General features: G+C 43.0%; 2 protein-coding genes across 2 annotated transcripts; one reads left to right on the plus strand and one right to left on the minus strand.

Annotated features, from left to right (window-relative positions):
* Nucleotides 1-23,998: 23,998 nt before the first annotated feature.
* On the plus strand, nt 23,999-44,267 carry RAB4A (RAB4A, member RAS oncogene family). The gene is made up of 8 exons (XM_055810304.1): nt 23,999-24,148; nt 32,196-32,276; nt 33,434-33,548; nt 35,051-35,113; nt 36,323-36,477; nt 37,406-37,501; nt 39,476-39,636; nt 40,963-44,267. The coding sequence occupies exons 1-7, from the start codon at nt 24,118-24,120 to the stop codon at nt 39,589-39,591; spliced, it is 657 nt and encodes a 218-aa protein (XP_055666279.1). The 5' UTR covers nt 23,999-24,117; the 3' UTR covers nt 39,592-39,636; nt 40,963-44,267.
* A 1,111-nt stretch (nt 44,268-45,378) lies between these two features.
* CCSAP (centriole, cilia and spindle associated protein) lies at nt 45,379-60,444 on the minus strand. Its single transcript, XM_055810302.1, has 3 exons — nt 60,026-60,444; nt 51,270-51,553; nt 45,379-49,409 (listed from the first exon to the last, which is right to left on the minus strand). The coding sequence occupies exons 1-3, from the start codon at nt 60,324-60,326 to the stop codon at nt 49,236-49,238; spliced, it is 759 nt and encodes a 252-aa protein (XP_055666277.1). The 5' UTR covers nt 60,327-60,444; the 3' UTR covers nt 45,379-49,235.
* Between the last annotated feature and the right edge of the window lie 4,803 nt (nt 60,445-65,247).

Consider the following 65,247-nt stretch of genomic DNA (forward strand, 5'->3'; position numbering starts at 1 on the left):
ACTCAGTTAGTGTTAACGAGCCTGGAATAATCTAAATTTTCAGGTTAATTAGGCTGCTCCCATCTCTGGGCTTGTACCACAGCATCCTGCCTCTACAGCAGTGAAATATAGTCTTGCCCTGGGCTGCCCAGGTTATTCTGCAAAGAAATCACTAGCGTAACACCTGAAGAAACTCGGTGGCTCACATTCAAATAGTGCTATTACACTAAATTAAGGTCACCAGGCCTGTATCCAGATCAGGAAACAAATAGATGAAGGACTGCTATCTGACACCGCGGACAAGTGGCCCAACGCAGCCCACATCTGCATGGCTAAACTCTCCAGGAAAATAGGATGGCTGTCTCCAAACTCCCTGTTGGAAATTACCTGGGACATCCATATCTTAAGTCATACCTTGGATGGATCCATAACTCTAAGAAAACTGTTCACATGAACACTAAAATTATGCCTCTTTTTATCTAACAGACCTCTTAGATCCAAACCTCCTTTCATAATGGTGTAAACCGATCCTATAAAACATGGACGTAGGAAAAAATGAATAAAGCCCTGTTCTCCTGTGGCACAAGCAAGTTTCTCCAGGCGTCTAAGAAAAAGAAGATTTTTATTTCATTTTATTCCATTTTTATTTCATTTTATTCCATTTTTATTTCATTTTCTCAATTTTTCAGTTCTGCAATTAGTAAAATCATTAGTATTTTTTAAATGCAATTCACAGAACACTTTCAGATGAATGATGACTGGTTGGATATGTATTCAACCTAACATCTTGACCTTGCTTTCCTTTACATGCCAGCATGAATCAGTGAAATCACTATATAAAACCAGTGTGAGATCAAAATCAAGTCTATGTGCAGTGACCATTATTAAAGGAAAAAAAAAGTGCTTCTTTCCCATTATATCACATAGAATCATTTGCCAAACAACATGCCATGTTGCCTTCAGGCACATGATTAATGCCAGTGCAGTTCCAATAAAGCTTACAAAGCGCACAGCCCCGGTCTCCCTGGAGAGTTAGGAACAACAGCGAGCAAAGCCTAAACGATGCTGTTCTTCGTCTTTCAGTCACCAGGGATTTCCAGCCTTTTCCTCATTTCTGAGTATTAATCTTTATTTCTTTTTCAGAGTAATGACATTTCTCAGCAGTGGATATTTTTATCAGCTGGCTACATGCACAAGACACTGAGTGTTCATTTCAGCTGTCCTGTTGAAAGGATTTTGCCTTGGAGTGCCACTTCCATTTCCCTTTTTCTGATTTGCTTATTCTCTCATTTCCATATTGTTTTCCAATTTGTTGTGGTCTGGGTTTTCTCTGTTGTAAATACCAGCCCCCAGCTTCTTTGCCAGGACAAAGGGCTTTCTTTCAAAGTTATCTAAGGTATGCTGTGTGTCTTTTGTGCACAGCACTAGGTACAAGTCCCTTTGTGACCAGGATAGTGGGCTAAATGCAAATGCTTTCACCCAGGCAGAACTACCAGGGGCCAAATTCTCATTTACATGAAAACCTCTTTATACCAGTCTGGTAGTGGCAAGAGCGCTTACAGTGCCTACAGATACTTAAGGGCCATTTCCAGTGCCAGAACATCAGCATCCTTCATTGAAGGATCAGCTCCCAATCCTGATGTGTTTGGGCTAACTCTGAAGTTGTGGTTTTGACCCACTGTGGCTTTTAATCCTGGACACTTCATAATATCAATCAAGGCACTGCACAAACTAGGCATTTCTCTGCCTCCTCAGAGGCAGCTGTTTGCGGTGATTGTATTCGGGTGTAACAGTAACATCTCTGAAATGCGAAGGTCAAGGAGTGAAAAATGCCTTTCCTTTAATCCTCCAGGGGCAATTTTTGGTATGAAAAAACCCCATAGGTGCTCAGCCTAACACCTAGTGGTGCTCTGGGATTTCAGTGGCCACACATTGCCCTTCCCAGCAGCCGGGGGAAGGCAGGCATGGAGGTGTGGGGTGCGTGCTGCTGGCACGCTGCAGGACCAAGCCCCAACCTCCAGGCTCAGACTGCTCGGGCAGGTATAGCTGATGAGCTCACAGCACACAGGCAGGGCTTCGGTGTGACAGAGTATGTATGTTTACTTTATTCATGGGTGCCTGGTTCTATTTTCTGATAGATAGATAGATAGATAGATAGATAGATAGATAAACAGTCTGTGTGAGTGCATTAATAGAGTGCTTTCTCTGAGTGAATGCAAATGTGCTTTCATTACCAATTGACTAAATCAAGTGTGGCTGTTCTTTCTTTTACCCGTTCTTGAACATGCTTATTAGAAAACCCTTGCTGATCAGGCCAGAAATGATTTTTAAAAAGGCTTCTAATGAAAACTCCTAGCTGCAGTTTCCTGAGGAGCCCTGCATATGCACTGGAGACTGATAGGGAATTGGGCACTTAAATCATTGGTGGTGCAGCTCTGGGGGAATAAATACAAATTCAGTATGTTTAGTAGTGTCAGCAAGATCTGACATGATGCAAGACACTAAAAGCGTAGTCAAATCTAATGCATTAGGGCATTAGTTGAGCATGTGCAGGTGGTGAGACACAGGTAGCATTGTTTCACTGGATACATGAATTTTAAAGGAGTCAGTGGAGAGAACTGCTGTTTTTTACAGCACCATCCACTGTCCATCCCTGGAGGCAGAAAACAAGATGTGATGAGCCAAGAGTCTGATCTGGGGTGGCAGATCCATCTTTACATGGGAAAAACAGATAGTTCACTATGAAATGACATCATCTTTAATAGCGTGGGATCTGTCACCAGCAGTTGTAAACAGAGACTGATTTACAAACCAAGCAGCCTTCTTAGACAGCAAGACTTGATTCAAATTTGCAATTGCAGACCTTAGTAGGAGAGATCTTAAAGTACACTGATGTTATCTAAATCCTTCATTTTAAAGTTACGCGGCAAAGAATTTCTCTAGACTCAGCAAATCTGACCTTCTCACCAAGCATTTTCTACTTAAACAGAAGTTACATGGAAAATCACCCTCTCAGGGTCTTTAAAATAAAGGATCACATGCAGGTGAGGGCCAGTTCTGCAGCACCTAAGACTCCTGCTCATTTCATGCTATGTCATACATAGGACTTCAGCATGACCCTGTCATTGCAACTAATTTTTGACCCTGAGCACAAGTTTCAGTTCCAGCAGTTAAAGTCCATGCTGTGGACTCCAGCCTCACACCTCCCCAGGGCTTGGGGACGCAGCTTGTGCGTTAACAGCCCCCACAACACAGCCTGTGTCCTGCTGTAGGGCTTTGCCTTGTCAGGCTGTGATCTGCCAACCCACAATCTCCCTCCTGTATAATCAGAAAGGGGGAGAGCAACTGAGGTGCTGCCTTGCAACTGCAAGAGCTGTCCTGCAACTCATGCTACAAGCCATCCTGAAAATCACCCTACAAGCCAGCCCAAAAATCACCCTACAAACCAGCCCACTCCTTAGGGGCCACCAAGAGCCCTGGCCCTTTGCACCAGAGTTCTCTGCTGTGTCCCCTGCTGTGATGCCCAATACAGAGCACATAAAATGATGCTCAAGACAAATGTGCTACAGCATCTCTCTGAGAAGGTGGTTGCGTGCAGATATGAGAAAATTGTCATCCTAAGACAAGTTGCCATTGTATGGATGCTTCATAGTACTAGAGCCTTCCAACTGAACAATTGTAACAGTGTAGAAGTGGTTTTATTTACCTTAGCCTAAGTGCCTCCAAATTTGACATGATAAAACAGCAGAGACCTTCTCATATTAAAATAGCCTACATTACTAGACTGCTATAAATTTACACCTGAAATTATAGCAAAAATATTTATGTGCCTGTATCTTTCTTCCAAAAAAGACAGTAGCATTTCAAAAAGATGCTCAAAATCAGCTCCTGTAAATTTTAGAGACTGTTCCCATGAAGTGGTTTATTAAATAAACCCTAAGAATGAACAGGGGGCAGACGACCCTTTACGGAAGAGTATTATTGAGGATCTTTACCCTGCAGGACGATAACAGTGGAAAGCTTAAGGCAGTGCTAGTGCTGCAGCTGAATTTTTAAAGACTGCCACCTCACGTCAGTTTAGAAAGGAGACACAATCCAGGCCAGCCTCCCAGTGCACTCGGTGGAGATTCCTCTGGTGTTTGCCTAGCAGCATATGGCACGGCAGCCTCGCTCCCAGAGGCACTGTTGGCCACATTATTGTTGTTAATTTTTAATTGAAAATCATTAATAATGTCCATACCACTTTACAAACCTAGAGCCAGCACGCACTCACTCTTTTCAGGGCAAGCATCCAGAAAACATGAGCTATAAAGCCAGATACTGCTATTTGCTGTTTCACATTGGTACCCATGTTGTGGTGGCTACATCAACATCTTTTGAGAAGGTGTGAGGCACCAGAAGATCATTTCTCCTCCTTTCTGACTCTGCAGGAAGGCTTCAGGGGAAAGCTGGACATGGACAGACACTCCTGGGGTGCCAAGGCTGCGACTCCAAAGGACAGCTGCCCCTGCAGCTGGCTCCGTTTCCATATCCTGCAGCAGGGCTTGCTTTATTGCTCTATTTTCTGCTACTTCTGAGCAAGAACTGAAGTTTCTTGCTTCCATATCAGGGAGACAACTGGTGAGAGACTTCTGGCGTGACTGTTGGTTTTAATATAGAGCAAAGAGTTAAAATGAGTGCTGTGGTTTTGCAGTAAATAGGAACGCTTCTGTATATAATATTTCAGTTATCCAACTGTAAAAGGACTTTTTTTGTACCTGACCTGCATTGAGCAGTGGTTACATTACAGGCCAAAGAGCAGGACTGCAACCCTTTGTGCCTCTACTGCTGGCTAAAACTTCAGCACAAAGCAGCCAAATTCCTTAGGAAGAGCAGAGCTTGGGGATTTGCATCCCGTGCACCTGGGAGCTGCGGCTGTCCAGACTGCAGCCAGGGGAGCATCAGCCCTACCAGCAAACTCAGTGCTGAGGTTACCCTGCCAGAAACATCTGGGGACTGGACTGAGGTGCTGTCTTCATACATGATCCCGCCTGAAAACAAACCGCTTCTTGCTTTTTGGACAGTTAAGTTTTCAGCCTGTTCAGCTTTCTGAGACAGCTCACAGGAGTTACAGTGTTGTCCTCGGGACCTGCCCTGAGGATGGAGAAGGCTACACAGTTGTGCACTGTCTGCTGTAGTGTTTGTGCATGCATGAGCTGAACTAGGTGGACCCATGGCAAGGGCTAGGGGTCCCCCAGCATCCTGTCCTGTTGTCCCCTCAGTCAGTCTATGTCTGTTCATCTTATACATTTACGTGTGTGTGTGTGTAACTCACACACACAGGGGCAGCAGAATTAGGCTCTATTTCAATGCAGTCAGATGCCCAGTTCAGCAAAACCACATAAATGTGTGTTTAACTTCATGCTCTTAACACTAGGTTTAATGTCAGTTTACTCTCACTTTAGGAGGCATAATTCTTACTTCACTTTGAGTAGTCACCTGCTTGATCGCTTCCTCCAGCCTCCCTGAGACAGTCTGGCACCTACAGAACCCACAAACACGTTGTGCAAGGAGTGCGCTGAGCCTTGAAGTGCTCCTCTGGCTCCTGCAAGCACTCGGCGGGGACAACTCCTGAGGGTGGTCAGCTGGGGCGCGGGCACTGCAGCTGTGCCCCGGCGCCAGCCGGCTGCAGGGAAGAAGTAAGGTGCTTGTGGGACACAGGAGGGGAAAGTGTCAGCAGTCTGGAGGTGTGGATTAAGGGCAAAGCAGCATCTCCATGCTGAAGAGAGAGAAGTTTAAAATCTGCCTTAAATACTTACATGCTTCCCAGAACGGGTGTCAGGGGCAGACTTAGCCCGTGGGAGGCTGCGTTTTCCAGTCACCGCTCACCCTTTGGAGGGTCTCCATGGACAAAACTCCCTCATTCTCAGTGTGATGGAGACTCCTGCATGGAATAGTAGGTAGGGTTGAAGGTGGTAGCCTGTCACAACCCAGTCTTACGCCAGTTTTAAATGTCTGGGAACCACATCCTCCAGCTGCAAATGTTTCAGAGCTAGAGACAAGAATTGCTGCCATGGAAAACCAGAGAATAATCCTCCATCTGCCCATGGGGAAAGTCTTTTCCAAACTCTAATCTGTTAGTAGCTAACCTAGGTCATGTAGCACAGTGATTTGTATTTCCCATTATGCTATCAAATGTAACAGTTTTCAGTATTTACCTAAATGGTTAATCCTTCTTGCATTCAGCCTCTATTATGGGACAGATCCTGACATGCTGTAGCTGCTCTGGGCCATTCTGTTCATCTCTAGTACCCAAAAATCTGGATTATCCTGCTAGATGTCGAATTTCCAGGTGGAATAGATGCAACTACCCTTACCATCCCTCCATGCTTGTGCCCTCTGTACAGCTTTTAGGGATTTCTGCAAGAAATCTCATTCTCTGCTGTCTTTTTGACACCAGATTGTCAGAAAAAGCAGAACCAAAATGAAGACCTAACTTCCAGAATGGTGGTTTGCAGATATCCATGCTTAAAATTATATGGCTGCATATTTAGGTGTAGTTAATACCTTCGCCTGAACAAACAGGTTTCCCTGCTGTGATGAGACAAGCCTCCCATGCAAGTATCTAGAAATCCCTTTTGCACAGTGGAAACATCTGGTAGTAGGTGGATTAAGTAAGTCAGAAATTGAGCCCAGAGGAGAGGAAGGAGACAAGGACAGGAAGGAAGCAAAGCTAGCAATCAGGTCCAGAGAGCTGTTACTGTGCAAGCTGAAGTGGGAAGAGAGGGAGTGAAAACATTGTTTGGGTTGTCAGGAAGAAGAGAAAATAGAAGTCATGACAAAGAGGGAAGAACAATAAATATAGATGAGTTGAAGTGCTCTTCAAATCCACGTACCAGTTTTTGAGATTGAAAAAGCTTACATCAGACCAGGGCTTCTCTATCAGCCCAGTGCTGTCCTGTTCTCTGAAGAAGTCATGTTCCCCCCTCAAGGCAAAATGAGTCCTGGCACCCCAGAGGCTCCCCAGTGCCAGTATATACACACACATGCACATACATGCACACACAAGCAAACAACAAGGACACACATGCACACAGCATGACAGGAGAATATTCAGAATCGCATTTAGCATCCCCAGCAGCTTAGGGTTTACAGACTGGACTGCGAAAATAAATCTGTGCAGCCTGCACTGGTATTGAAAATCTATGCCCACCAGCCGCTTGGTAGCCATCTGTCCTTGCCGCTGAATACCAAGCAGGAATGCTCCATGTATGCTTGCTCAATTGCAATTCTGCTCACCTTAAGTTTGGGAGAAGCAGAAAACACCATGAGAATGACAAGGTGACAGCAACAATACTGCAACAATATGCTGTGGGGTAAAGAAAAGGAGAGAAAGAAAGGGCATTTCCAAAAGAGATGAAGAAGTGATGCTGACATTATCACACTCTAGGGAGAGGGCTGAAACCATGCAACTTATTTTTCAAACTTAAGGTTCATTCAGATTTCCATTCCTAAAGGTAAGCAGCCAATTTCCTTTCTCCATGAATAATTCAGCCTTGCTATGTATTTACTATTTCATATGCCATCTCCACCTTAGTGTGTAACAGCTCATTTTGGATAATATGTCCTCAGCATTCTGGAAAATATCTTTCTCTTTCCTATTACAAAACATTTGCAAATTTCTTCAGTTTCTAGATCAAAGGTATTGGAGTAAGTCCAGGAAAAGTTGGACGTGGGGGTTAGCTTGTGGTTGTGTATCAATCAGCAGGTCACCAAAGGTTTCTGGATCCAATGTTAACACTGCTTGGGAAGATGTCCATAAGTTACTGAACATTTCAGCACAGGAAGGAGGAAGCAAAGAGTGAGTGACTCAACTGAATCTAGGTTTTCTTGTTTTCAGTAAGAGAAAACCAAATCTCTTCAGAACTTTGCCAAAACCCATGATTGAAGGCACATGGAAACACGTCATAGCATAATGTAGCTGTCCCTAAAGTCCATGAAGACATCCTTGCAAGGTCTCTGTGGTCTTTGGCTCAGACACAAAATGTACACAAAGTAGTGATCAGCAAAAGGACTGTGGAGAACTCCGTAATGAAACAAAACCTATCAGGGCAGGCTGATAGGTTAGAGATCAAACTGAACTAGGTGTGAACTCCTCTAAAATGTAGGTTGGAAGGAAGGTTTTTATTCCTAGAGAAAAAGGATCTGAAAATTTTAGAGCCAGGTCTAAATTACCTCAAAATTTGGGAGACATTTGGGTTTGGGATTCTGTCTCACATTCATCCTAAGTATAAATAAGAGGAGTACTGAGAGAAGGGGTCCTTTCAGTAATCTAGTCACTGGTGCTGAGCACAAGCTAAAGCAAACTAGAAGTCTGAACCAGATCCCGAACTTTGTGTTCAAGCTTGAAATTAAATTTCTCCCCCACTAAGTTTTAGTGTCCAGCTCTTCCAAGTGTGAAATAAACCGCATTAACGGAGCCAAGAGAATCAAAAGGAGACACCCTTCTCACACCAGGCTGGTGCCGATGGGATGAGAAGCTGCTTGCATAAGGCAAGCTTGCTTTATACTCCCTGCAACTAATAAAATAAAGGCCTCGCTATACTAGCATTTTAGATAATAACAGAGGTATAATTTGCAAAACTGTAGTCGAAGGGTGTCTTTCTCTCTTCTCATATCAGCACAAAGACAGCCTTATAGGAACTGAGCCAGAACTTGTTGGAAGCTCCATCTATGACCTGGACCAAAGTGCCTTCCCCCCACCCAGTTCACAGAAGTTGAGATAAGGATCTGCTATTTTTGTCTTTCAGCCTAGAGCTGACTGCTGTCAGTCTTGTTAAATGTGCAACATGTTCAGGAACTTGTACAGGGCAGAATTTTGCCACAGGGCAAAATCCGGCTAAGGGTATTAAATCTCCAAACATCCAGGGTGGACGAAAGCAGGCCTTGTAGTGAGGCATCCCTGAAAGCAGTAATAAAATGGTAATCTTCCTTCCTTCTCATAAAATAAAGCAACAAATGGTATCTGCAGTGCTGACAGAACTCGCTGTTTGCTGAGGCTGAGATATAGCCATTGGCTGTTTATCTAATGCAGATAAACAAGCAGATATCAGAGTAAAGGTCAATGAAGTATTTGCCCTATCCCTAAATTACACAAGCGTGTGTCATCATGTGGATCATAGCTCAGCTTAGCTACCCTGGCTTGTGTTTTAGCTCATTCCTTTCATCCCAGAAGTGAACATTCCTGCTTTTGGCATGTAAAGGCATAGTGAACAAAGTTCAGGAGGCACCACACAGAGGGAGAGCTCCCTAAGGTTGTCATGGGAAAAGGGCTGCTGGCCAAAACAACAACTGTGTCAGCAGCACGTGTACGTATTCAGAAAGTACATTTTATGTAGTGAGAGAATGTCAGAAAGCAAACACAGAAACCCCCTCCACATAGTTTACCCAAATAAGTGGCCTAGCATAGTCTAGGAGGAGAGAGGGAATGGGAAGTGAGAAGTTTTACGTGACTGAAAGAGCTTTTTTTCAGTGTGTGGCCATACTAAATATGAAAAATATGAGTAAGAGCCATGGGAGAATGTGAGAAAATCCCTTTGGAGCAGTTAGAGGTCAAACCCTGCTTCCTTGGACACAAATCTAAAAGCAGGGTGCGCACTGGTGAACCTGAGTGCGGATGGAGTTCACTGACTTCGTACTGGCTGGGCTGAATGTGGCTGGACACAGATGCCAGCGCATCACTCGCTCCTCTCTGAGAGAGTCCTCCTGGGCTCCTATGATACGTTGTTTTTTCTTCCTCACATCACAGCAAAGCATTCTTGGGGAATCACTGCACTGAACAGGATATGGAAAAAACTATTCTTACTTTTTATTTGACAACTGCCATAGTGCCCTGAGGCCCCAGCTGTGGCTGGAACTCCACTGTGCAAGGCATCACGCCACGTGGAACAAACATCTTTCCTGGCTTTCGACATCACTCTCTGCCCCCGAGGAAAAGTCACTCCCAGGGGATAGTCTGCAGCCCCACACTCCCCATGCTCGAGGTGAGAGCCTTCAAGTGGGCTCAGGACTCCAGCACAAGCTCTGCTCCAGAAGATGTGTCCACAAGCCCATGTTGTGGCTTTGTCTCACCTCTGTTGAGCATCTCTGACCTTCCACTCCCTCAACAAAAAGGAAGAGTAGCTGCTTCATGCCTCTGTGACTTCATGCAGTGAATTTCCTCCTGCAGCTGGCTCTGTGCCCTGTATTACATCACTAGAAGGTGGGATAATACAAGGCTGGGTCTGTCTTCACGATTTCAAGACACTGGGGACAGTAATGTTTTCCAAGCCTCCTCCACTCATCTTCAGGAACTGCAAGGCTTGGAAAACCAGATACTCAGGCATATAATTCAGGCACAAGGTTGGTGCCATGAATCAAAAACAATGCAGGAAAGGATCTTGACTCATTACCATGAAAGGGAGAAAGCTGAAACTTGTGGCTCAAGCCCTTCAAGAATTTATGCTCGGATATAACTGAAACCTCCCAGGAGATCCTGGGTCAAGATAGAAGAAATAGACAATTTATGTCATTCCTAATGTATCCATCTCCTCCCCCAGCACATAGCTGCCATTTACAATAGCTGTGGATTTTACTCAGACAAATTACTTTTCCTGCAAACCACTGTGATGATTCCTGTTTCTTTGCATGAGAAATAAGAATACACACAACAGAAAAGTCAGATGGGACGGAGTAGAGGCCAGAAAAAACTTTATTAAAAATTATTATGTATCCACAGCAGCAAGTTATTACAGACCAGTAACTTCAGTTAGGGTGAAAAATAATAAAGCAGTTACATGGTGCCAGCTGAACAGATGTGGTTGTTCAAAGAACCAACATTTGCAAGACACACCAGAACTGTTAAATAAACATCCTCTAAGGACCTATGTACTTCTTCCCTAAGACAAAAGACGAGACACCACTTGCTACTTTCCTTTGTAAAAGGTCCTGCTGTAGAAATATGCACATTTCAGAGGGGTGCTGGTGGCCTCATGCCAGCAAGATCTGCAGATGTCGGGTGATACCTGTCTGGTGGATGCTCTAAGGTGCTGGGTTCTTCAAGCAAGTAGCATGTGCCACGGTTAAGAAAGTGCTACTTCCACAGCAAAACGGGAAGCTTGCCTTTGCTGCCTATCTGGCCCAAACCCAGACTTTGAAACAGTCATCTGTCAAAAGCCACAGCACTTCTTCCTCAGCTTTGGTGTAAATGATCCACCCTTTGCACCAGTTACCACCGGCTTGGATTTTTCAAACCACTTAACAGTGCTCAAGAGTGACCAGCATCCCAAAGTTGGCCTTGTTGTCCCCCAGTGATACCCCTTGCAGGCCCAGGTGGGAGCATCACTCAGTCCCCAAAGCAACAGGCCATGCCCACTGGGCTGTCACACAGCAAAGCAGAAAATAACCCACTAGAAAATCACAGCCTTTTGTTTTACCAATTACACTTCCCAATTTAGCTGCACCAAGACAATTGCCGAGTTGTTTATGGGGGTTTTTTTCCACTGTGGCAGCTGCTACTTCTTTGCTTTTTCCAAGTCTGCTTTCTGGCCACCGTTCAGCAGCTGGCCAGCCAGGGAGCAGGGGCGTGCTGGAGCAGCAGGTTACATGCGCTTTCCCACAGCCTCACTTCTGAGGAACTACTAATATTGACTAAATACAAACACTTTCTGGATTTGACAGATATATTTGCTGTTTGTGCTATCACAAAGGCTAGAAAAGTTGGGTCCCAGGAATTTTACAGCTTTCTCTTATTTAGTAAAATGGCATGAAATAAGAGGTAGATTTCATTTCAAGCTGCTTCTCTATTTGCACAGGAAGAAATTATTTATTAGGTACAATTAAAAAGAATCTTTACATTTGCTAAGTTTCTATAAAACATTCAGAAAGCAAGACCTAACAAATTTGTGAAGGACATTCTGTTTAAGGCATTTATGTTTAATAAGAGATCAATGTAGCAGCATTTTCACTCTTAATAGATGTTATTAGAGGTTTTTCAGTTTACTAGGATACTAGTGAGGGTTTATTTGAATGATGACATATTTATGATTTCTGTATTTGACAACCAGCTTTGAAAATGAAGTGTTGGTTAGAAGAGATGTATAATTATGCACATCCACATGGGGAGTTCTGTATGTTTCACACACAGACGAGGCAAGCCCTGCCTTTAAAATCAGCTTCTGGCCCCATCCAGGGCATCATTGGAACCAAAGTCTGGGAGCATTTTTAGGAGTATTTGAGGAAATTTCCTTTAGGGGTGATGCTAGTGATTCCCAATTCTAACCATAGTGGCCAAATGTCTGAAACTACTGGAAGCCCAGTTTAAATTACCTGTTTTCTATGAGCCTTATTTTTTGGAAGGATGGATCAAATTAATCTTACTATTAAAACAACGGCAAGGAAACCATTGACTGCAAGCACAGGGCATTGGTCCAGGGAGAATGAGATAATTAATTGCAGTTGCTATAAACTGACTTGGGCACACCTGCTAAACTGAGGAAGCCAAAGCAATATTTATTTTGACACATTTTTGTGGGAGAATGATTGGAAAGCTAAGGATATTGTAACCTTATTAGTTTGTGTAGTTTTAAGTCTGAATTGTCCACAAATGATTGAATTTCACTGAGCTGTTAATACATGAGACTTACACATATCCAATTAGGGCTATTAAAAGCAAGAATGTTGTGGATAATGTGTCCAATGTTAATTAATTGAAATAGTATCAGCTCCTCAGAAGCTGCCTCAACCAGCCCCTACCAGCTATGATTTATAGCCACTTGGCTTGGCAGTGTGGAAATCTTAAAGACTGAATTGCTGCTGCAAGCTTACTCTTTAGCAGTGAAATTAGGCTATAACTCTATACAATTTGTTAGGAATGAAATAAAGAAATATTTTTCTTTTAATACTGATGTTATTTTAGAATATTGTAAGGATTTGCAAGTTGAAGCCCAAAGGATTTCTGTGATGATTACTTGAAGCGAGTAGTGGGTAGCCTCTCTAAGTTTATTAATTTTATAGAATCGTAGAATAGTTTGAGCTGGAAAGGACTTCTAAAGGTCATTTAGTACAACCCCCTGGTTCAATGGCTACTGTGAAGAAAAAAGCCACCAAAGAAAAAAACAAAACTGTTCACAAATCTCAAATGTAATTTTTCAGCATGAGCTGGGGCAGGGGTGTCAATTCCTGTGTACTGCAAATATGAAGAACATGTTTTAAGACTCTATAAATTGGGAGATACCTGAAAAAGCCTGAAACAGGAAAAGATGCTCATTATAGGATGGTGTGGTGAGAGGCAGGTTTACTTTTAACCTTACAAAAGGTTTGAGGCAAAACCACCAAGACATCCAGTGGGTGCTCCCTGAATAAAATTCTCATTTTAGCTCAGTTTTGAGATACAGGATTTGCTTATTTTTAAAGATTTTTAGATAGCAGAACCTGTTGTATACGTTTACGGTTAAGAAGAACCTTTCCTGAAAATGCAGATGAAAACTATTAGTTACAGTTTTGTGTGCAAAATGCATCAGCCACAAAAAACCAAACTTGTAATTCAGTTTAGAATACGTCATCTGACTAATGAAAAGGGATTAGAAGAATTATTCAGCCAAATATAAATGGATAGGGAAATAAATCATTTACTTAGTTGATAATAACTAAGATAACATGCTGAAGTTTTACGACCCAAACATGAAATATCCCTTTCTCATTTTATTACTTATTTAAATAATTTTAAAATAATTATACTCACAGAGTTTTATTACCTGCCATGGTGTTTCAGCACATAATTTAAGAACTATTTTCATTTTGGCAACCCTCACACTATATCCAAATAGGGTTCTTCTTGTTGGGACAGGAAGACCCTGTCTGTGTCATTCTAGAGTTTTTACCTGTACATGTGTAATTCACAAGATGCTGATATTTATGCACAATCATGCATTTCTGGTCATTTTGAAACGAGGATCTATAAGACTGAGGATTAATTCCATGCCTCCCTTTTAAGTATATAGCAGGAAGATACAAACATTACTATCCAGCTTCACTTTGTCCATAGGTGTGGTGGGTTTAGAGTGACAACTAAAAAGCAAGCGGTGCGAGCTAAGAGAAAGACAATGATCAGAAAAATTAATTAGAAGAATTTTGGTCAATGGTGCGTGATGTACCCCAAAAAAATGGGCAAAGAAAAGCATCCAAGTAAAGGTATAATTAGCATATGGGTATTTTTTTAAAATACCTCAAAGCCCAACAGAAAAATTCAGCAGCTACAATAAGCTTTCATTTAAAATTTTATTAAGTCCTAAGAGTATTGTGGCTGCATAAGTTATGATTTAACTTGCAATATTAACAATTTATTAAACAGTATTATTTTTGGTAACAGAAATTAATAGTCACATGCCACTAGCAAATCTGATTACTAGTACAGGACCAAAATTGTTACCAACAAGATTAAAAACTGAAGATGTATTAAAATCTCCTTCCAAAGAAAGGCTGCCTATCAGTGTGTAATCTTGTTATCAGCTCAGACAGGAGAGTCTCCCCCGACCCTGAGGGAATATCCTAATTTTGCAGAAATACAGGTTGGGAATATTTAGAGGTGAGATGTTCACCTAATGTCAGTGAATTTCATTGTAGGCATGCAAGTATGTTACTCAGAAAGGTTACAGGAAACCTTTTTCCTGGTTAAGAAGGAAAATGAAAATATGCTGGTTTTATAAGTTTACTAGAATTCCTTTTGGTTAGTCATGAAGACAAGATAATATGAAAATATAGTGATGATTTATATTTTGTAGAAACCATTTGTGGAGCAACAAGATATTAATTGCCTTGACTAAAAGTTAATTAGAAAGGGAGAAATAGAAATAGAGAAAGCAGGGCCTGAACAGCGTATTTAGGAGGAGGGCTCTTCTAAACCCTCCTAAAAGTGACATTTCTAGACTGCCCGTCACAACGCTGCTGCCTGGCTGTACTGGAGTAGCCTAGGTAAACAACTGCTTCGCTGAGAGCAGTAAAGAAAATTACCTCTATATTTCAGTTTTAACATATCCCTGAGGTTTCTCTAATAATTTTTAAATGATGGGCCAGAAATTAAGCTGGCAAAGGCAAAAGGTTAATTGGCTGGGTTTTAATCTGAGGATAATCCAGTGCTATCTTTGTTAATGTCTCCAAAGAGAAAGCTTCGATCTGCCTCTGGACTGCTGAGTGATTTGTGCCCAGAATTTTTTAAGTATCTAAAAATTGTTTATTCAGGCCCAGGGCCTTCTCCCAACAGTATAGACCATGAGCATCATTTGAGTTATCCTCTTAGCAGATCACAACTGGAAGCCCAGGCCCAAGAGCTTAAATCTTGTTACAAGTCTTTTAGTGTAACTGTAGTGTTGACAGGCTGTAGGCGAAGCTCCCAAAATCTCCTTTTACAATATCAGATGGAGTGACATTTTTTTTATTACTAACAAAAATATTCTCAGCACTTGTGCAGGGAAAATGTACCCAAACATGCACAAGGTGCAGAAGCTGAAAGAACACAGTGTAGAGCATCCTGGGCTGTGGAGCTTTCTCCCACGAGAAACAACGGGCTTGCACTATGTACCCTCAGAACATGATGCAGACTGTCTTTTTGAATGTATGCAGCAGAAACCAGCGAGAAGATCATTCAAAGTAACCATGCATGGAGTCCCCAAAGGAGGGAGTGAAATCAGTCTTTTTCTGTCTTAATCAATGTGAATCTCCTCGATGTACAAGGTGTTTAAACACTTCTGTAAAAGATATGTTACAAAATATAGAGTTAGGCATGCTGGATCAATTGTACCTCCTGCAGAACTAACTCTCACTGCTGCTTCAGGAAGTAAATCCACTGGATTTATACTTTTATAGGATTTCCATTAAGTCCTGTGCTGTTTACATTGGCTTTATATTAAGGACCTTATGTAGACCTAAATCTGATTTCTGGAACTTAGGGAGGGATTGTGTGTCTCAGCTGTAGTAAAATGTAATCCTGAGCCAAAACTTTGAGCACAGTCAGTGATCTGCAGAGTATGAGCATCACCCCATCAGCTAAGTGGTGTCAGAAAATTATCCTTCCAGAAGAAGCTGACCTACACTGCTCCTGTTATATTTAATTACTTTAATTGACTTTGTCCATCTAGACAATGTTGAAATCAACACATAAGCAGAGCTTTCATGGCTTAATTGACAGAAGCCTGCAAATACATATTTGTATAGCTTTAAAGGATGATGAGTTGTTCCTGTAGAGAATCAATTGCTTCTTTCAGCTGCAGCTAGGATTTTGTTCAGTTCCATTTCTTTTTCACTCTCCAGCACAGAAAACCTCTGCTGTTCTTCTGTTTATACGGAAGAGCATCCTACATTCTCAGGCAACACTTCATCCACTCAGCAAGGTAAGTGCTCAATTTATGCTTTGAGCTCAGCAGGATTTTCTCCTTTTTTTTTTAAGGTCTTTTTTTTCTATTGCCATGGACTGACACTGGCATGACCTTCCATGGAAGACCCCAAGAGCTTTGCTGGCATACACTCCCTGTCCCTTAAAAGGAGAAGCATGTGAGAGCTTCCAAGCTGCCTATTGCAAGACAGCTCATGTATCTGGCAAACGGCCCCTGTGCTCTCGTTCCTCCTTTGCTGAAGGAGAGGTAAACACCTGTGGTCAAGAGTAAAAAAACATTGTTCAGATACATATGTGCTAGCTGTCTGAGGAGGCCACCATGCTGTTAGGAGGTCACTTGCCAGGTTACGGAGGTCAGGTACCAAATATTATGCCTGGCACAGCACCAGTGCCTGTGGAGAGGACCCAACCAGCCTAGGCCCAGTGCCATCCTGACAGATGGACATGTGTGCAAGCATCCAAGTAGATGTAGGCAGGATACCTGGTTTGGGATGCCTAAATAGGCATCTTCTCTGAATTTCTGTGCCCTTCTGACTGAAGGGAGGCACCATCCCTGATCCCAGTCGATACACAGCTGCAGAAAAGCTACAAGCTGAATTCTGGACTCTTAGTCCCACATCTATACTTGCTTCAAGGACATTTACATTGACAGAGTGATCCAAAGGGACCTTAATATGTGAGAGACACGTTTAGACACGTGCTTTTAACCAGAAGGAGGTGCTGCTAAGTGCATCTGCCCTCAACGCTGAGAAAGGGAATTTGCCCTTCTGGGGCGCTTGTAACGGGCAGAAAGAGACATTGGGACGAGCTGGTTCCTCTGATGTACCCGGCTGTAGGCACTGCTGTAGGTTCAACACACTTGAAAGACCAAAAGAAACAAAAACATTCAGCTGGCTTTGAAAGAGAAACACAGTGAAGGTCGAGTCTTCTGACAGACTTAAAAATTCTGTAACATCTGCCTCATTTGTCTTCAACTCTCCTCTAACTGGTGATAACAGATCTGTGTGGGTTTTATGTGACAGCAACAGCTAGGAAGCTAGATAAGATCATCAAACACATTTTATATAAGCCATCAATAACAATATTCAGTCACTAGCACTGTAGGCTGGATGGAAATCTATGCCCATTCATTTCAATCAACGTGTCAGTTTAATGATGTAATTTAATAAAAAAAAAAAAAAAAGAAAAAAAAAGGAGAAAAGAAGGAAGCTTCTTCATAGACCAAAAGTATTTCCAAACTTTTCTTTTTCAAAAAATACTATGGAAAGAACAGCTACAGAGGCACAACTAGATACAAGGTTATCTACAAGTGAAGGTGAACCAGGCAGGAACACAGCCATGAAAAGTTATGTGCATGGCTAGAGGCAGAATTGCATTTTGGGAACTGAGACTCACTTGCTGCACAGATATTGTTATATTTAAGCACAGATTCTTCCTTCAGACACTGTTGAACATGCCTAGTGCTCCTCTTTGTAGCCCAGGGGAGCTTGCACACCTCATCCACACGGGGCAGCTCAGCCATCTCTGTCCCAGCAGACACAAGGTACATTCCTTGGCTTTTATACCAAAAATATTTTATATAAAAAAGCGACTTTAGACCTTAGATGTTCTGAATTTTATGTGTGTCTGCAAAAAAAATAATTCAAAGTCTGATCCCTCAATAGGTGACCATTTATTAAGATTTTTTTTGTGTGGAATGCTTCAAGAGTATATGATAGCAAGTTGAAAAATGCTAATCTTGCAGCTTTACAGACAGAAATATTCTGTGGTTTCAGAGAAACTTAGCACATATTTACCAGTGAAAGGCTTAACACTGCATTGCAGACTGGTCTTTTCAGACCATCTTGGCACAGATCACATCTCCAGGCTCATGCAAAGCCACAGCAAGATTTTAGGCCTAGAGACGTTGCCTCACACATGGCAGCCTTCTCTTCCCAGGCCTCTTCCAGCTGCTGAGCCACAACAGATGTGCAATCTGCCCTTCTTTGGCCTCTTTATGTGAGAGCTGACCTGTCCCAGCTTTCATGGCTGCATAGTATCACCACGTTTGGGAGAGAGAGCAATATCAGGAAAGCACAACATGCAGTTGCAGATTATTTTAACAACACTGAGGCTGAAAACCACAGCACCTCATGATCAGAGGATTCTTTTGCTGGTCAGGGAGCTCTGAGCATAGCTTGGCACTGCCAGTGTCCCACCAGGTCGCCGTCTAATCACATCTGTACACACAACAAAACAAGCATATTCCAGGAGCTTCACAGTCTGTTTAAACCATTTAACGAAAGCAACTTTCAGAGGCAAGGATGCCACTACAGACTGTATCTTTAAAGGTATGCAGCAGTTCAGAGAGGAAGATAAGCATATTAAAATCTGGCTTTCCTCACCAAACCTGAAAAAAGGTTGCCCATTATAATTCCAATGGCATGATGAACTGCCAGTGGCAGGTCTAGAAGCTGCAAAATAGTATACCATCAGCCAGTTGCACATACCTCCTGGCCGCTGCCAAAAGCAGCTGCAAGCAGAGCCTGCTGTGAGTATGCTGGCAGCAATGGATTCCTGGGGAGGCAGGAAGGCAGGGGACATCCAAGGGACATGGGGCCAGGGGATTCAGTGGTTTTCCCCACCAGCCTGATGCCTCATCACTGGCCCTCCTCCACTTGCACAAGAAAGGAAGATGAAGCCAAACCCTCTGGGGTGGGGTTTGACAATTCCTGCTTTTAGGTATCTATAAGTCAGTTTTTTAAGGCCTGCGTTGGGCTCCCTCTGTAACACAGCCAATGAAGAGAAGGTAATCCATTCTGTCCTCAGATGATGACAATCCCTGGGCTGAAGACCTCTCTGGAGATGCCTCTCATTCTGCACTGATACAGACAGTGTCAACCAGTTTGTGTTTGGGCTACACCTGAACAAGGCACATAGGATTGACTATTTCCTTGGGCCAGGGTCCAGCTGCACTGCTACTTGCAGCCCCTACCACAGCAAGGTATTTTGGACAGGTCCCTGGTTGAGCTAGCTGAGAGACAAGGACCTTGGAAGCATGAGATCATGCATCCACCACTTGGCTATCTGTAACATGGGATGTGACAAGACAAATTTCTCCTCAAGCATGCAGCTCATGCACGGACCCAGACAGAGGCACGACTTGCTGAGCCATCCAGGTGAACCATGCAGGCTCACACCGGTGTCCAAGGCCAGCCTTGATTGCTTCCCGGTTCTGCATTCAAAGCAACTGAAGAGGCAGAATTTAATCAAGACTGCTACATTGCGTCTTGGAGGATATTAACTTGAGGAACAGGACCCAGATGAGCAAGCTTTTAATTATATGCGAGTTCTCCTGAGCAGGGAGAACCGTTTTGAGCTTGAAATGGGGAACATTCATGTGGCCTCGAGTGTCCCTGAGTAATCTATTAAAAAATCTAGTTCAAGTATGTGGCATTAAAAATATCAAACCCCTCAGCCATTCCCTATTGTTAAAAGTGAAAAAATGCAGCTAATTACATCCCATTAGCACTATTTCACCAATAGAGCAGTTAATCAGTGACACCATGAGGCTAACTTCATAAAACACAGGCGTCACACAAACCTCTCTGTTCTAGACACCATCAACGAGTAATGCACTTTCATAACATGTCCCAAATTTCTGCTGTCTTCATTTTCCTGTGCCTCTCTTGACATGCTGAAATAAGTTTTTAGGCCCCTTCATTCTACATGGTTCTTGCAAAATTAAATCACTGTTTTTGAAAGCTATGGCCTAATCTGATTTGCTTTAAAATATTTTTTTTCCTGTTCTGTGCATTTCTTTGTTAAATACAGGGGTTCTATATACCTTTATGCTAGTGAAAATGCACTAACATGTTCCCCTGGACAAAACACCTAAAAACGTTACATGGGGTTCCACAAGACAAAAAGAGATGGTACTCAGTACCACATCAGGGCAAATTTGTACTTCTGCATTATAGCATGAAGCTATCCTAAAATGAGCTTATCCCAGCTTCTGGTGATTCTTCACGAATACTAAGTTGCACAGTGTGGCGCCTTCTCCCTACTACTGGTGAAGAGAGCATGATAAAAGAAAAAAGCAGATAGCTAGAATACAGCATGCCGGACTCTAGCCATCACTAGCTGTCAGTACAGTAGTGTAACTTGAGGGCTTCATATTTATTCTTGGAAAAAGTCCATCATGGGGTGAGATAAAGGAGTTCAATTACAGCACAAATGTACCTTTGCAGTCACCTTCTTCACCAGCTCCCGTCAGTCTGGGCTAACAGCTGAGGGATGAGCCCACGATTTTAGAAGTATCCAACCCATAAATTTTCATGCATAACTGCAGTTACATTAGTTTGACAACTCTGTTCATAGGTTGAGGGCAGCTTCTGTGGAAGATGGAGATGACAGTGTTCAAATTATGTCAGTTGTTTTCAGATGAAGTCACGTGGTCAATGACCCTGCATACAGGGAGGTCGTGGAAATCTCAGAGGTTTCTCAGAGCATCAATCACCTATCATCATATTTCATTTGGGTTGTTGAAGCCAAATTAATTGCTGCTTCAAATCAAGCTGAAGCCTGCAGCTTCCATATACACGGTTGCTTTCCGTAGTCAGCGCGCACAGAACAGGGAAGTGTGGCTGGATACATTATTTTCCATTTCACCTGAGTCTCTCACATTTGCCACCCAGCCAGAACTCATCGAGAAAACACACAGCAGTGTCAGGCTACAGCAGTGCCTTTCCTGTACGGCCTCGTAGTGCCACCTTCAGACCACAAGAAGATGTACCCTGTCACTCTCCCAAGAAACAGCCCATCCCACCTGTAGCTGCGCTCCCGCTCCAGCCAGAAGCACTCAGCCCACAGCGAAGGTGAATCCAAAAGACGGCCCAACCTCAGATCCAGGCTGAACTTTGTTTCCCTGCAATACGGCAAAGGAAAGCGGAAGGATCTTTTGCAACACTAGGTCATTAAAAGCCGTGTCCGAATCTGCAAGTCCTAAGTCTTCTGTTTTGGAAGAAGAGCTTTCACAGAGTACCCCATCCTGAGTCTGGCTCTGATGAGCTCTTGTGGGTCCTCTTCCATTCCTATTATGGTACACTGGTTAGTAAAAACTAGTGAAAAATGAGATTAGCAGTTTTAGAGAAACCTTAACCTACTGAGCGGCAATTTTACAACCACAACCAATTACAGGCACAATAATTGTGGTGAAACTAATTTGAGAAACAAATGAAGGCATTTAAATGCCTGATCTGCAGACACAATTTGCCATAATATATCTGTTTTTACATGAGCCAGAGGCTTCCAGCAGATGTAAACAACAGAAACTATAAATCAGAAGAAGAAGTAAACATTTGGCTTTTGGGTTTTTTCACCCTCATATTCAAGATGGACACCGATGAGGTCAATTCTAGCTATTTATTTTTTGATTACTCAGAAAGAATTATTTTATTAATCATTAAAGGACCCTATATTCTCAAATTACCGAGGCATCAACATATATTTTCTAACATAGTTCAATCTTTCTTAATTATGTCTGAATTTTACTTTTTGTTCTAATTTCCTCTTCAAAGCACAAATACTGAAACACAACTCCTATATGCTCTCCTGTCTTTGCTTTACCATTCTTCCAACCTCCATCTTCCTCTTCAGTATTACTAATAACTCTTACAGAAAGCTTTACAGTTTTAATGTATTTTATTGGCGTGTGCTTTTAAACTAACTGAGAGTGGTTGGAGGCAGAGGAGTGTGGCATTGGTGCAGTGACATACCTATCAAATATAACCTCCACATAGGGAAGCTCATCTTGCAAGATACACGCAATAAAAAACAAGACCTGACAAGACTGATTTGTCTCTTAAAGTATCGTTTATACAGTGTAAGATGTCTAAATGTCCATGTTCTCTTACTGATATAACATGACATATTTTTAGTAATCTAGTAAAATCTGTCTACTTCCGTGTTAACCAGTCTTAGGGGACTTTTTTCTTAACACTTTTAGTTTGGTTTTGGGGTGGGTTTTTTTGAGCAAAAATAATCAACATCTATCAGGGTGATGTATTCAGTGAGGTTAGACCAAACTTCTTCAAGGCCCAGCCTAAGCCTCAAAACGTACTGTTCTGGGGGAGAGCTTTCAGCCACAAAGCTCTCGTCTGTGACAAACTGGGATCCATGCGGCTCACGTGAAGACCCCTCAGCTTCCTCCAGCGTTCTGGAGAGCAGATACCCCAGAGAAATGCTCACGTTAAATTTTAGACCTCAATATCCCCTGTGCATCAGGGCTATGATAACTTTGGGAACCTATGTATATAACCTCTAATTACTGTTAAGAGCAGGAACTCGTTAAGTAGTTGGTTCTTTGAAAACTGTAACAAGTTTCTTTGTCTATATGTATCCACAACATCAAGAATAATTGGCAGGTTCTGTGAGGGGTTCTTGGTGCTGGCTCAGTGTCTCACCGATCAGAGATAGGAACTTAAAAGCTGACCGTAAATGGCTGGGCAAGGAGGTGGCTGGGACTGACAGAAGCAGTTTTTCCAACAGCTTGGGAGATGACGGAAAAGCAGAAAGAATGGGAAGTTGCGAGTTAAAAAGCTGGGAATAACAGAAGAGGAATTGTTGAAAGAACTGGCAGAAAGGAGAATGTGGGGGACACGCAGGAGGTATTGTCTGGGGAGGGAAAAGGTAAGACAGGCTGTTGTGAGGGAGCCTTAGTGCCCCTTGCTGCCAGACTAACCAGGATCCCAGGGGAGTTAATAAGACATCAGATGAAGGGTAATATAAATGAGGTGGTGTTACATTCAAAAAGTTCATTCAACAATCTGACTATCTTGGAGGTAAGAAAAGCAACGGTGAAGTCAGGAGCACTGCAAACAGACCCAGATCCCTGTCAGGTTATGTACACCATGTCCCTTAGAGATTGCAGCCTTTGGCTGAAATGCTGGCCCATCGGTGGGGCAGGGGGACAGGTGCTATTTCAAAGAACCTGGGGTAGACATTTTAGAACTAAAGCTGGACAGTGGGATGTAGATTTCAGGAGGAACTGCCCCAGGGACGTTCTACACCAAGGAAAGAACGTGCTCACTAGCAGTAAAGTCAGCTGGAATGAGCTCAGATCCAAGACAATTAAAACGTGCCAGACCCGAGGGCCCACTCCTCCCGAGGGCAGTCAGGCAGGAGGGCCCTGCTCCCCGCAGCGGCCCCCCAGCGGCTACGCTCCTCAGGCAGAGCTGAGGGGAACTTCTTAACCGCACACACACCATCAGCTGCCGAGCGGCGCGGGGTGTTCGGTGAGGGAGGGCTTTGCCAACATCGACACGGCGGGCGCTGCCGCCTCACCTCACGGCCCGGGGTGAGGGGCGGGCGGTCACGTGGGCCGTGCCCGCGCCCCAACGGCTCTGCCCGCCCGCACGTGCGCCGTGCTGTGCCGACGGGCGCCAGCGGGAGGGAGGCGCCGGCCGCGCGCCCGCCGCGCCTGCGCGGAGAGGCGGGGCTCCCCCCGCGACACCCCTCCCCCCCCGTCACACCCCTCCCCCCCCCGTGACACCCCCCTCCCCGCGGCGGCGGGGGGCGCGGCGGGCTGGGCGCGCGTGCGCAGCGGGGGCCGCTCTGGCGGGGCTGAGGCGGGCCGGGCCCGGCGGGCCGGTTGCTCGTCCGCTTCCCTGCCGGCCCGCCCGCTCGGCTCTGCCGGTCAGCGCCGTCCCCGGGCGGGGCGGGGCGGGGCAGGGGGGCGGGCTTACCGCTCCGGTATGTCGCAGACTGCCATGTCCGAGACCTACGGTAGGAACCGCGGGCGGGGCGGGCTGGGGGAATCCTCCTCTTCCTCCTCCCCGCCGGGGGAGCGGGTCTGGGCAGTCACCCCCTGAGGAGCGGGGGGGGGAGGGGGGTGCGGCGGGGCCGGTGTGGCGAGAGGAGCGTGCTGGCAGGCGGCGGCTGCCGGGGGTTTCTCTGCCCCGGGGGGTGTGCTTGTCCTTTTCTTATATATATATATATATTTATTGTTATTATTCTTTTGCCTGTGAGTTGCCTGTACTGCAGTGCCCTCCCCCGTGCCCGGAGCGAACGCTTAGTGAGCGTTCAGGATTATCTTCCGCGGTGCGGAGGTGCTGGTTCGAAATTTAACTGAAATCTGGCCGAGGGAACTTGGGCGGTACTTGTTACAGTCGGGTGGATCCCGAAGGGAAGGCGCAGTGCGCGTCCTCCGGGAGAAGCCGCACGTTTCTTTCGTTGGAGGTGGCGTTCCTTTGACGGTCAAGTTAGGATTTCGGGCCTCTTGCCTTAGGTCATCAAAAAAAACTGGTTGTGAGTTAGGCAGAAAGATCAGTGAGTATGTTCGTACGTCCCTGTGCTGGCCTGGATGTTTAACTACTGGTAGTAAAACACCCGAAGGAGTAAGTGGGTGCAGGCACACCCCGGCAGTGATTACACTGGAGCATCAAAGAGCAGTGAGCAGTCTGGAAAAGGTATTGCCGGCTAGGTGGAGGAGATGGGAAGTGACTGAATAGTATTAATTTCTCCTGTTGGTAACTTTGCTTGAAACAGCTCTGCTTGATTCAGTTTGGTTTTTCTCCCCTTTCCCGAACTTACAGTTCTGTAATATTTTGCAGTATAAAGATGTCATCATACGTGTAAATGTAGTCATAGTCCATGTGATAGGTTGTTGGAGAGTAAGATCAGAGCTGAATACTGTGACAAACCCCCGCTGTCATTTTCTAGCTTTGTCTGTTGCAGCATCTTCAGTAGCTATTCAGACTTTAGAGCTGGACTTGCATCCTGTTGCTTTTAGTTAGTCTTGAAAATGAGGAATAGTTTGGATAATTAAAGCAAAATAGGACACAACAACTCAGCTAATGGTGAGGGAGGCTGGGGCGCCCATCAGAAGCTCTTACTAGTAGGCTAACTGACCTGATTGTTTCTGCTGTGTAAGTCAGTTTATTTTCAATGCTCTTGTCATCCGTGCTTAAAGCACTGAACTAAGAGGCAAAATGAGGCAAGAGTGTGGTGCAGCCCTGGAAGTGCAAACGTTAGGGTATTAAGATCCAGCTTCTTTTTTCCGTACTTTCTTGAAACATATAACATTTATATGTAGAAACCAGAGGTGCACTTTGTAGATCTAGATTTGAGTTTAAAGTAATTCTTCATGCTCTGAACTCTTGTGAACAAGAACGGGGATCGGTTTGGCTGTGTTTATAGTAGGATTGGTGGTCTCTCTAAGCAGAGGGGTTGGTAGACAACCAGAGATGATAGAATTTTCAGTGGTGTTCCTCTTTTGATGCTGTAACAGTAAGCAAGCTAAATAGATTATTATATCTTGAACAAGTACACTTCAACAATTTTTGCATCATTCCAGTGATGCAAAATAGTGATTGTAAGCCCACTGTAGCTGTTGATACTTTCTGATTGTTTTGGTATCCTAAGATAATTAAAATTGGAGAGTTTGCAGTTGTGGGTTGTTCCTTTTGTTTGTTTCATTCTGGTTTGGTGTATTTCTCTTTCGAGTTTCAATGTTTCTTCTGTTCTTACACAAGCTACAAAAATTCTGAGCTAGAATACTTGAGAGTTCCAAGTTTTAGAGTAGATAGAAGAATAAAAACTAAGTTATAATGTTTAACAATGGCTATACCATCACTGACTAACAGTAATCAATATCTAATTTTGCAGTGTCCTGTCCATATATGTAGCAGCCCAATTGACATTCAAAGTAAACAGTATGATGTGATAAAATCATGGATCTTCCGTGCTTGATGAACTCTCTGGGATTTAGAGTGCTCGCTGTCCTAACGGTGTTTCTGACCAGCTGTTACAGGGATCATCAAGGACGGTAGAAGTATTAGGGGAGTTTCCCACTGGTGGCTGAGGTCAGTTGTTGCTGTATCGCCTCAGTGCTGGAATCCCTGTATCTTCTGCCCTTGTAGATGCTTATTCATGAGTTGGATTTTTCATCTTATCACCTGGATTATGAGCCGTTCTGATTACGTAACCTCAAGGTTTTCATCCTGTATGGATAGGCTCAGGAAAGCGGTTGGTGGTTTGTCTGACTTTTATATGACTTTAATTTTGCTGTGATGTTTCACCTTCTTTTCCCTTTGAAAGGAGGGGATTTTTTTCTGATATTTTTCTCAATCCAAGAGAACCTTTCCTCTGGTCTGCCCTTTCTGCCTATCCACTTAATTATCCACCTCAGTTAATTTACATGTCTCTTCCTGTTGGGTCTTTTTTTCCTGCCTGAGTTCTTTTCTCTGTGTCAGATTGTCTGCTTTGATTGTCTGTTTTTCCCAAGTCTTTTTGTCCCTTACTGTGATTCTTGTCTCTTCCTGCTTCAAATCAGCTTCTGTAGCCTCTCACTAAATACTTTGTTCGCAATCCATATTTTCTCTCCTGTGGATCTGTTTCATCAGTTGTATATCTTCTGCTCTTAACTTTCCGATCTGTTTATCGCTTTCCTATGTGATCAATTCATTTCACTTATAAAGTGCCAAAACAAACCGATCATGAATTAAAAAAAAAATCCGTGAATTAGAGACTGAGTTTAGAAAGACTGTTTTACTGCTGCTTTTGGGAGAGGAAGGTCATTCTTTAAAAAGTTACCTGGTAACATTGGAAACAAAACTCTTATTCATAGGAAAATCATTTTAACTCAAATTTTCTGATATGCAGTGGCCTCTCTATGGACAGGTGCTGTATAACAACACATGGATGCTTTCTGCTTCCAGTTGCAAAATGCTATCAGTTTTATGTTATGGGAAATACAGACTGACATAAAAGTAGCTTACCCTTATAGGTAAATGCAAAGCAACCTTTGGATTTTAAATGGTAGAAGGATAGAAGAAAGGTGGTAGTACCTTTAGGTAAACATGATAAGTAAGATTCCAGTCAAATCTCTTCAGTCCTTACTTCCCTCTATTTTTTCCACCAGTATCTACTACTCACAGTCTGGTCACATTGGTTTATTAATCTCTGTTGTTGTCAGAGAATGTGTAGTCTTTCTGTCCATTTAAAAGTACTCCTTTTTGGTCTGGACAACTTGATTCATCCTTTTCTCCCCGTCTCACCCCCCTTAACTGATGGTCTCTGCATTTATCACCCTGGCCTTTGGTTTATTTCAAATCTGATTTTATTGCTTAGAGGGCATAGCTCTTTTGCTTGTCAGATGTTCCCTCTTTCAAGCATTCATTATGCAAACTGGAATAGAGCCAGGCTTATCTGTTCTACCTGTTTATCTTGCTAACTCTTATTGCTAGAGAAAGGAGTAAGCTGGGGGAACAGGTCCTCTTGTCTCTTATTTAGAGGCAGCGTATGCCAGTAGGAATGTTTCAGAGCACTTTTCCCTTTTGCAGACTTGTGCAAAATAGAAAATGTGAAACTATTAGAAGACTTCTTCATGGCGTGAATTAGAGTTTCCAAAGGGTCAGCATTAATGAATGTCAGTTCTACTCATCAAGGAGTTAGAAGACAAAACAAACTGAGATTGAGGATATAATTCGGGGGTTTTTCCCCTTCTGTATTAGCAAGCATATAAGAAAAAATACAGTACAGAGTACATTTTAAAGACTAAGCTGTAGTAGCTCAGAAGCTGTTCTGTTATTCCTTCTGCTGGAATAAACTTCGGTCAAAGGAGGAGGTTGCATGTCCGGGGGTGGTTTCCACATCAGCCATCTGTTTTTGCTGGTACTTGAGTCAAAGCCCACGATTGTCTCCTCCTTTCCCCTTGGCTCCCCACCCCATCCCACCCACGTGTGGTTTAGCAGCTGATGCATCTTTGGGATGGAGCCACAGTTTTACTCCTTTTCACCTATGCTAGAAAACGAGTTTTGTTCCCTGTACCCCCTACCCAGTTTGGGATCAGGTGATGCATGTAGCTCACAGAGGGGAGTAAGTTGATTATTTACATTGTCTTATTTGCTTAAACAGCCATGCTATCCTATTTTTCATCTCTCTATGCTTTCTCTAGTACATGTCTTGTAACCCTTTTTCCTTTTGGCACAGAGTTCAGTTTTCATCCCAGATCTTTCCTGTATAATGACGATCATCTTTACAGGCAAAGTACTTGAGCTTTTCTAGACCTTTTCAGTAGCCAGTGTGGTAGCAAGCATTTGTAACATCTGAATGATGTTGCTTTTCAGCTTTTCCGTGAAGAAGGATCAACAGGATTCAAAAGAAAAACTTCTCTAGGGTGACAGCCTTGGCAGCTAACTGGAATGTTGGAGCTCAGAGCTGCTTTGTCAATCACACAAAAAAAGGCCAAAGAAAAAAAAAAAAACTATGAAATTAAGTGACTTGACTTCTATGGGAAGAGGAGAAGAGGACACCAAAAAGAAAAACTACAGCAATTAAGCAGTAGTGAAGCACTAGAATATGAGTTGCATTTGGTGAAATTGCAAAGAATGAATATATAAAAGTTTTTCCCAAGTGTGAGTGCACAGTGATGTTACAGCTGGGCTAAAAGAAGCTGCCCAATCTCAGCAGGTTTCTGCATTACCTAACTGTGCTAAACTTTTAGATACATCTGCAGAGTTCAAAGAGAAGATATTTCATGTCCTAAATAAAAAGTTATAAAAATGTAATTGATGTGCTTCCCTTTATCATACAGTATGACATTATAAGAAAGAAATTTCAGAATAACAAAATGAAGAATGTTCTCCCTGTTCTTACCTGGTATTACCTTACTTATTAATATGCTAGGCTGTGAACTTCAAAATTTGTTAAATATGGATATTTGTGACTTTTGGTATTGGCAAATCCCTTTGGTTTTTTGTCCTTCCTTGCAGTTGATTAAATGTGCAAGGTATTCCATATTTCCTGAAATGTGTTATCCAGTCCTTGTGGATAAACCGTTAAGTCCAGAAGCCTTTTGCTGTTTTGAACTATTAATATAAAATTGGAGTGTAAACTGATGGAAGCACTGTTACATTTGTGAATGTGACTTTTAAAGTGTCATTTAGTCTACCTGTGTTTGGAAACATTGCTGCCGCCTTTGGTGCAGAAAGATTTTTATTTTTGAATGATAAGATTTTGATATGAAAGTAAGAGAAATGTGTTTTAGTCTACCATACAGTAAACAAGTGAATTGTAACTGCAGCTTCAGGTTTCACCTTAGAACACCCGTTTGCTATTTTGCCAGAGGGAAATAATGGGGATTTGTCTACTAAGTGTATTGAATGGGCATTTAAGTGATTTATTTGTAAGAAAGATTCCCTTTTAAAGTTGTCTGGCAAATAGAATTTTGATAGGAATTGAGAGTCTATTATAAAGTGCTGCTAGAATGTGCTCTCAGTTTAAAGACACGAATATAAAATCCCTAAATAGCACTCTTGCTTTCAGAGCGAAATATAAAGCAACTCCACTTAAAACACCTCAGGAAAACTACGTTGCTGTTGTGAAGCTGTTCTGGATCTGTCCCTGACAGTGACACCGTTGTCTCAGTTTCTCGCTGGCCTCCAGCCTGTCTGCACAGAACAGAGCAGTGTGTTAGATTTGCTGTTCATCATGGGTTTGGGGTTGCACAAGTACAGTGTCATGAACTGTGTTTAACAACCAGCACTCACAGTTACAGAGCACATTAGCACAGGAATACAGTTTTGGTTTTCTTCTTTTCCTGGTTTAGTTTGGAAGTAGCTGTTACACTACGGTCAATAACCTTCCTTTGAAAAAAGGAAGGTAGATGTGATTTTTGTAGTTGTTTTTAACAAGAAAGTCTAACAAACAGCATTCACTGACTACAGAGGAGAACCAGTTTTAACTGGATTTTAGATTTACTTTTTGAAAAACTGCAGAGACCAAAACCAGATTATTTCCATTGTGACTATGTCTCAGAACATCTTGCTTTTTGAGGAACTCTCTGAAAGTGGTAAAAACAGTGAGATTACACCCACCCACAGAAGTTTAAATATGCAAAAAGGTACACAAGACAGCTAACTAGTGATACTGGGTCCATTAAAAGAGAAACTTGGCTTGCTTTCAGAGATGAATTCTTTCTTAACCTAACATTTTGGGGCTATTGGTGATATCTGCATTTCATACTAACAGTGAAGGTTTGGTAAACGAAGCATTCTCAGCTTCAGCACCTTTTGCAGTTGAGATGACATGAAGGGCCCTTCTTCACAGAAGATAACATACAAAATTTTCACAACCTGAAGCAAAATCCTTTTTGTAACTTATTTTTTCCGTCCAGAAAGCATGAGCAGCTGAGTGGGGGTGTGAAGAATGTGTTTGGAACAGAATGTCTTGAGCATCTAAATGGTCATATTTGTGAGCACGAAACAGCAGTCTCTTTCTGAGAAGGGTAGAATACAGAATCTATACCAAACCTGTTAAAACACTTGAGACAAGAAAAATCATGCAAAGGTAAAATGTAAAAAAGCAAAAATCCTTAGTAAAAGACTACCTCACTTTAAATATGAATGAAATTTGGAAGACAGGTGAAGACAAAAAAGGATGGTGGACATTCCCAGGGCTCATAGGCCTCTGTTTTCCTCGTTGATTTCGTCAGTGGGAGTTTTGTTACCATATGAGAAACTTGCTTATTGATTTTACCATTGCTAGAGGGTGTTTATGAAGTACCGTAACAAATAACAATTCCTGCATGAAATGATATGAGCAGGTAGATTTGTGTGCATGTTAATTCAATTTGCAAAACTAGACTCAAACAAGCTTCCAATAGCGATGTATCAGTGCTTTGACTTGCTTAGCATAGTCTATTTTATATTTTTTTTCTGCCATCCCTGGGACAATATCTATGTAACCCATCTGACAGCTCTGAACACTGGTAATGAAATTCATGTTAAGTTTTTATTTTTGTTGATATTGCAAACCTAATCCTTTTCATCGCATGCTTACCTGATGTCTTCTGGAGACCTGCTATGTTTATAAGAAAAACTGTGCAATAAAGTTGTAAAGGTGACTGTAAAGAAAACTGCTGGTGGTAGAAAAATACATAGTGGATCCTGGGTGAACTGTAAAGGTTGCCTAGTTTGCTATATATTAGGGGAAGGAATTGTAAACCTTCTAATCACAGTTTATCAGTGTATATGTTTGAGAGGGGTAAGACAAGGAAGCTTTCTTCAGTCTTTAGCCAAACTGAAAGCAGATCTGAGAAGGTAGTATTAAAGCATTATATGTAGCGGTTGAAATAATACAAATGGACCATAAATCTTGAATACATGTATTACTAATGCACGCTGATGTAAATGGCTCATAAATGGGTAAAGTACCAGAAGTATCTGTATCTTCATTTACCCTGTGGAGGAAATGTGAAAGCAGGCATTCCAGAATAAAAATTACTTCTTGCCTGTAAATTCTGTAGAAAAATATTGTAGGTGTTCTAGCTTTACAAGTATTAAACCAGAGTTTTAAGCAGTTAATATAGAGAAGTTCAAATCAATGTGAATAAAAATTTTTAAAAATATTTAGAAGTACCAAAACATACAGATTTAAAGAAACAACATCATTATATAGGATGTTTGTACTGACTGTAGTTAATGCCTTACATACCTTTAAAACAGGTTACTGGAATACAAGTCAGCTATATACCTGTAATTCAGCGTATTTTAACTTAATTCAGATTCAGCCATTTCCATCTCTTCTTGTCATTCTTGTATCTCCATAAAGAGATAGCATTCTTAGCTCTTACTTTGTAACATCGCTATTGAATGCACTGGTTTATTCTTCAGTTTTATTGTTATTTTGTTGATTTTTGTCATCTGTTCCCTTCTCTTTGAAATAACAGCTACTAGAGAATAGCTAGCTTGTGTACTTGGTCTTGTGGAAAAAAAAATGTGAGTGCATACTAAAATTCAGCAGTTTCTTTTTTTTGTCTTTCAATCTTCAGATTTCCTGTTTAAGTTCTTGGTCATAGGAAATGCTGGCACTGGAAAATCCTGTTTACTGCACCAATTTATTGAAAAGAAATGTAAGTATATGTGAGCACAGTAGGAGTCTCCATTGCTTTGTACCACAGATGAAGGCTCTCCTTCATGGGTGTTTATTCTTTGTATGGAAGTTCCCCTAATTCTCTTACTTGTTTAGATGGGGATTTTGACTGAGAAATGTGTCCAGAACCATACTGTAAATCTTTGTTGCTCACTGTTTGCCCTCCAATCAAAAGCCTGATATTGAGCACTATTCTTTATTATTCTTAAATAAATATAACAGGATGTTGATGAAAATACAGACTTACTTTTAGTGAGAGTTGTGTCTTGCAACTGTAAGCTTTCCTAGGTATAGAGACTTGAATCTTTTAGAAAAAATACCGAACAGATGAAAGAGAAGTTGAATTGTTTGGTTCTGTTTAGAACCTGTAGTCTCTTTCTAAATAGACATTCAGTGTTCTTTGATAAGGACTGTGCTCTATGATAAGTACTGGCAGAGACTCAATTGTAAATTTAGAGATAAACAGATGATATAAAAGAAAATTTAATGTTGGGTAGTGCACTTAGCATCATGATTAAACAAAAATAATACGCGTTTAGAAGCCTTCTTACCTTGCTCAACCAAATGTTAATTCACCTTATCTCTCAAGGAATAATTTTATGTGTAAACACTAAGGAACATGGCATGTTTCTAGGATTGAGCTTGAACTGTGTCCTTGCTTCTAGTAAGGGCAGTTGTCTGTTGCTGATAATCTGTGATATCAACAGTGTACATAGAGCAAGTATCTTAACTTTGCGCTTTAAAGAAGTAGCTCTTGCTTATTCGTGTCTTTTTGTGCTCTGCTTTTCCATGAATTTAAATTTTAAATTGCACACAATTGGTAAAAAAGTGTACAAATGTTGTCTTGCTATTTATTAATGTGAACGGGGAATGAGTTGATTAAGGCAAGTGTTTCTAGTAGTAATTTTGAATTGAATAAGCTGTTCAAAAACTGTAAGTTTTCAAAATAAATAATTCAAAAATTTATTTCTGCATGGTGGCAGCAGACATGAGTGGCACTGAATATGATGATTCAGGAAACAGTTTGTAAGTTGAACACTGGGGAGTTTCAATTGCACTTAAATTGGACTATGTGAAAACTAGTTATTCACTCTATATAGTCTCCAAATAAGTCTTGTTTTTATTTCTTTTTTGTAGTCAAAGATGACTCAAATCATACTATAGGAGTGGAATTTGGTTCAAAGATCATAAATGTTGGTGGCAAGTATGTAAAATTGCAGATATGGGATACAGCCGGACAAGAGAGATTCAGGTACACTTTTCAGTCCTCGTATTAAGTGTTGTTAAATTGTTCCTGTGGGTGTTGGGTATTATCCCTGCGTTTAAGTAGGCATAGTTTCTTGGTCAGTGGAATTGTTAGTCTGCTTTCATATTACTAACTAGGTCAGGTCTTACAACTTGGACATAGTGACAGAGATCCACTGATTCCAGTAAAGCAGCGCTGCCTTGCAGGATTGCAGATTCTGCTCTTTCTTTCATTGGGTATTTTCTGTGATAGTTAAGGTGTACGCGTAGAATATATGGCTAAAAGTTTGTTCCCTAGCCAGACTCAGAATAGTTTTTTAACTAAATGTGTGTGCTTAACGCTGTTTAGAAGACCTTCTGTTGGTTGGAATAAATAAATGCGAGGAGGTTGTATGTAAACTGTTCAAAATCTGCATGAGAGCAATTTTGTAGTATAATACTATTTTATTAAAGGGGGGAAACAATCAGTTGTCAAGTTCACTTGGCTAAATACACTTCTAGAAAGACCAAGATCTTTTGATTTTCTTAAAGAAAAAGCAATGTATTTGTCAGCTTAGAACCACCTATGTATTTTTAGTGCTGTATTTTAACTGTGTCATACATCTGAGGCATAGATCAAACTCAGTAAATATCTAATGTATTCCTGAGTATATTCACCATCAAATAGCACATAATTTTTAAAATATTTTTAGGGGGTGGGGTGTGGAGGGGAGGTTTCTTTGGTTTGGGGTGGGGAGGCAGCGGTTAACAAAGGTGAGTATGGTGGTAGAAGTCTGAGTAATAGGCAGCAAGCCAGGTAAATCTTCTATTAGGCAAGCTCTTTGGAGAATCCATGACCACGTAAAGCTGGGCGGTAGTCTCCGTTAATGAGACCTCTTCAGTGTGTTGGCCAGATACCCTGAGGTTCTGAGGAGCTTGGAGGCTGTGTACTTTCAGAGGCTTGTGCAAATTCTGCTCATTCAAGTTCAAATTGTTCACAGATGTGCAAGTCTTTTTTTCTGTTGCTTTTTATAATTTGCCTAATTCTTTTCTTTTCAAGGCTGATCACACCTCTATGTACTTAGCAGGTGGTTTTTTTTCTGCGTCCTCTGCCTTTTGAAGGATGCTTTGCTTTGGTTTGCTTGCCTCCTTTTCAACTTAAGGAGTCTTAAATTGTTCAATTACAGCTAATTTGCTCATTGTTTTCTCACTGTTGAGATTTCAAACATAAATTACTTATGTGGGTTTCATGCCACAGAAACCACCATCAGCTCCCAGTTCTGTATCAGGCCATACAGTATGATACAAACTTTGAGAATCCCTGTACAGCTGTATTTAGTGAAAGTGCTTTGTCAGAAGTCTAGTTGTAAATAATCTGCTGCTGCACAGCTGATAATGTTGTCTTAAAAACACATTTTATTTTAATTATGTAAATGATAATTCTGGTTCATAATATAGATTGCATTATATTAATACAGATTTGAAACAATGAAAATGTTATAGAAATGTGTATTTGTAATTCCATTTCAGGTCTGTAACAAGGAGTTACTATAGAGGAGCTGCAGGTGCTTTGCTTGTCTACGATATAACCAGGTGAGAAAGCTAGCAACTCTTTTGCTTATAGACTACCAGATACAGTTAATGCATAGTGATTCCTCCCCAAGTACATAATTCTCTAAAGGAGAATGGGCAGGAAGAAAAGAAAATAAGTACAAAAAGTACTTCTGGTTTAGTGCATATTTAAATTGTAGAACTTGCTTATATGAGATATTGTGAATGTCGTAAACGTAAATGGTCTCAAAGGGTTAGACAAATGCATGGGAGTTGGCCCACCAGCAGCTGGTCTAATCGTGGTGGACTCCATACAACCACTTGCAACAGAAACTAAGAGCAGACTTTAGCCACTTCTAACGAAGGTGGTACACCCCTATTTGTGGAAACAGCTTATTAGTATGCTGGTATAACAGGTCATCCTCTGGAAAAGCTAGCCCTACCTATGCATTCCTTAACTGTAGCCCAAAATTCTGTTCATCTCTGCATCTTTTTAGTATTTTAATATTATAGGCAGCCAATAGAATACCTTACCATTACACATTTCTGCTTTTTTTCCTGGCCACCATTGACTGATACTTGCCAATCAGTTTTGTGTTGGTCAATGGTGATTTGCTAGTTCTGTTGCTTTTTGTCTCATGAGCGGACTGTTCTCCTCTGAGCAGTCTCTGAAATCTGTGTTTTGTGCTTAAGGTCAGTTGGACTCACCTGGCAGTCTTGCTGCTTGCAGGCTTTATCTGTGACCACCAGTGCAATGGCTAATGGTGTGTGCTGGGTATCTGCCTGTGATATTACTGGTCTTGACACAAATGTGAACATTCAGAAATACAATTCTACACAAGCATAGTAAATTCTTACAATCCCACCTGAAACTTAAGTATCACTTGCATTTCACATTAAACAATAACTCATTCTGTTATCCCAAAATTTCCTGCACAAAAGGCTGAAGCTAGATTAGTGCTTAAAATTTTAGTTTTTTACATTAACAGGTTATGTTATAATTGTGTGTATTTATTTATCGTTGTTGATTTAATTTTGCTTTTTAAAAACTTTAAGTTTTTAAATAGTTTCATGAAGGAACTTGATACTCTTCCCAGTTCATAGCTGGCATAATGAGATCGTAGGTGACTTGCCTGACTAGCAGCAGTTTGTTGTTTGCCACAAATACAAACTTGCCTTTTGAGTTTTAGTACAGTGATCTGTTCACAAGAAACAAATGTGTTCTAATAAAGGATGTAATTTTCTACATAGCCGGGAAACCTACAATGCGCTTACAAATTGGTTGACGGATGCAAGAATGTTAGCAAGTCAAAATATTGTGATAATACTGTGTGGAAACAAAAAGGATCTTGATGCAGATCGTGAAGTTACCTTTTTAGAAGCATCCCGGTTTGCACAAGAAAATGGTAAGTAGTACAAAATCCTCATGTAGCATTCAAAGGTGCTTAATACTTAAAATAATTTAAATTTTTGTGCAGTTTGGGAGTACTTTGCCCACAGTACTTTGTCAAGTATCTATAGAAAGGAGAATTCTGTCAGTATGTGAGGCACAGAGAGAGGATAGTGCCTGCAGTGAAAACTACATGTACTGTTTTAAGTCTCATTATTAGTGATTCTTACAGTCGCAGCTGCTACTGAAAGAATACCTTCTGTGTGGAGATCTGTTCCCTAGGAAATGTTAATACAACTTCAGGTGTTGCCTTGCCTCCAAAGGGCTGAGCACAATTTCCTAGTTTTCAGCATCTTACAGATTCTATGGATCATAGACAAGGTTGGATGGGCTGTGCTGCAGTTGGAACCAATGAGTTTTACTTATGGGGAACTGAGTTCAGTGCATGGCGTGAGTCCAGAGGACCATTACCTGTTCTATTTATTAATAGTATTCAGAATTTTCAGTCTGAGGACACATTTCTGTGGGAGCTAAAACCAATCTCAGTCTGAGCTTCTGTGCTGCAGTCCTGCCGTCAGTAAAACCTGATTTTTACTTTTATAAATCAACTACAGATAAAATTTTCTACCAACTGTGGCTACTGGCTGTCCTTTTGCATATAACTTTCTATTAGTGGGAAACTATGACGTTCTTTGTCTTCATGTGCTATTTTGCAGTGCAGCCCAGGTTATTATCTTTGGATTCCAACCTTCTAGGATTAATATATAAATTTCAGAGGAAGTTTTTTGTGGTTTTGCTATCAAAAGCAGATTTTTCTGGACCATACTATTTGACAATAGTTCTCCTTAAGAAAATTTTGACTGTTCCTAGCTTTCTTGCTTTGAATTACTATGTCAGATACTCCAGACTTGTTTTGAGATTGTTTTTTCTGGTGTCAAATGCAGAGCTGATGTTCTTGGAAACAAGTGCATTAACAGGGGAAAATGTTGAAGAGGCCTTTGTACAGTGTGCAAGAAAAATACTCAATAAAATTGAATCAGGTAAATTGAGATTTATATTCTTTTTTTTTTTTTTCCCTGAAAACTAAAAGTACATGTGGAAAGATCGCCATTCAAAGTTCTCGAATAGAATTAACCCTAAGAACCAAAATGTCATTGCAGTAAAATAACCCATCTGCTTTATAGCTGCTTCCTGTATGTTTTAATAGGAATGGATGTCTAAGTCAGATCTGTATACCTAAAAAGAGGAGAGAGTGAATTACAGATATTTTTACAGTGTTTACCTTAACAGTCAGTTCTGAGTGTAGGCTGTGCATTTTGTGGGTTGCTATGTCCCTACAAATATCAAGCCTGACGTGAGACAGTTTTAGCAATGCGGAATAAAAACCTCTTATCAGGGCAGACTTTTAATTCTGCTTCTCATATATAGCAGGAAATACACTGAAGGGAACTTCAACAGTAATACTGAAAATTTCAGGGATGTTTCCTAGCAACTGTGTTTCTCTGAAGTGACCTTCCTACCTCTGAGTTGAAACCATTTTGACTTTTGCAGATCAAGAAATATACGAAACCTTCTCAGCACAAGTGGGCAGGTTTCTACTGGAGACAGGCTCCTAAGTGTTAGGTGTCATTACAGCTAATTTGCATTCCAGTTTTCCTCTCTTAGCTTCTAGCTGTTTGATATCTTCAAAGTTTTAAGTATTGGCCATGTTGGAAAGTCTGTCTCAGAGTAATTGTTTATTTTGAATGCCAAACACAAATTTTTAGATTATAAGAATATGGTATTTTCGTATGAATTTCCTGATCAATGCACCAAATCAATGCCAAACAGCAGCTTTCATTTTAAACAAACAAACAAAAAAAACCAAACCAAAAAGCAAAGTATAGCTCGTTTTTCATGATACTGATGTAAAGAGGCATTACCGCAACAGAAGTAAGTCCTGTTTTCTGTGAGCTGCTCCTGTTGTCTTTGTGCCAGCACACATACATTGACTCATGGAAAAAGTGGGACTGGAAAGAACCTATGGAGGTCTCTGGTGTAGCCTCCTCTTTAAAGCATGTTCAGGTTCAAAGTGAGAGCAAGTTGCCAGGGTCTTATCAGGGCACATTTTGAGATGTTGGAGGAACAGAGATTCCACAGCCCATCTGAGCAACATGTTCCGGCACTAAGCGGTTGCTGCTATCTACCTAGTCAGTCCCCAGCCTGTACCAGTGCTTGGGCTTGTTCCATCACAGTTGCAGAGCTCTGCATTTGTAGCTGCTGAATTTCATGATATTCCTGCTGGCCTCTGGCTCAGCCAAGGCCTTTTCTTAATGGCAGCCCAACCCTTGACCTATCAGCTGGTCCCCTCAACATGGTGTCATTTGCTAACTTACAGAGGGCTCACATGTGCACAGTGAACCTGAGTAAGTGATCTGAATTATTCAGAGGGATTCTTTGTTTTGGTTGTTTGTTTTTTTTTTGTGGGGGCTTTTTTTCCAGCCTAAATGTTTCTAATCTTGGCCAGTAAAACCTACAGCCGTAAGAACACTTCTGAAGACACGGGGTATGGCAGAAATGGGTACCAGAAGCAGGGAATCATTTCCTCTGGGGGAGTGCTTTATGGAATCCTGCTGTCAGATTGATCCATTTTTGTTTGGCTCAGTATCTACAATATTACTATCTTTGCATATTAGTCTCTGAAAGCAGGTGTATTTTAACAGCATTCACAGAAAACATTTTGGACATTTCCTTTGTTAGAAGTAGTTAGTGCAAATACATTTCTTGTTGCAGCCTAACTCAGAGACAAATTGCTTTGTCATTATGACTAAGGGCACACGGTTGAAATTACAGAATAAAATGGTACAGGTTTGGAATTGCCTGAAAGTAAACAGAATTGTGGTAGATCTCTCCATAACTAGAGCAGAATATTTACTCCATTTAAAACTGCATTTTTTATCTAATGTTGTCAGTTACATCAAAATGTATTGTTTGCACATGATCCATCCTCTTGTGACCATTTTGTTTCTCATCAGGAGAACTGGATCCAGAAAGAATGGGCTCAGGTATTCAGTATGGAGATGCTGCCTTGAGACAGCTGAGGTCACCACGTAGAGCACAAGCACAAAGTGCTCAAGAATGTGGGTGTTAAAGAAACAAAACACAAAAGCCCAAATACTTCCTTTAGATATGGAAGGTAAGGTTACAAAAATCTCAGGGTGTTGGATAAATTACTGTATTTCATAAATGTGCTGTATTGAGAGCTTGGCTTTTTCACAGTTAGCCTGTAAAGGAACGTAGAATCTAGTGAAATAATGCACAGTAGAATGGATGGGGTTTTTTATACTTTTTTTTCTTCTACCGTCTGCCCACTAAAGCAAGACTACTGCTCTTAATGAAGTATTTCTAGATCTTTGCTTCCTCTGAGTAATGCTGTGGAAAACATCTTAAAATTCTGCATTCCTGAAATGCATTATAGCCCTAATAGTTCCCTAATGCACTGTAGGGAAGGTGAATCATTTGTGTTGTATCGTGGACAAATATTACTAGAAATGAGAATTCACAAAATGTATGGTGCAGTGTCTTGTCCAAAGCTATTATATAGTCTTTTCTGAAAATACGAAGTTTAAAAGCTAAGACTTGAGAACTACAAATAATACTGGATTTAAAACCTCTACTGACTTTTTTTTCCTACCTAAAAGAAGTCTGAGGTAGTTTTGATTCCTTTCTGCTATGAGCAGAATTGTGAACAAGAGAATAGTAGTATTTGCTGCTTAGGCAGTGTTGTCATCTTAACAAAGCTCTTCTAGGGCTGTTGCATCCTGTGGAAAGGGTGTGCAGTCTTCTAAAAGTCTTCCAAAGACATTCTTCAGAGAAAGTGAGGAACAGATTTTTCCCTTTAGCAGTGGTAGGGGAAGAGATGTAAGTCATGTAACCTACTTCTAAATACAGCTTGGTGGTTAGTCTTTCTTATAAACAGTTGTCCTTAAGACACTTCTCTGTTCATGGATTTTACTACTTGCAGTATGTAAGTGGCTCCTGGGGCAGTCCTTTCTCCCTGTGTAGTTAATTATTCTGATATAATTAATCCTTATTCCTCTAATACAAGAACTGTGATACCAAATTAAACAAGTACCACAGACACAGTTATTGCATCATTTTTACTGTATTAAATTTTCTTATCAGTTTGAGCAGTGCACACCAGCAGAAGCTTTACAGAATGTTAAATAAGGCGGCATACAATTCTACATTCTCATATTTTGTTCTGTATTTCAGGAGCTTGGCTCCCAATTAAAGCTCAGAATTTTAAATAATGGATAGGAATCCTTAAACTGCTTTCCTCCTTTATTTTCCTCTTATAAAATATCATCCTTCAACTAAGAGACTGCTGGAAAAGCACATTAATTTAGTTCAGCTTTGGTCTGGCTCCACAGGAGTGAATATTTACTGATCTTACTTCAGGAGCTGAGTTTCCAGATTGATCTGCTGTAGATAATTGATGGTGGTCTTGTGTGTTTTACAGCTGTCCTTGCAAATGGTGTTTGAAGAAACAGAAAAGCTTGAAGGCTATGCAGTTCTTAAAAACACTTTTCCGCTATCTACAAACAGAACAGACCACTGCTGACAGAAAGGTGTTCCATGTGGTGTGGGGCAGGAATGTTCACGTGACACAAAAGTCTGCAAAGTGAACTTGATAATTTGGTGGACAATATTAAGACATACCTGTATGTAAACATTTTCCATTACCTATTTTTGTTCTTTCACCTCTAGTTTAAAGCATTGCTATATACTGTAAATAATGTAACAGTAAATTTACAAAGCATGGTATACTTACGTATGCTGATAGTGTTGCACTACAAGCAGTTTAATATTTTATTTTTTTATCATATAAACAAATTTAACTGAGGTAGGCTTTGTCATGTTTGTTTGCCGCACAATAGTTTATATTTATGACCTGAATTATAAAACCACTGGCACTGTTGGTGAGGGGTGGTGGTTATATTTTTTTTCTTATTTAGCTTGCCACATTATAACAAGATGTTGACATGACTGATTTTCAACATGTGGTTAGGACCCACAGTTACATTTACTAATATGACAACTTGGAAAAGTAATTTTTGTTGACATTCACATATCCTGTTTTATCACAGTTCTTAAATAATTTCTGAAGCTCTTTTATCAAAGTTCAAAAGTTTTGAAAAAATACGTTTGAAGTCTCTCAAATGGCTGTTGACTGACTTGGATTTTTTTTCTCGGTCCTGATGTTTTGTATAGCACTGGCATCATGAAGGTGGAATGTGTATGTGAACAGAAAATGTGCATCATCTGTGTGTGTTGTAATTCTAGGGCAGGGCCATGGGCTTGTGGAGAGTTACCACAGCAGGAGTTCTAATCTTTCATCACGGAACGATCAGCTGTGAATATATATGATCTCTGTTGAAGCACACCTGGTGAAGTAGTGCTGCACCCCGGTGGGTGGTTCTAAAATAGCCTGAGTGTATGAAATCTAAAATACTAATTTCTTAAAAATTCATTAAGTTCAAAAACTTTAATTTCAGAATTAGGCTTTAAAATTAGGAATTTACAGTCTGTCTTGCTGGAGCTTTGCCTTTGAACTTCATGTGAGTCCATTATACATATTGCCCCCAGGAGACTTGTGGAAAGGGAAAGGGAAAACCCAGGCATACTACTTAAGGAGTTCTTTCTTCCTGTGAAACTCAACGGGAATTTCAGCCTTGGTACTGATTCCTGCCCCCCGCCCCTCCCCATGCTAAAACACAATTCAGACTTTCTTTCCTGCCCTCTCTTTATTGTGGGGAACAGGCATGGGGCAAGAGACTAGGAATCTTGTCTTCATTCCTCAGCTGGAGACAGAAGAGACTTGCAACGTGTCTAAATATTGTGTATTGTTTTCACAGTGCTGTGACAACTGATCAGGTAAGAAACCCGGGGCTATTGCTTTGCCAGACAAGCAGCTGCAGAACTAAGCTCGTGTTTCTGGAGGTAGCTGAATTCTCCCAGTTCAGAGGGACAATTTCACTTGTACTGATGAGAATCACTAGTGACATCTTTACTTAGTTATACACGTAATTGAATGTCTCCTTGGAAAACACAAAATAATTCATTTGGTCAGAACTCAGTACTAAAATTACAAGGTCAAACATGCTTTATTATTTTCTATATATGAGTATTTTCTATTTAAGGGTTACTTGTCAAGTGCATGTTTAAAAACTAAACCAGAAAACTGAACTTAACAGTGTAATTCAGAGGGCAGTTAAAGCACGAGAGCAAAACAAGAATGCTACCCAGAGGTATGCCATCATTTATGCAATTAGAGTTGTGTTTAAAACTATTCCCTTTCTCCTGGTATTTTTGGTTCAAATGAATGCTTATATGAAAACTATATACCTTAGGTCATCTCTGAATTAAAAGGAGATGAGTTTGGTCTGTACTTGAAAAGCCTATGGACCCAACAGCCTAAGTTGTTTGTATCTCTCCAAGGTTATATTTAAGATTTGATTTGCTGCCTAACTAACAGCAGTTATTTCCAAGGAGTATCTTCTGCCTGGTGAGAGTGTAAAGTATTTTTGAAGCAGCTTAACTGCATTTACAAGAGCATCAAAGAACTACAAAGAAACTTAGCTGTCTTAATCCTCACTGAGTTTATTTTGGCTTCCAGTACACAGAACTGGAAGTAACTACCAAAAGCAAGTCTCTTGAAGGAGATGGTGTTGGTTCCAAATCCCCAAACCAGTTCTGGAAAAAGACAAAGTACTGGGGAGTCTGTTCCCCTCTTTACCACTATCTAATCAGGTTTCTTGGTACACTGACAAAGGTGAAAGCAGAGTACTTGCTTATCAGCTGGGACATGGCACCGGTAAAGCTAAAGGTCTCCTGTCACTCTTACAGTGGTTGAAGGGGTAGTCTTGGCTGTGGATCAAAGTTCCTTTCCATCATTACAGTAGCAGTTGAAAGGAGCAGGGGAGTGCTGTTGATTAACTCTACTGCTTTTCAGTAGAAATTTTAGGGAGTTGGCACGGATTTTCTTAGACTACTTCCTGTCCTTTTCCCTTTGCATACAGGACTGGGCTCTTTTGTATACTTAGTTCTTACGATCATTTTGGTCAAGTGTCTGTAGTTAATAAGCAGTAAGCACAGTTTTAACCTTTCTGTAACCAACAGTCTCAAGCTGTCCCCTTCCTACCTGGAAGGAAAGAATGGTGTCATTATAATGAGGTTTGCCACAGTTTTATTATTCTTTTAATGTATATTCTTTCTGTACACACATTAACCAGGTTAATGTGCATGTTTTGTAGTATTGCAACCTTTTATGCTGCATATCTTGCTAACATTTTAAAAAAAACCTTTCTAAACTGGCAACTCTGGAGGGAAATACTGTTGGAAGCAATAGCTCTTACCCATACAAGCTATAGTTTACTATTTCTTCTCTGAGGGTTTTTATTTCTAGGAATAAACCTCATGCCAATAATAGCCCTGGAACAGATTTTAGCCTTTAGCATTACAGTTGACACAGCAAACCAAACCTAGCTCACCTCATCGGTAAGTTATAGGTAGGTTACATTATGTATTATTTTAGTGTAAAATTCTTACTTTACCAAAGCAAGATGGCTTGGGAGTTTTACATGAACCAGTACTGGGTACCTATATCCTAGGATTTATTGGATGTGGAGCTTTAGCTGTTCAGACCGTTGAAAGATTTAAATGTCTTATTAAAGCCTGTCTTGCCTTTTAATGAGTCTGTTGGCCTACACTATTTAATGCTTGTATCCAGCACCAAATAAAAAAAAAATCTTTCTTGATTTTCTAGGTACTTTCTATTTACTTCAGCAAGCAGAACTTGTAAAGTGAAGTCTAAAATGTAAGAAACCTAGATGGTTTTGAAAACAACACTTTTTCTAAATTCATTGTGTAGTCAGTACATGGCAGGGAAAGCAGCAGCTAAAGGAGGTGGAGGGCTTCAGGGTATTTTCCAGGAGCAGGGCCCAGGGCCCTCATTGCCCTCTGTGGGGGCAGCTTTGCCCGTGACGTGGGCCAGCCCCAGCCCTGCTGTGACCCCCTGTTCAAGAGGAGTGGTAGGGAGCTTTGCCTCTGTGTCTCCTATGGCTGCAGAGCTGCACCTGCTTCCTTGTGTCTTTCTGTGCTGCTGACTAGGGATGAGGTGGATCCGTCTAGGTGTCTTGGAGAATGTGGCCTCAGAAGTCTGTGCTTTAAAAAAGCTAAAGCAAAAAAGGTGATTTTCCTGACTATTAGGCAATACAGATTGAATTTACAGTTGACCCATTTCATCTGGTCTTTGTATTCAGTTAGGCACCTTATGGCTCAAAAATACATAGCTCCCATAAATCCTTAAAAACACACACTATAAAAACTGATTACTTGCTGAACAATTAATGCTATAAAATTCTCAAGAAATACATTGTAAATCCACAGGAGTAAAAACACAGGTCTCATTTACTGTAGCACTTCAGTTTAACCATCCTTTAGTAGAACAAGTACAATGGTACAAATAGCTTAACCTTTGCTAAGTGATGCAGCTTCCTTTCCCCTCCTCCCCATGTTACCTTTTTTTTTTTTTCCAAAGCTCTGAATTTAGATTCCCAAAGGCTTCAGCATGCATAGCAGTTCAGGCAGCTATTTTAGATTCAGTTTTTTTCCCCACCCTCAGTGACAGAAAAAGCCAGTCAGACTAGGAAAGGGTATTGAGAATCTGTGGCAGAGTTACAGGAGGAACATAGGAGACAAGCTCAGCTCTCAGATAGACCTGTAACTGTAATCTAAGCCTTTAGCCAACACCCATCATTACAGAAGCCTGTCACTTACTTTCCAGGAGAGAATACATGGGACAAGCAGAAGCCACAGTTGGCATGCAGAGACTAAAGCATCTGGTAATGGAAAAAACCCAGTACAAGCAGTCAAGGCACTTTGTGTCACTGATTTTATTCACATATACAAGTTGACACTACACTAGTAAATATAGACAATATAGAAGCATTAAAAACAAATGCTGTTTAAAAACTTTAAAAAACACATATTGCTTCAAGCTTAGATGATATTTCCCTATTGTTTTTAAAGTGAATTCAGTGCTAACAGTAGCTGAGGCAGCTTTCCATTCACCTGTACCCCTGATTTTACAGGGGCTACTGCCAAGGTGTTGAGTCAGGTTCCACATATGGCTTTGCTGCGGAGTGCACTAAGTGAGCTGGAAACTGGAACATCCAGGTTACCACACACAAGGCCCTTGTTGCTAGCTTTTGGTCCCTATCACAGTAAAAAAAAACACAATAATAAGAGAGGCCTTTATAGTTCAGTGGCACTGCATTAAGCCATTAAAAAAAAAAAGATCAGATATACTTCCCTAGAAGTTAAAAAAAATTTATTAAAACGTGCATTTGCTACCTGGATAAAATTCTTACCAAAAATTCAGGTCTGCCCCTCAGTTTTGTTAAGTTTGGCTTTTAAGTTTAGCTATCGCTTTGACTATCTCAGCTTCCAGTGGAAAATTCTGTAATTTATAGTTGCAGAGATTTGACAGCAGTGACTGAACAGGCATGCTACTGTATTTTACAGAAACATTCTTATGCATTTCTACATTGTAAACACTAGTCTTCACAACACTATAAATTGCAGCATTACACATTGTAGAAGTCTTGTTTCACTTACCTAAGTACTTTGAGAAACAAAAAGGAATAAACAACTATTTTAATGAAGACTTTGGACAACTGAGTATTTACTGTGTTCTTACAAAGTGTTACTTCTAAAACAGGAGTGAGAAGTGTTCATCACTTAGCTGAATTCAAGAGTCCATGCAAGACAAATTTCAGAACTTCCTTAATTGATAGGGTGACATTCACTACATTTTCTGGTTTTTAGTGAGTCCAGTTTGATGCAAAACAGCCACCTCCTGTAAGAATCTATGAAATATAGTTAAAGCTTTTACACTTGAAAAGTTCTGCTTTCCAAGTAATTTGGCTTTTTGTTTGTTAACATCAAAACACTAAAATAACATTTTTCCAGACTTCAGCCTGCAGATGCCAAATATTTTGCATATACAACTTGCAGTGACCAGAACTATACTGTTTCACAGTCTAAGCAAACCTACTAGCCTTTTATTTTTTTGTCATTGCCCAAATGCAGGAAGGCTACCTGATTCACAGAATAATTTACCCCTCACTTCAGGCATTATATTACTTAAAGCAAGATGGTACCAACATAGCACCCAGCATTATTTTTAGCTACAGACTCTTTGAAAAAGCATGACAGTGACTCACATGACCCGATTGGTGTCACTGCTGTCTTGGTGGGGAACAGCTCTTGACCAGACACGGATAAGAACTGGATCGTTTCCTCAGTACACAGCAGCCCTGATGCTGTCAAAGATTCTCCTGCTCAGCAGAACACCTGAACAAGCCTGTTTGAGACATTTTAAGTTTGGTACCCTGTATCCAAGGCAGGAGACATTTAAGCCTTCTATAATTATTGGAAAGTCCAACATCTAACAGGAGATCCATCTTACCCAAAAATGGGTGCTTAAGGCAGGCATATAGTCATCTTGGCTTTTCCCTTCTCAGTGGGAAGAGAACTGTAGGAGCTGTCTTTGAAAGCATGGCAAGATGAGCCCTGCCCTATACAATCAAGGAAACTGACAAAAATGTACTGAGAGCACCGTCCATCTGCTGTATTTACATGAAGCCTACGAAGCTTGTGGGCAACAGGGACAGGCAGAATTCTTGGTGGATAAGGCTGTTAAACGCTACTGAATTAGTGCTTTGATAGTGTTGCTCAAAGCTAGTTTAGATTTCTGAATCGAGACAGCATCAGATGCAACTTAAGCATATTTACAGCAGCTATTTAAAGAGGAAAACACAAAAGGAAATTAAGAGAATCTCATACGGAATTAAAGGCATCCTTTGGAATAGTTTGCCTCAGTTTTGGGCACTGTTCTGAAGTTTTAGGAAGTTCTAGCCTGTGGGTTGTCTTAAGTTGGACTACATTAATTTTGCTGTGCATAAAACAAATGATATTTTGCATTCCCAGACTTAAAAGCTCTAAGATCCCTAGTAGGTAGCCTCAGCAGGAGTTGCCTGTATTTTTATAGCCTTATGCTTAAGACAACAGGTAAAAAACATTATAATTTCACAGATTCCAGGAGATCTTAGCAAGACTAGAACTGAGAGTAATGAAACCTTTACCGTTGTAATGAACACTAGGAGGCAGCAGGGCTTGGTCCCTATGCACAATTACTTTCCTTCAATAACACAAACCAAACTTTCCACTAAGCACATAGCTGTGTTGCTGTAGTAATTCTAGAGTCCTGCTAACACACTGGAATTGTGGAATGAAGCTAAGACTGGTGCAGGTTTCTGCTGCAGAAGTGCAAGTGTGCTTCCTGTGAGAAGGTGTCCAGTCTGTAAAACACAAGCTTCAAAACAATTAAAATGAGATAACCAACATATGTCACTAACACACAACATCTGAACAAAACTTTGAAGCTCACAACTACAGCAATAGTCTGCCTAAAGCTTAGTTATCAAACTGAAAAACAAAAATTTACAGCAGCTTAAGGGAAAAAGACAACCAAACACTGAGGGTATCACAATGCCTTACTATATAGAAGTAGGACCTACAAAGCAAGAGTGCTCAAACTCCATTATATGTTCTTATTTACTAAAAGGTACAACTCTCCTTCCCCTAGCCCTCACCCCTCTATAGTGAGGAGTTCTGCATGAATTTTGAGAGGCAGAAAGCTTCTCAGAACTTCTCTACAAGTTTCATCAACGTGATTTAAGTTTAAAACCTTTTAACAGTATACTTGTACAGTACCACCAAATGGAATGCTTATTGCACTCTGACCCCCACTGAGCAGAGCAGATAATTCTTGTGTTAAAAATAGACTTCACTAGATAGGAGCCAGCCCTCTCCTTCAATAAATGCGTCTACATGATTAAGTGTGGAGTAAGTGTGACCACAAGCTTAATACAGTGGTACAACTTGATACTGGTAGAACAAGCAACTGCTTATTGAGCAGCAGCTATCAGCTAATGATTGTCTGCATCAGTTATTTGGTACAACAGGCACAGCAACAACAAAACAATCCTGTAGCTGCTCCTTGCCCTGAAAATTAGTAGTTTACTCTAACGACCTTAGAAATAACAATAAAAGTTAGCATTGGCAGATTCACTAATTGAACAAAGGGGTTTTTTTTAAAATTTCTATATACAGACAATACTTGGTATTTGCCTGCCTAAAGCATCTACATTTATTAGTGCTGCTTACCAGAGCCACTGGCTTTCCTGCTGCCTGACTTAATACTTCTACCAAAAAAGTATATTAAGTCAGATAGTACTATAAATGCAAAGGCACCTCCATCACACCTTTAAAGTCTTTCCCCAAGACCACCTCCCTGTGACTTGGACTTTTAAAATAAGGGACAACAGATTAGTTGTAACCAAGATTTTAAAAGGTGTTTGCTTTGACTCCCTGTATGCTAAGGTCTCCCCCCTCCCACCCCCACAACAAGTCAACTGAAGTATTAGAAAAATTCCCAAAAGGGGAATTGTTTTAAAAGTTTGGGTAGCTATATCTGAAAGCCTCTTCAAATGTTATGGCTCCAACGATACACCCCACTGTGAGGTAGGTAGCCAAGATAAAAACATTGTAACAAATATTTTAACAGCTGGAAACTCCCTATAAAAACCTTGCATAAGTAGTTTGGTTCCTTGCACCAGTGTCCTGATATGCGTAACTTCTTTTGAAGATGCCTAAGGGAATGCAAATTCACAGAGCTCTCGCTGAGTAGCATCTCATATATTCTGTCATCCACGGGTTATCTGGTGGGGAGGGCTTTATTCGCCAGGCTGTCTCTGCTTCTGCTGATCGTACTCGCCTCTGAGAAAGCTTCCTTTTCTCCACTTGTCTCCTGTTCTTTGCTCGTAGAGCAGATTCATGAATCTAAAAGACCAGAGTTAGTATTACAGCAGCAAAACAGCCTAGGGACACACACACCCCCCTTCAGGAAAACTAAGGATCACTTTGTATTTGTCCCAGTCCCCATCCTGAAGAAGTGGGGTTTGCTGGCAAGATTATATTTTCTTCTTTAACTTGTACCACTAACAAGAAAAGCACAGGGGTTTTTTTATATATAAAAATGCCTCAATTTCTATTCTGCATTATCATTCCCACTTCACACTATTAAACAACTGCAAAAATCTGGAATGTTTCTCAGTCCTACTGTGACATATTCTAAAAGTCTCAATTCTCTTATTTCTACCATTTTTAAATTCTTAAACATCCTCAGTATGCCCAAGCATACCTTAAAAAGCAGCGCCATAATAGTAAGGCAAATCCCTAGAGACTGAAGAACTTCATCTTGACAATATGCTGCAGGCACACCCGCATTTTTATGTTAATAAATTATCATATTTTCCCCAAATTTAGTCTTAAGAGCCAGCTTCTATGTTTGCTTGCTTCTGTCTCCAGATTTAAAACTGTCTCCCATCTCAATTAGGGGAAAGTAACACTTTTCAAACATTTAAGAAAAGTGACCTAGCCGGGCATTAAGTAGTCAGTTCCCAATTAAAGAGACATCCTTGGTGACAAACCACCACGTAATTGGAAGGGTTTCAGAAGCATCCTGGCCATTCACTCCAGCTCAAGACCTGATCTTAGGGGTTCTGTAACTGTTTCTAGAATAAGAAACGTAGAAGTCTTAGAAAGCATAAATATCTCTGCTCAAGACAGGCATCAGCCTCTGTTAAGCTTCAACATAAGGCACCAGTCAACTATTTCCTCCGCTGACCAAAGCTTATCAACCCATTAACAGCGTCCACTATCAGGAAGGGCAGCTTCTTTCAAGAGCTGCAAGGCCCAAGTTCCACGTTTCCCTCAAAGGTTGACCTGTCAGGAAGGAAAAGACTGTGCTTCAAACTCCTTCCAAAGCAGCCCACTGGAAGTCAGCTCTACCTTATACATCAAGACCACCACCCACCTTAGTCCTCCGGTATCTTGGGTCATAAATTCAGACTCTAAATTCGTAGCAAGATAAAGACAAGACACTAGCAGGGATAGAATTAATGATTACATTTTACCAGGCCATGAGCATTACAGAAAAAGAAACTGATCTACTATAAGACTCCAACCTTAGTGTTTCTTGCCAAGCCAGAAAACAGACCCCGCTACAGCAGAATCCTAGTGCTGTCCATGACCGTATAAATTTTATTTGTGCTATTTTGCTAGTATTTACATCAACCCTGCAATCAATCAGCTATCTGACAGCCCATTCCACTCTCAGCAAAAAGTTCCCTGCTGGCAGCCCACGGGAACAGGCTGCCCGACAGACATTCTAGCAGTAGAGCATTTGTACCTTCTCAGTAAGGCTCCTATTCCTCAGAAGCACCCCAGCAAAAGTCACTCTTCCACAGCACAAGTGCTACCCCAGTGTTTATATACATGTCTGCTGTGGGGTGCCTGGTGCTAACTGCCTGCTGCTTTTCTCTTGTTTTCGTGAGGTTCAGAATGCAAAAATACATTTATAACAGCCAGAAACAAGATAGCCAAGTTTTAATCAGAACTTGCAAGGATTAGTCAAACATGGGACGTTTCAAAACCAATTAACAGTTAAGAGCTATTTGATTTGGACATATCAAACCTCTTCAGGTTTATTACTACATTTTATTTTTTAAAAAAATTTATTGCTGGAATCTTCATGCACTCAAAAGCATCCCTGAGAAGTTTTACCTAGGTATTAGATATATGTCTTACCCAAGCACTAAGTAGTCGCCACCCTTTAACAAAACAGAAACTTTTACTTACATCATTTGCTGAAGCAGAAGCACAGACATTGTGAGTTTTCTGGCTACCAGTATCTGTCTGTCTTTCACCCCACCCATACAGGGCAAATGGATGTTTATTCTGCTTTGGTGCATCTGTCTTTTGAGGACTTTTGGCTGATCTTCGATCATTACGACTGGACAAGGCACTTTGGCTTGGACGGCGTCCTGTACGGCTGGTTTTGTCTGCTTCCTTTACAGAAGTGTGTTCTACAGTTTTTTCTTGCTCTTCCTTCTGCTGCTTTTCTTGATCTTCTCTTCCTTTCTCTAAAGAAAGGAAATAATCAAGTTATGCTTTAAGCTCCCAATGATAACATTAACATCTGATTTGCACGGCTTCTCTTAATACATCACTGAAGCTGTGCCTTTTTTAGAAATGGAAGAAGTCATTATTCCTTAGCAACAGATATATACCCTGCTTAAATGCCTTCATTCTTTCTCTAGTGACTACAATATTTCAAGCCCATCCCTCTGTACATCAGCTTTCACATACTTAAACATGCCTTTTGCTAGTGAGGCTACAGAAAACAAATGGCTTCAGGCAGCATTTTAAAGACTGTTCCCAGCGATCTTCCATCTTCACTATTTCATCCTTCCATCTTTCAGACAGCAAACAGATGGACTGCCGAATGCCTTGGAAATGCTGCCAGCCAGTCAGAGATGAAGCCTGATAAGACTATGTGCAATATTAAATCACTCATGTTATAAGCTTCCACTGAAAAAAAAAAAAAGGTGATTCATTTTCAAGCTCCCTGATTACACATACATCTCGACTATGGTTTTCTGTTTATGGAGGAGCGGGGAGCATGAAGCAAAGACATACAAAGCGACAGACATCGCCCTTGCTGTCTGTTCTGTAAAGTACCACACTCTACAGGCAGTGCTCTCTGAGCCTTATTTCCTCCACACGCGCTTTTTAAACCTTCCATAACAAGGGTCCAGCATTTGTCCCCTAGGCATTGGGTTTGTAAAATAAGGTTTGGGAGGAAGAATTTAAAGCCTGTATCATTGTTAATTTGCAGATGTAGATCAACACTGATGGCTGAATCAGCAGTATGAGACATTAAGTAATAAAAACACAAACAACTGTTTCTTTAGATCTAATCTTCTTGCATTACAGAGGTATGGAGAAACTAGTTTTCCTCTGTGGTGCCTCACAGTCAGCAGTTCTTGAGGTTCCCTGAAGCATATACTGCTACTTATACACAAAAATTTGGGTGTTAGACTTGAGATGAGGAAAGCCAGTATCTGGTATAGCACTGCAATACTTCATTAATCTAAAAGGCTGGTAAGAAAGTCATGCCTTACCATAAGGATATAAGTGGTTTTGAACAAGTCTGTTTTATAACATCATTAAATATGATTCTGTGATTAAATATAGTCAAGTAAATGCCCATGGATAACAATTACTGACTGGAAAAGAACAGCCAAAGATTTTTTTTTTTCCACCCTTGACCTGTAAAGTATTACTAACTGGTAACAAGAGGTCTTGAACTGTTAATACTAAACTAATATATTTATCAATGATCTGGACAGGGAGATCAAGTGCACCCTCAGTAAGTTTGCAGACAACACCAAGTTGGGCGGGGGCAGAGCTGGTCTGCTTGAAGGCAGGAAAGCTCTGCAGAGGGATCTGGGCAGGCTGGAGCAGTGGGCCAAGGCCAACTGTATGAGGTTCAACAAGAAGTGCCAGGTCCTGCACTTGGGTCACAACAGCCCCATGCAACCCTACAGGCTTGGGGAAGAGTGGCTGGAAAGCTGCCTGGTGGGAAAGGACCTGGGGGTGTTTGTCAACAGCCAGATGAATATGAGCCAGCGTGCTAGCCAAGAAGGCCAACAGCATCCTGGCTTGTATCAGAAACAGTGTGGCCAGCAGGACCAGGGCAGTGATTGTCCCCCTGTGCTGGGCACTGGTGAGGCTGCACCTCAAATCCCATGTTCAGATTTGAACCCCTCACCACAAGAGGATAGAGATACTGGAGTGTGTCCAGAGACAGGCAACAGAGCTGGGGAAGGGTCTAGAGAACAAGTCCTAGGAGGAGCAACTGAGGGAACCGGAGGTGTTTAGTCTGGAGAGGAAAAAGACTCAGGGGGAACCTTATGGTTCTCTACAACTATGTGAAAGGAGGTTGTAGGCAGGTGGGAGTCAGTCTCTTCTCCCAAGAAGTGATAGAACAAGAGAAAATGGCCTCAAGTTGCACCAGGGGAGGTTTAGATTGGATATTGGAAAAAATTTCTTCACCAAGAAGGTTATCAAGCATTGGAACAGGCTGCACAGGGAAGTGGTCGAGTCCCCAGCCCTGAAAGTATTTGAAAAACAGACATGGTACTTACAGTCATGGTTTCGTGGTGGACTTGGCAGTGCTAGGTTAACGATTGGACTTCATGATCTTAAAGGTCCTTTCTAACCTAAATGATTCTATGACAGTAATCAAATACATTGCTTTCAGTACATTAGTGAAATATTACTTTGGGAAAAAGTAAATACTCAGAACCCTGGTTTAGTTCTCCATCCTGCAAATCTTCTACAGTAGTCTGCACAAGTTGAGGTTAGACATTGAACATGGCCCCCAAGCATTGTGGGCACAAGCAGACATCGTGATCCAAATCCTCTTTAAGGCCAGCCGTGCCTTTTAGGTAAAGGCAACTAAAGCCTTTCATTAAGCTAACAGCGTAACAGTCCACTAATAAGCGATTCCCTTCAAGTGTCCACCTTTGAACATTAGGTGCTGCTTTCTGCTAGACAAATAGTGATACAGTTCAAACTCTGCGACAAACACACTGAACTTGCAAGTTTTCTGCCACACCATCTATTTCTGATTGTGGTAGGGACCACCTGCAAGCTACCTCTGTTCCGAGTCTCAGCACTTCCAGCCACCACTAGCATACCTGGCACATACAGAGGGAATTCCTCCGCCGGTGCAGTTCACCTAGTTTAAGGCTTGCTTACATATTGAGAGGTTGACCACAGACAACTAGCACAAATTTTGCCTAAGTGGCTTCATTAAAAGCAGAAGGGCTTGCAAACCCTGTGACAAAATAGCAATCATTCTCGCTAATTGCTATGATTTAACTAGTCAAGCAAGTACATGCCCAATCTGACACTGCTTTAATTTCGCTTCTGCATCCATCCAGCTCTGATGAAATGGAAGTTACCTGCCTGGCACACTGGTTAAGGACCCATTTACTCTTACACTCACTTTGTGCTTGTAAAGACACGAAGGCTTGCCACATGCCCCAGCATTCCCATAAGGCGAGCCTCATGCGCTCTCCTGCTAGCCATTAGTCTTGCCAGCACGTCTTCTGCTTGCTGCCAACCAGCACAGTGGCCCTGGTTCAAGCCAACCTATACACACTTCCAAGCTGTGCAGGTGCAGCATTCATCTACGGATGAAAACGCAGTACAGCTGAGTATTTGGTTAAGACTAGCCAGCAGTGTTAAAAGGATTTGAAGCTGTATTTGTTAAGAATTCAGCTGAGTGTCTGCCCCCACAAAGCAACCAAGAAAAGCAGTCAAGGCCAAAGGAGTGACAGAGTGAGAACAAAAAATGGCCCGAAGAATTTCACATATCTAAATATTGGGTGCACATAGTTTCAGTCATTACAGCCAAGGCTGGATAAAAAGCAAGCAGCAGTGATGTCAACATGGTAAAAGACCTGCTTTGCATAGCGTCCTGGGCTCTGGGACACACAGCTTCACCTCTAACAAAGCAGCTCATTCATCACAGTTGCAACAGGCAGCACAGAGCTATTCTCTTACGAAATATTATCCACACATCTCTCTACACAGCCCACTCCTAAAAAGGGACAGGGCTAGGTCCGTTATCAGAAGGATGCACTGTTTTGAGAAAATAAAACACTGAAGTAGGACATACTGCTGTCAGTTCTGAAACAGGAGTGCTTTTATTTTAGGAAGCTGTTCCATCCTCCATTCAAGGGAAAATGTCCTCTTCCTTCTCTACAACGGAACGGAGCACCACAGAGTTCATGAGCAGCAGAGGAGACATTTAGAGACTTAAAAATACAGTAAAGTAGGGACTCTGCAATTGCATGGATACTCTAGCTTCAAGATAATACTACTTCAAGGCAACAGCCGTGCCTGGGGATGCTGTTCACTAGGATTAGTTCCAGCTGGTGTAGAAATGATTGAGCCAGCTTGTCCCAAAATAGCAATAAAAGCATATGGGTAAATGGCACACAGAGTCCTGCGCACAGTCTTGCGGTGAATGCTGTATGCCAGAGCATACTATAGCACCTACTATTAGAGCAGGTATTTCAGTGAATTCACTCCTACAAGGCATTTATACAGAACTCGGTTGGTGAAAGCACAAAGCAGGTATCTTTAGCAGTTATTTAAGACTTTTGTTTAAAACTAGAGTTTATATCCAAGCCTTTTTGTTAAGCATCCCTTTCCACAGGAAGGTAGAAAAGCAGCAGTTGATAGCAGGGAAGGAGGTAGACCCAAGGGCTCAGGGAGCCCAACCACCCGCAACACCTTCCAGCTCCAGCTGACACAGGAAACTCAGAACTGACTGGCCGCAGCATTACAGGGATTAGACAGGAGAGGGGAAAAGCTAGGAATATTTAAAACTGCATCATGGATGCTAAGCAGAGCACACTGGACAGGAGGGGATTAAGTGCTTAGCAGGCAGAACAAGGCTGCCAGGCCCACCCAGTATGGCTGTTGAAAGCTCCTGCCCAGAAGCAAGTCACTTAAACCCTGCTGCATTGCCCAGCTTGCGTAACACCTCCCCTCCTGGGCTCAAGCAGGAAAAGCTCAAGTGGAGCTTCTCACCCTCCCACGGGACTTCATGCTCGATGGGGCAGCTAGGACTCCCATTTCAAAGACTTACTCCAGGTACCAAAAACCTTCTGATTAGGCCCCACAGGTACCAGGGGTCGAGCATTCTCTCTCTCTATAGAGATGTTTGCTTCTTACAGCATCGCCTCAGGGTCAGGAGAAGCACTTCGTGCTTGAACTGCCACGGGCAGAACTCAGTTTCCTGCTTTAGTACAAACACCTCTGCAAACAGGGCAGGTCTCCAAGGGCTCTTGAAGGCAGCATATGCTCACTTGTGGGTATGAACAGGCTACGGCTGGGTAGAAAATAGTTACTATAGCTGCAATAGACTGCAACGTCATTGCTTTGAGACAGATCTTGTATGAGGCAGTATCAGAGCTACCAGCAACACAGCAGCTCAGTTGATTAGATTCACAGAAGCTTCATCTGCAGCAGAGTTCAGAAAGAATGAAAGAAATTCAGGCTTAATAGCAAAGCTCATTTCCAACCAAAAAAAAGTAATTGACCTATCTTTGAATCACAGTACCATCACCCCCTAAACCAACACTGTTGCCTTCCCCCACCACAAGCTACTCCTTCCCAGCAAATACGCCTGCAACAGGATGGCTGACAAGATCAGGGAACAAGTTTGAAATTGGATCTTCTGCTGAGTTGCACTAATCCAGATCAGTCACTTTCCAACTACTGTGTGGCAACTGCTTTGATAGAAGCTTGTCACTGCCATCACTTAAGACCTCTGCACAAAAATGCTGAAGGCAAAATGTCAGTAAGGATTGAAAGATGGCTTTATTCCCCGTGTGTGTGCAGCAGTATCATTTCACAAGCAACAGGTCTGACAGCAGTGCTGCTGCCAAGAGCTCCTGTCTTTCACTTACCAGCCCACTGGGTTCTGTTGACAGTTTTGAGGATGTGTCAACTCAACCAGTTGATTTAGGTCAAGATGTTGTTGGATTATGCTTAAAGCACATCTGTGCCTGGGCATGGTCTACAGAACAGTCCCACAAACAGCTGCTGCAAGTGAAGGGCCAGAAGGAATTAACCCAAAGTTGCACCAAGCACACCTTGGTATCACTCAGCTATAGCCTGGGCATGAGATACAGCGACAAAACACGTTTGTCCTATGTGCTCTCTCAGGTATTCATGTCGGTAGTGCCTTAGATCAATACCACTAAGCCTTAAAGTCAAGCTGCATACATCAGCTTTCTGTACACACACCAGAAGCATTTACAAACTGCTTTACAAACACACAGAGGCTCGTCTTACTGAGGGAAAGCAGCAACTGTGGCCACACACACCGTCACAAATGGTCTTTACCTCAGATACTAGGCAACACTAGTGCTTGGCCAAACACACTTGGCCACAAGCACTGTCAATACCACTCAGCCAGAAAACAGGCTCCCCACAGAACAGAGGGAAGCAGCAGTAGCCAGGTAACAACCAGGATGCTGCAGCATGTGGGTGGATGTCAAGATTCAGAAGACAAAAGATATCATCAACATGAACACACACAGCTACCCACAGAGCGCTTCAGTGTAATTAAGTTCTTCCAGAGGAAAAAAAAGCAGCCAAATAATGGAAGATTCAGAGCAATAGTTTCTATGTTATCTCCTCCACATGTTTTAATCAGCCAGAAAAAAGAAAAATACATCTTCAAAATTGTCCAGTACTGAATGAGTCACTTGCTTATGTATTAGCATGTACACTAATATAACACGCTTCTCCACTAAATCCAGCTGCCTAAGCAGAATTGTTCTCAGTCCTTTTGCTAAGGGCTTAGCAAAGCTCTTAAACACTTGCAGAACTTCAAACATTCATCCTAAGCCACTTGGCAAAGAAACAGTTAGGTACCATTTTTTTCCCATTCTAAGTGTAAAATAGCAAGGACCCAACAGAACATTAGGCATTCCCTTACAGCAGCCATGGCAAAGTTGCATCAGCTACAGGGGCACAATTGCCCAAAACCCTATGGCTTGGCAGGCTGCTGTTGCTCCACAGTCCCTTTGCCACTGATAGAGTAATGAGGACACAACTACGCACGCACCGCAGAGTCACACACACCATCACTGACCACAGAGTGCCCACATAAGCGGCACATCCACAGCTATCCAGCTTTCACCCACTGCCAAAGCTAACACAACCAGAATCAGGCTACCAAGCAACTCCAGCCAGATCTCTTCCCCGAAAGGAGTCAGAAGGAGCAGCAGGGAGCAGGTGAAGGACCGAGCAGAGTGCCCTGGCCAGCAGTCTCTAGCCTTGGCAACTGCCAGTCCCATCTAGATCATAGGAGAATACCTGCTCTATCCACTGGCTCAATGAGCAGAAGAATGAAATTCTGGTCCCTACCGCAACTGCCCAAGACTGGCATGTGTTCAAACTGCATCAGAAAAGGTGGGAATGCAAAGTCCCCAGAGCAGCTTCAACAGCTTCCACCCTCCCCTCACTAGAAGCCAAGCCTTTAGACTTGCCCATCAGAACAAATCACCTTTTCCCACGCAATCATTCCCTGCTCTTTTGCAAACCCTTAGGGCTTCTGAGATGCTACATACTTACTTCTTCCACACATACTCCGCAGTTTAACTTCCTCAAGGCCTGCGGGAGGAAAGCAAGATTAGACCCACTAATACTTTGTTACATACTGGCTAACTGGAGTGCTTCCATCACTGCACAGCTTTGGAGAAGTGGAGTACATTACCCTGGCAGCTAGCAGCTGTGTATCCCCCCATATGGGGGCTGGGTACCACAGGCCCACCCAGCCATGAGGGCTACAGCTCACCGCAAAGCCCTGCATCACCAGCATGCTCTGAAACACCAGGGCTCTGAGATAACAGCGTAGCTAAAGCTTTTGTATAACTGGTATTCTTAAGGACAGTGAATGCAGTTTAGCCTTGAATATCAGAATACAGATCATTCTGGTAAGCTCAGGCCCCAAGGGACATAGAATCATATTAGTCTCCCCACTCCAAACAGGCACATCTAGCTGAAAAAAAATACCACACAACAAAAAACCCAACAGGCAGCACAAGGCTTAGCTGAACAATTGCCGAGGATTTTCCCTGCTACTGTACAACATTTACAGCTGATCCAAAATACTTTGCAAAACACCTATCAATGGCTGCCAGATGACGTCTTCTTGCATTATAGGTAAGAAACTGTATCCTATGGGATAAAAAGATACTAACTTGGGAAGCTGGACAGTGGTCTACTTGCTCTGCATAGTCAATTTTTGAGACATCAAAGGGCAAGACAAGCTAGAAAAGAGCAAAATACCATCAGCTCTGCACCTGCTTAGGCCTACAGTTGCCTGCACTCAGCTGCAACCCCAAGACCAAACCTCAGGTCTGGGTTAAGAACCAAGCGTTCGGCTGAGACAGATTACATGCGCAGATGCAGGAAAGCCACCGCACCAAGCGCCAGTCACTGGCACAGCGTCCAACTTGCCACTGCTTTTGCGGGAGAACCTGCTTATATAACCGCAGAGATGCTCCGCTCCCATGGCAACAGTTTACATAAGTGGCTGTGACTCAGGATGAGAGTTCCCACCACTTGGCTCTTCAAGAGACGCCTCCGATGCGGCAGCTGCGGCTCCGCCGGCCGAGCGGGGAGCGGTGTCACCGCCGAGCCGGCACACCCCCCTGGGCGGCTGCGGGACGGGGGGAGCCCGGCACCCTGCCCTCGGTGAGGCCCTTTCCTCAGCGCCACCCGCTCCCTGAGGTACCGCCCGGGCTGGGCCGCGTCGGGCCCCCGCGCCCCGAGAGCAGGCGAGCCGGGCGCCCCCGCACCGCCACCCCGCAGGCCCCGGGCGGAGCCATCTTTGACAGCCCGGCAGCGGAGGGGCAGGGCCCGCACGGCCCCCGCCGCAGCGGCGCCCCCGAGCTCATCCACCCCCACACCGCCGCCGCCACCCCCCGCACACCGCCGCCGCCACCCCCGCTCCCTACCGGGGCTCGCCCGGCCCGCCTCGCTCGGCGCTGGCGTCGCCGCCGCCTCCTCCTCTTCCTCCTGCGCGGCCGCGGGGCTGCCGGCGCCCGGCGGCGAGGGGGACCCGGCGGTGCTGCCGCCGCCGCTGCCGCTGTCCTGCTCCCAGCCGTCCCACAGCCAGGGCCGGTGCGCCTGCTCCAGGAGGCGGCGGCTGAGGCGGTAGCGGAGCAGCTCCAGGTAGCAGGCGCCGCACGACTCCCACTTGGGCTCCTTGAAGCGCTTCATGTACTCCGTCTTCACCCGCCGCGCCGGCACCACCATGGCGGGGCCGGGAGGCGGCAGCCGGGTGAAGCCGCGGCCGGGAACCGGGAGCCGGGAGCCGCCGGCCGAGCCCGCTCCCTCCCGCTGCAACGTTTAAATCCAAACAGCGGCGCCCGGCCCCGCCCCCTCCCCAACCGCCACCCCCCGGCCGGCGTCACGGCGGGTGCCGGAGCGGGGGGGGGGGGGTCCGCCGCCCCCAGCGGCCACAGCGCCGCCCAGCGGCGGGGGGTGACGGCAGCGGAGCGGGGGCACCTCGGCAACCCCTGAGGCGGGGTCCCGCCCGGGGGCGGCCGCGGGTGCTGGGGGCTGCGGCCGCCCGCGGCGCGTCAGAACGGCTGCGTGTGCGGCGGCTGTGGCCTTGCTGCGCAGCGCCGGGCAGGCCTGAGCTAAACGCTGTTTCTGCAGGGCACAAGGGACGGGCAGCCGCGGGGGGCCTGCGGGAGGGAGGCAAAGGTGCCTGCGACAATGCGACAACAAGGACATCTCTCTGTTTTGCATTAATCTGCTTTGAAAACCCGTCTCCGGTGAACGCCGGGACAGGATTCGCCTAATCCAGCCCCGCGTTAGGCGGTCACTCAGGAAATCAAGCGCTTGGGAGGTAAATGCGGAAAGCAGCGGCCTCCGCAGCCTCGCCCGGCCTCCCGCCTGCCCGCGCCGGGCCACGGCCACGCCAGCCGGCCACCCCCCGGGCCCCCACCGGACGGCTGCGCCCCTCGGCCCGGGAGCGGTGCCCGGGCATCGCCCTCCCTCTGGCACTTGCTGCCTAAGGCCTCGCACCCGCATCCCGGCCCTGGGGCTGTGGGGGGCTGGGGGCTGCCGCGCTGCCATCGCCACCCAGCACACGGGGCAGCCCCGCCGTGAGGAGGTGGCCAGGGCCCCCCGTCCAGCCCCAGCCCCTGGCCGGCCCGGTGCACACGTTTTGGGTGGCTGCACAGGGCCCTGCACAGCGGCTCTCCAGCTGCCGCTCCAACGCACGGGGGCACTGATGGATTTTGAGAAGCAGTTCTAGGGAAATACTTTTTTTTTTTTCACCAGTAAGCAAGCAAACCCCACTTTTTCCTTGCTTTCCGCAGTGCCCCCCCCTAACCGGCACAAATGAAAACATGCAAGCTGACATCGATACCCAGGGTGGAAAACACTGGCCCAGACTGTTCAGTGTCTGCCTGTGCAGCAGATTGATGCAGTGCCGGGTACGGCCAACGTAACCAAACTGACTTAGTTTAATCGATGCTCAGACCGAGCAGAATGTAGCTTTCAGTTTTTACGTGGACTGGTTGAGGCTTTGCAGCCCTGTGGTGCCCCGGCGTGAGTGAGAGGGGTAGAGGTGTGACCTGACCTTTGCAGAAGTGCTGGGATATGCCCCTCCAGCCCTCACAGCACCCCTCCCCCCACCCCCCACCCCTCCCAGTCCTTAGAGTTACAGAAACAGCCCCACGACAGCAGGATAGCAGGCAAATCCAGGGTCTCCTTCTGTGATTCAGGAAAATGCAGTCAGGAGAGGCCAATTGCACTGGCACCCAGGGCCTGGTGCTGCAGGCAGGCACATTGTACAGCTGCATTCATAAACCTATTAAGCTCCATTTAAAAACCAATTAGAGCTTCTCCAGCTTCCTTCAGCTCTGCTGGCTGCTCTCAGGGGTAGGCGGTGATGGAACTACAAGGGAGCGGAGCCTAAGCAGTGTGTCTGCTGGGAACACAGGCACAGAAATAGCACGCCTGACATGCCTACCATCACACAACAGCTTCAAACATGAGTGAGGAGCTCCCTTCTGAGCACACCTCCTCTCCATGCTGTGCCACGCATGGTGCCTTGCTGGAGGAAAACCAGGTAGATGCAGCAGTTTTCCCCCTCTCAGTGCTATCCTGAAGATTACATTGGGGAGCTGCCTTGCTCATTCATTATCCCTACCGAGGGCTCAGGTGACAGCTGGGTTGTACCTGCTGCCTTCTTCCATTGCCCTCAGCGGTACCTCTGTGATCCCAGTGCAGTCCAGCTGTGCCCTCAGCACCACCTGCTGTAACAGAGGGTGTTTCCTGGAAAACAATGGGACAATTGGTATAAAACCACCTGTAACTGAAGACAGGCACTAGGGAAGATGGCTGTAGTAGTGCTAGCTAGAGAGAATAGCAGATTACTCCCCAATTAACCAGGAATCTGGCTTCTTACTCTGATACGCTGCTCAATCTATACAAGCAGATGGTATTAGTGGATTTCATATAAATGGTCAAGGTCTAGGGTTTGCAGCATTTGTTTTCCTTCTAGAAAATGTTATTTTGAACAAATTTCATTTTGAGCAAACTTGCACAGTTTTAGCTTGGCAGCTGTGGTTATGAAAAGGCTGCTGTTGTTCCCAGGTATCTTTAGAGCAACAATTGTTTATGGCTTTTCCTTCCCAAAGAACTTCTGTCCTCAGTTTAGCAAGACACAGCTATATCAGAGGTACATGGATACTCTCTGACGGCTTCCCTTCCTGATAGAGAAGGCGGTGTTCACCTTTTGCAGGACCAAACTTCTCCTGGGGTGCCCATAAACCTACCACCCAGTCACTGACCCCTGTTTCATCCATTACACGTGAAATGCCAGAATGAGAAACACCAGTTCCTGGCACACAGTCTGCCTGTTCCCATTTTCTGCATTTTCTCCCCTGAACTCCTCAGAGCAGGCATCTACTCTTCACGTCCCTGCAAGATGTCAGAGCTTTGTGAATAACATAGTATTGTTAGTAGCTGCTTCTACCCATCCTCTCCATTGTACCGTACTGGTTTTAGGGCATGTATCCCTTGCTGGCATGAAAATGAGCATCCAGCCCTTACCACGCTATGAGTAAGCTGCACCTTCACGCTCCCGCTCCAGTTTGTCCTTTGCAGCGCAACCCTCCTGACCAACGCTTTGCACACACATCCCGCAGTGCCTGGCAGACTGGCAGCAGCTAGGCTTGGAAAATAACTGTAAAATAATACTTTATGTTAAAAGACCTGTAACAGAAGCATGCAAAGGCACCCAGCAATGCTGATATTGAAAATCACACATTACTAAGGGTGATGCAAGCAGCAGCAGTGGCTGTCGGGCATGTTCCCCACAGCCTGCCACGACCAGTCTTCAGGCTTACAGTGCAGCAACCAGCAGGCAACAGGGCCCAGTGTCCCTCTGGGCCAGCTGCCACCCCAGACCAGCTCCAGAGACATGTGGCAGCTCTGGGGGAGGATGCTGAGACTGTTCTGGGCAAAGGACAACTCCTCCCGCACCGCTCCAGCTAGAGCCAAGCAGCTCCGTATGTGCCAGACAAGAACCATTCCCTATCCTCAACACAGCAGCTCTGGATGTTCTCAGCATAGCTGTATAAATATTATTATTTTTTTAATCCTAATGAGTTTTGGCTTTGATACCTCATGGCGGAGACCTCCACGGGCTGAGAGTAGCCAGTTATTAAACAAATCCTGAATGAGGAACTACAATATTTACAAGGCTGATACTAGCAGTAGAATTTCCTCCCTTGCATATTTTGCTGGGATTTTCCCTCCATTATTAAAAAAAACAAAACAAAGATGCCATTCAAACCATAACACTGACATTCTAAACATGCTTTTTCCTTTTAAAGCACTTTTCCCCTGAGGAACTTACTTATGCCTCTTAATCCTTACTATTGCTTTCCTACAGGTAGCAAACAAAGTGGCCACGTAGGTCGAGAGTTTCAAACCAGATCCATGCCAGAAGACTGATCAATGCCAAATGCCAGGAGTTCTGATTTCCTCTGCCACCTCTGTTCAGATGGGAGCACCAGAGCTTCTCGCTAGGGAGGAGAGCAGCCTGGCCCGAGAAACAGTCTTATTTCTGTCTGAAATAACCACAGCAAAGTCAACATGAGAGAGAGAACCTGATTTTAATGCAAAAAGTAGCAGGTAATGAAAAACGAGCACAGATGTTATTTTGCAGAGCGTGGTCACAGAAAGACCCAGGGTAATTGCATGGATAGTTTACACACAGCTTTGACAGTTTTTTGCCATTGCACTTCTCTGTGGCTCTGGGCAATAAGGGGGGATAGCATACAGTTTGTAAGTAGCAGGCATGGAAAAATTACATGTCAACACATCTTTCAGATCAGCAGACTGGCTTCCAGCTGAAGCAGGAGCTGTCATGATCTGAAATTGGGCTGCTCAGCTATTGCTTGGGTAAAGTCTGGAGGAGAGAGAAAAGAGGGAAAAGACATAAGCTGTTTCTCATAGAGAACCATATTTTTAAAGTATTTAACAGCATAAAACACAAACCAGCAAAAATATTTTACCAGGCAGGGAAAAAACACAGGCTTCCTAGATCTGTGAACTCTGCCTTCACCTAGGTCAGTGAAACTCTGCCAAATACTAGGGGTGCCTGTCCCAGCCACTTCACAAAACAAGCCACCGCGCTGTTAATAGAAGCCTGGTTAATCCCATAGGTGCGGGCTCTTTGGTTTCACGGGCTATTATCCCTTTTAGGTCTGCACCAGCTGCCCACAGGGTAACACTGTCATGAAAGAAGGATCAGAAGAGCCAGTTCAAGTGCTCTGTGGGGCAGGTTAGCCAGCGGTAGCGTGCTTGGCTGCAGAAGTCCTCCAGAACTGCCTGATACTATTATCCAGAGCTCTGGGAAATTTGGTTGTGGCCAGCATGGGCTGTAACCTGCCAAGGAAGCCCCGTAACCCCTCTGCGAGCAGCTCTGAGCACAAATCCTGTTACTTGTGCAAACCAAACATTTTTCTTGGAGCAACTTGAAGCTTTTTAGTATTACAGCTCTGAGTGGCTGTGCCTCCAAGCACCCACCGCAGCATAGTCTACAGCAACATCAGCAGCTCCTCTGAGCCTTATCGAAGGTCCACCCTTGCCATCCACCTTTCTAAAAGATGGAAAGAGAGATGTAGCTCCTCGGGCTGTGTGCTGCAGGTTT

The sequence above is a fragment of the Falco peregrinus genome, chromosome 7, assembly GCF_023634155.1.
Source record: "Falco peregrinus isolate bFalPer1 chromosome 7, bFalPer1.pri, whole genome shotgun sequence".
NCBI lineage: Eukaryota > Metazoa > Chordata > Aves > Falconiformes > Falconidae > Falco > Falco peregrinus.

What these genes read in the sequence shown, in the direction of transcription:
- CCSAP (XM_055810302.1), bottom strand. Translation starts at nt 60,326, where the DNA reads ATGGTGGTGCCGGCGCGGCGGGTGAAGACGGAGTACATGAAGCGCTTC. An exon ending in GGCGGGCCGGGCGAGCCCCG is followed by an intron (nt 51,554 to 60,025) that starts GTAGGGAGCGGG and finishes TCCTTTCTTTAG; the next exon opens with AGAAAGGAAGAGAAGATCAA. An exon ending in CTTCTGCTTCAGCAAATGAT is followed by an intron (nt 49,410 to 51,269) that starts GTAAGTAAAAGT and finishes CTGGTCTTTTAG; the next exon opens with ATTCATGAATCTGCTCTACG.
- RAB4A (XM_055810304.1), top strand. Translation starts at nt 24,118, where the DNA reads ATGTCGCAGACTGCCATGTCCGAGACCTACG. An exon ending in CCAATTTATTGAAAAGAAAT is followed by an intron (nt 32,277 to 33,433) that starts GTAAGTATATGT and finishes TCTTTTTTGTAG; the next exon opens with TCAAAGATGACTCAAATCAT. An exon ending in CCGGTTTGCACAAGAAAATG is followed by an intron (nt 36,478 to 37,405) that starts GTAAGTAGTACA and finishes TGTCAAATGCAG; the next exon opens with AGCTGATGTTCTTGGAAACA.